Source organism: Rhinoraja longicauda, chromosome 34, assembly GCF_053455715.1.
Source record: "Rhinoraja longicauda isolate Sanriku21f chromosome 34, sRhiLon1.1, whole genome shotgun sequence".
NCBI lineage: Eukaryota > Metazoa > Chordata > Chondrichthyes > Rajiformes > Arhynchobatidae > Rhinoraja > Rhinoraja longicauda.
Genome location: NC_135986.1, coordinates 13,022,747 through 13,077,881, shown reverse-complemented (window position 1 = coordinate 13,077,881; position 55,135 = coordinate 13,022,747). Strand labels below are relative to the sequence as shown.

Genomic DNA, 55,135 nt, shown 5'->3' with positions numbered 1-55,135 from the left:
CAAAATTCAATGAAAAGGCTGGAATGTTTTATAGTCAAGCAGCTCAAGATCTTTTTTACACAATATTCCAGCTGCAACCTCAATAAATAACTAGTCAAGATCATTTTCACTTTTACTGGGATATGGGCCAGATGCAGGTAAATGGGACAGGCTTAGGTGGGCACCTTGGTCGCATGGATGAGTCGAGCTGAAGGGCCTGTTTCCATGCTGTATGACTGTATGAGAGACTTGGAAATGCAGCATCTGGTCCCTGGGACAAATTGTTGATGGGAACTAGGAACAACTAACCAAACGCTGTCTGTGCAACCACCGTTGGTACAGCTGCCAACCCAGGGCTTACTTATTCATGGCCTTTAATCACAGGAACATACAAACACAGAAACTTCTCCCTCAAAGTCAGCAAATGAAGAAGCTGGACATTGACTTCAGGAATCGGGTGGTTCCCATGCACCAGTCAGCATCAATGGTGCCGGAATGGAGATGCCTGAGAGCTTCACATCCCTGGGTGTAAATATCACCAACAATCTGTCTTCGACCATCCACTGTGAAGCCCTGACCATAAGAGCAGCAACCCTTCTATATCATATTCATGTTCATAAGTCTTGGAGCAGAATTAGGCCAGATTGTTGGAGCAGAAAAGCACTTACGGATCGTGTAGGGAGGAGGAGGGAGCTGCGGAGCGCGGCCGTTACTGTGGCGTGGCCGAGCCCGGACTACTGGAGACGAATAGGGCGGCGGCGCGCTGGGTCCGTGCGATAGCGGGGAGAGGGTCTCCTGGGTGTGGGAGAGAGGAGAGAAGCAAGGGGAGAGAGGAGAGGTGAGCCGGTGATCGCGGGCGGACGGCTCCGCTAACGGCGTCCATGTCGTTGGTGCGAGTGAGGAGAGGCCGCGCGTGCGCAAAACCTTCAATAAATCAGTAGGAGGGGGGGCAGCGCGAGCTCATCTCACAGGGGCATTGTGATGTCACACGCTGAAGGCCTTCAATAAAAGGCTTAGGAAAATAAAATTGACTTTAAAACCTCTGTAACTTTAAAAATATTCGACCAAATTAAATTAAAATATCATTTTCCACCAGCGTTCATCGTGGTGATTAAGGCGATGCAAAAATTGTGGCGCTACGGTTCACCGTTTTGCCGAAATCAGCCGAAATCACAGATATATATATAGGGATTCATATATTTATTCTTAGTAGTAGATAGATAGATAGATAGATAGATAGATAGATAGATAGATAGATAGATAGATAGATAGATAGATAGATAGATAAGATAATATAGATAGATATAGATATATATATATATATATATATAGATGTAATTTTCTGTCAGTGTGTGTTGACTTGTGATTGACAGCTCCCGCTTCCCCGGTCAGCGGCCGCCCCTGTCACGTGATGCGGGGCAACCTCACCGAGCGACGTGCCATGACGTCACAGAGGTCTCGTAGCGTCAGTGACGTCGTTGCCTCAGCAACCGGCCGGTCCGGGCGCGGGGCGGCTGCGAGGCCCACGGAGGGGGAGGGGGAGCGGGAGCGGCCTGGGCCCGGGGATGGAGGTGAGGCTTCCTTCCCCCCGGCGGGGAGATGTTGGTGTGGCCGGAGGCATCGGCCAGGAGGTGAGAGGGTGAGGTCCCAAGACTGACTTGGAGAGATGGGAAAGGTGGCGATTGTATTAACTGAGCTGGTCCTTGCTCTGTCGTTCCCAGGTGGATCTGGGACCTGACTGGTTGAATCTTGTGCGTGTGACTGCTCCTCCACTGTGACATCTTCCTGCCTGCTGGGCAGTGAACAGTGAGTTTGTGTTCGTACCTTATCCACTGGGTCTTTGCATCAGATTTAGCATTCTCATCTTCGTGGTCCAATTCCCCCTTGGTTCTGACTCACTCACTCTCTCTGTAACCCCCTCTGGTGCTGTGATCATCCTCCATCTGTGGCCTCTTTAGCATCAAAGTCCCATTTCAGACTGGAGGCTTCTGCCCAGTAAAGTTGCTGGTTCCCCTGTTCTCTGTCATTCATATGAGTCATTTTGTGAGAATATACATGATATCGTTGGTAAGCTTGCAGGTGACACCACAATGGTGGTACAGTGTAGAGGGGAAAAGGTTGTTTATGTTTACAACAGGATTTAGATCAATTGGGAAAGTAGACAAGGAAATGACAGGGGGAATTTAACTCAGACAAGTGCAAATTGATGGATTTTTGGTAGTGATGTCAGGGTGGGGGATTTACAGTGAATGGTTGGGTCTTGCAGAAGTGTTGTTCAGTAAATTGACCTTGGGATACCAGTACACAGTTGGCTGAAAGTGGCAACACAGGTAGAGAGAGTGAAGAAGGCCTATGGCATTTTTGCCTTCATCAGCTGAGGTTTTGCGTTCAAGAGATGGACATCAGTTGTACAAACTGTTGATTAGAGAGTATTGAGAGTATTGCCTGCAGTTCTGTTTGAAACACCACATGAAAGATTTGTTTACTTCAGATAGTGCGCATAAATTATTGCAAGAATGTTGCTCGATTCGGTGGGCCTGCAGGTGAGATTGGGTAGGCTGCTCTGTCAGGAGTGAGGCTGAGAGATGACATATAATAATAATAATAATAATAAGCATTTATTTTATATAGCGCCTTATCGGGTGCTCAAAGCGCTTTACAAAAACAATCAACATAAAAACAAACAGACAAACTATCCTAACGGAAAAGCGGCGAATAAACAACGCCAGCGTCCTCTCACGTCAGGGTCCGGCAGTAGACAACAAAAAAGCACAGGACACACAGATACAATTTTTACACAAACAGCCATCACAGTGATTGCTCTAGGCATACCCTCACTGTGATGGAAGGCAAAGTCTTATCTCCTCCACATTCTTCTCCCGTGGTGCCAGGAAGTGATCGAGGCTCCCAACGTTTTGAAGCCCCCACCGGGCGATGGAAAGTCCCAGGGCCGAGCCGAGCAGGCCGATGAAAGTCCTGAGCCCCCACTGGGCGATGGAAAGTCCCAGGGCCGAGCCGAGTAGGCCGATGAAAGTCCTGAGCCCCCACCGGGCGATGGAAAGTGCTGCGGCCGGGCCACGCAGGGCGATGAGGGGCCTGCGAGCGGGTCGATCGTACCTCGCGCTTCGGGGCGGTCGAAGCTGCTACGGCTGGAGCTCCCAAAAACCGGCCGCCAGCCAGGGACCTGCGAGCTCCCGATGTTGCGGTCTGCAGGGCCCACGGCCGAAGCCTCCGAGATGGTAAGTCCAGGCCCTGCGACCGGAGTCTTCAAGGTCGATCCCAGCTGGAGGCCGCCGACTCCACGATGTTAGGCCGTCGCGCGAACGGAGATACGACACGGTAAAGGTCGCATCTCCGTTGAGGAAGAGATTAGAAAAAAGGTTTCCCCAACCCCCCCACCACCCCCCCACATACACAGAGTTAAAAATAGAACAAAACGTACATTAAACGATGACAATAGACAAAAAACAAAAAAAAGACAGAGAGACTGCCGGTGAGCCGCAGCTGCAGAACACAGCCACGCCCCTTGAAATGTTGCTCGATTCGGTGGGCCTGCAGGTGAGATTGGGTAGGCTGCTCTGTCAGGAGTGAGGCTGAGAGATGACATATTAGGGGTGCATAACATTCTGAGTGGCATAGATGGGGGATAGCTAGAATCTGTTGTCCATGGTAGGAGTGTTTTGAGGTGTAAGTTCTTCACACAGAGTCGTTGATATCTGTAATGAGTTGTTAGAGGTGGTGTTGGGGCAGAAACAGAAACAATATTGAAGACATCCCTGGGCAGGTACTTGTATAAGCAGAGCACAAAGGGTGTATGTAGGTGTGATTAGTATAGGGCATGATGATGGATTGGAAAGAATATACTCAGTGGCCCGAGGGCCTGATTCTACAATGTATAACTCTGTGACTGCGACATTCCACCACTGCCTGCACTGGCTTTGGCTGCCTGAGCCCTCAGCTCTGAGCTTGCCTCACTCAACCCTTTGTTCTTTGAGATGTTACTTGGACCATCTTTTAAAGAAAACTCTAAAACACACCACAAAGATAGGACAAGGCAATCAAAGCTTTATTTGGGAGCATCAAATGCAATGGCCGTGTGATACAAAAATTCATATGATCCTTACATACAGAACCGTAACAGATTTCACAGACTCTTCAGCATTCCCCTGATAGCATATTGCTCTGACAACAGCTGTAATTCATGCACCTCCAACAAACACATCCCCCTTGGATCTTCGTCATCCTCTCCCCATGGCAGCTCAACAAATGTCCTGTTACTCTTCTGACCTAATTTTACTTATGTTACTTTTACGATTGCCATTTGGCCTTTTCCATCTCCCACTGTGACCAAGCTGTCAGCCATCTCTCCCAGTGTTACCCACGGTGTTTCACCAATTTACATGCAGATGGTGTACATATGAATTTCAGCAAAACATTCAACATGGTACCACATGGTAGGTTGCTCTGGAAGGTTAGATCGTATGGGATCCAAGGGGACATAGCTGAATGGATAGAAAATTGACATCATGGAAGGAAGCAGAGGGTGATGGTGGAAGGCTGCTTCTTGGACTGGAGGCCTGTGACCAGTGGTGTGCCTCGGTTTGGTGCTGGGTCTATTACTGTTTGTCGCCTATATCAATGATTTAGATGAGAATACACATGGCAAGATTCGCAAGTTTGCAGATGGTACAAAACTGGGTGCTATTGCAGCTAGTGAAGACGGTTGTGAAAAACTGCAGGAGTGTCTTGATCGGTTTATCAAGTGGGCTGAGAAATGATTGATGGAATTTAAAACAGATATGTGAGGTGTTGCATTTTGGAAAGTCTAACATGGGTAGGACAAACACAGTGAATGCTAGGACTCTGGGAAGTGTAGAACAGAGGGATCTTGGAGTGTAGGTACATAGTTTCTTGAAAGTGGTATCTCAGGTTGATAGGGTGGTGAAAAAGGCTTTTGGCATTTTGGCCTTCATCAGTGAGTATTGAGTACTATTTCTCTTGTTTCTCTTATCCCTGTCACTCAATATGAAGAAAGGTCTCGACCCAAAATGGTCACCTATTCCTTTTCTCCAGAAATGCTGCCTGATCTGCTGACTTACTCCAGTTTTTTGTGTCTACCTATTGAGCATTGAGGTTGGGAGGTCATGTTGCAGTTTTATAAGACATTGGTTAGGCTGTATTGAGAGTATTTATTCAGTTCTGGGCACTATGTTACAGGAAAGGGTATGTCATTGGAAAGGGTACAGAGAAGATTTACAGAAGTCAGAATGAAGAGGAGAAGAATTACAAAGTCCTGGTGCTAGGACTCAAGGGTCTGAGCTATAGGCAGAGGTTGAGCAGACTGGGACTCTATTCCCTGGAGCACAGGAGGATGAGGGGTGATCTTCTTGAGGTGTCTAAAATCTTGAAAGGAATAGATTGGATAGACGCACAGGGTCTCTTGCCCAGAGCAGGGGAATGGAGAACCAGAGGACATAACTTTAAGATGAAAGGGGAAAGATGTAATAGGGATCTGCGGAGTAATTTTTTTCACACAAAATGGAACGAGCTGGCAGAGGATGTAGTTGAGACAGGGAGTATTGCGGAGTTCAAGAAACTATTGGATAGGTGCATGGATAGCACAGGTTTGGAGGGATATCAGCCAATCTCAGGCAGGGAGGACTCATGTAGATGGGACATGTTGGTTGATGTGGGCAAGTTGGGCTGAAGGGCCTGTTTCCACGCTGTATTACTCTATTATCAGCACATGTGTCGTAAATACCGGCTTCCACCACCCCCTTTGGCAGTGCATTCCAGATATTACCCAATGCCAAGGTGAAAAAATAAATGATTCCTCATATCCCCCCCTAAACTTCTTTCTTTTCTCCTTAAACATATGCCTACGACACCTCTTCCTGGGGGAAAGGTTTCCTACTATCTACCCTATCAGTGCCTCTCATAATCTTGTACATCTCTACCTGGTTCGCTTCAGTCGCTCCTGCACCATGAAAACATACACAGCCTGTCCTGCCTCCCTTCATAACTGAAACATTCCACCACAGGCAACATTGTGGTGAATCTCTTCTCCAATGTAATCACATCTTTCCTACATGGCCGGCAGGGTGGCGCAATGGTAGAGTCGCTGCCTTGCAGTGCCAGAGACCTGGCTTTGATCCTGACTACGGGTGCTGTCTTTACAGAGTTTGTACGTTCATCCCATGAACTGCATGGGTTTTCTCTGGGAAAAATATTGTTTCCCTCTTCAAATACCTAGGGTGATCTGACCCCCTCAACCCTGTGGTGTAGTAAACTCCAGACATTCCCTTAACCTACAGTGTAGTGCAGCGGGTGTTTATGTCTTTCTGTGCAACAAAGGAATCTGTGACCATACAGAGTAGTGATGGGTTGTTGGATTCTGTGACCTTTCATCATGGAGCCTTATGGCATAAGCTCGGTGCTTGTCAAACAGCGTTGTGTTTTCCAGGCCTGTGCCTGCAAGTGCACTGTCATTTCTTGTCAGATCACTATCAGGGTCATAGACTAATAAAATTACTAATCAGCCCGAGGCTTCATACTCTTCTGTGCCTGTTCTCCATGACAGTTCCCTGATATCTCAAAAATTATTGTTTCTCTTTTCAAATACCTAACGTGGTCTGGTCCCCACAACTCAATGGGATAGAAAACTCCAAAGATTCACCTCCCCTGCACCATCCTGAGGTTGTCCCAGTCTGAACATAGAACAGCAGAGGAACCTTCTGCCCACAATGTCTGTGGCAAACATGATGCCAAATTAAACAGATCTGCTCTGCCTGCACATGATCTACATTGCTCCATCCTGCACATTTATGTGTGTATCTTAAAGCTTAAATCCCACTGTACTGTCTATCTCCACCACCAAGTCTGGCAGCACATGATCACTCTGGGTAAAAATTTGCCCCACACATCGAGTATTATCATGTCCCTCTCACTTTAAAGCTATTTCCTCTCATCTGACATTTTCTCCGTAGGAAATGGATCTGACTATACCCCATCTCCTTAGAATTTTATAAAGTTCTGTCGAGTCTCCCCTCAGTCTCCGATGCCCCAGAGAAAACCATCAGAGTTGATGTCTTTGAGGACTGTGGTTGGTTTCTACTTGTCCATCACCCTGTACAGTATGGAGCTGTATTGGGCAGTCTCAGTCAGTCCACAGTTGCTTTGTTCAGGTCTGAGTCTCTCCATAGTTGGGGGTGGCTGGTGCAAAGCTCTCTGTGCAGACTGGGCAGAGTGTGGTCTGTACTGGGCTGTGACTTCACAATGTAGTGCAGCGAGTGTTCATGTCTTTCTGTGCAACACAGGTGTCGGTGCTGGTTATCTGTGGCTCCACACAGCAACGGTGGGCTCTGTGTCCTTGCATCACGGTGCCTTATTGCTTCAGCTCTGTGCCTGTCATACAGTGATGTGTATTTTACAAGCTTATGCCCTTGGACGACATGGAGTGTATTATTGTCTCCTGTCAGTTCACTCTTGGTGTCATAGACTCATAAAATCATACAGCATTGAAACAGGCCCTTTGGCCCAATTTGCCCATGCTGATTAAGATGCCCCATCTACACTAGACTTTATCTTGCACTAAACATTATACCCTTTATCCTGTATCCGTACACTGTGATGGTTTGATTGCAATCATGTCCACTTTTTCGTCGACTGGATAGCGTGCAGCAAAAAGCTTTTCACTGCTACATGTGACCACAATAAATTAAACTAAACTAGTTTCATCTGCCCGCGTTTAGCCCATGTTCCTCTAAACCTTTCCAATCCATGTACGTGTCCAAATGCCTTTTAAATATTGTTATAGTACCTGCCATAACTACCTCCGCTGGAAGCTCGTACTATATACCCACCACCCGCGGTGTGGAAAATGTTGCCCCTCTGGTTCTGACTACTGCTTTCCACTCTCAGCTTAAACCATGTCCCCTGGTTCTTGATTCCCCTACTCTGGGGAATGTGCATTTACCCTGTCCATTCCCCTCATGACCAGCATTGTGGCAGGCAGGTTTGCCACTGCTACACGGGTGGTTTAAAACTAAATAGGGGGGGTGTCAAATGGGATAGTCAATGAAGGAGTTAAAGGGAAAGAGAGTAAAGGGATACTTAATGACCCCAGAATTAATGGGAAAGAAAGCTCACAAAGGGATAGGAGAGTATGGCCAAGTGTAATAGGAATCGATGTGAAAGGTGAGATGAGTAAGGAATGAAAGGTGTTGTATATGAATGCGCGACGTATAAGAAGTAAAGTAGATGAGCTTGAGGCTCGGTTAGAGGTTGGTAGATATGACATTGTGGGGATTACAGAGACGTGGCTGCAGGAGGATCGGGCCTGGGAACTTAATATTCAGGGTTATACATCCTATAGAAAGGACAAGCAGGTGGGCAGAGGATGGGATGGGATAGCTCTGCTGGTGAGGGACGAAATTCAGTCTCTTGCGAGGGGTGACATAGGGACTGACGAGGTAGAGTCACTGTGGATAGAGTTGAGGAATTGTAAAGGTAAGAAGACACTAATTTGTGTTATCTACAGACCCCAAAATAGTAGCCCGGATGTAGGGTGTAAGTTGCAGCAGGAGTTAAAACTGGCATGTAACAAAGGTAATGCCACTGTGGTGATGGGGGATTTCAATATGCAGGTAGACCGGGAAAGTCAGGTTGGTTCTGGACTCCAAGAAAGAGTTTGTTGAGTGCCTCAGAGATGGATTCTTTAAGCAGCGTGTACTGGAGCCTACCAGAGAAAAGGCAATTCTGGATTTAGTGTTGTCCAATGAACCAGATTTGATAAGAGAACTCAAGGTAAAGGAACCGCTTGGAGGTAGTGATCATAATATGATTAGTTTTAATCTGCAATACGGGCTGAAAAGATGAAGTACGAGGGGAAGCTGGCCAAGAATATAAAGGACAGTAAAAGCTTCTTTAGACCTCTAGGGTCTAGTGGAATCAAGGGCTATGGGGAAAAGGCAGGCACGGGTTATTGATTGTGGACGATCAGCCATGATCACAATGAATGGCGGTGCTGGCTCGAAGGGCCGAATGGCCTCCTCCTGCACCTATTTTCTATGTTTCTATGATCTTATACATTCTATAAGATCAACCTTCAGTTTCCTGTGCTCTTAGGAATAAAGATCCAACCTGCCTAACCTGTCCCCATAGCTCAGGCCCTCATGTCCTGGAAACATACTCATAAATCCTCTGGGCACTCTTTCCAGCTTCATAACATCCTTCCTATTGCAGAACACAATACCTCAAATGCGTCCTCGCCAAGGTTCTGCACAACTCATCACAGGCCTCCAGTCCCATTAAACATCCTTTCACCATCACCCTTCCATTAAGCCAATTCTCTATTCAGTCAGCTCGCTCCCTGTGGATCCCAAGCAATCTAACTTCCATAGCAGCCCCACCATGCAGAGTGTGAGTCATGCAGCGAGTGCCAGTTATCTGTCATTATGTACAAAGCAAGTGTGTCCCACTGGTACAGTTCTGAGTCTGTACAGGATTTCAGCCTCTGAAGAGCCTCCCCAGTTTTGGTTGTTCACAATTCTGTAAGATTTGAGTTATAAGCAGGAGCAGGGACCTCCAAACATTTCAGCATGAGGGTCACATTATATATTTGACACATTTTTGCGGGCTGTAGGAAAAAATAAAGAAATGTCAGTTTTATAAATTTAATGAACTCAAAGGAGAACTTAAATAAAATAAATGGAAGAAATTCAAGCCATCTGGAGTAGATGACAGCTTTCGGCATACACTAGTAACACATGCAAACGTACGTACTTACCTTGAAACAAATGCCAAAATGGTCAATTTTTGTGCTGTAAAAATTGGGGAAGAAGCTGGAGGATCCAGCGCAGGAAGAGGAACCGGGAGAAGGGCTGCAAAGCCCGTGGACGTAAGAAGCAGCTGGGAAGACGTCTGGCCAGCCCGCAGGAGAAGGGGGAACGCGGCCGGGAAGGGAGACAGGAGAGCACGACCAAAAAGCAGAGGGCCGCTGATGGTAAGGAGAAGAAGAGGAGGAGGAGGAGGAAAGGATGGGATTGAGCGAGCTGGGAGAGGTGCAGCAGGCCAGGAGGGTCTGCAGGGGCAGAAGCAGTGAGTGCTGGACGTCGGCGACCTGCTGTGGCCTGAGGGCGAAGGGCCCAGGGAGCCGTGCTCAACGGTCTTCAAGGAGGAGGAGAAGGAGAAGCAGAGTGTCGGGCCCGAAGAGGAGGAAGAAGAGGAGCCGGGGAGAGGCCGATCGGCAGCGGAGGCCAAGCAGCAGCGAGAGCTGGGCTGGGCGCTGCAGTCGCAACATTCCACTGCAACAACCTGTCAAATTAGGACTGACGAATTGTTCCACATCAGAAGTAGCTCTAAACATAAAATAGAAGAAAAAGACAAAGCAAATATCCCAACTCCTCAATGGCAGCCATAGTATGTGCTTACTTGAAGTTCACTGCTTGAAGGCGTTGCGTGGCAACAGTATGGGTCAGGGGTCATGCAATCCCCCTATCGCCCGCCGCATGGAACGTGTTAAGAGCTTGCTGCGTGCTGGATAAAATCTTGTGGCGGGCTGGATCTGGCCCGCAGGCCATAGTTTGGAGACCCCTGGGCTAGGATATTTTTCATTATGGTTTAGGAGGTTGAAGGGTGACCTGAAAGAGGTAAACAAAATCATGAGGTTTGTAGATTAGCTAAATGCTCATAATCTTTATCCTGGTGTAGGGGAGTCTAAAACTAGAGGACATCCCTCACCAAGAGTTCACTGACCCTTTGGGATTATCCACCGTCAGTGTGGAGGCTCTGTCAACAGTGAATCGAGGCTGGATGGGATTGTGAGCAGCGAGGAGGATGTGAAGAGAATTCAGCGGTGGGGAGATACAGACAGGATGACAGAGTGATCGATGGAATATCATTTGGAACAATGCAGTGATCTTCTTTAATGGACAAAGCTGGCTGTTTATTATAAACTGGGAGAGATCGGGTAGCTTGGATGCTTTCCGGGATCTGGGTGTCCTTGTACATCGATCATTGAGCGGAAGCATGGAGGTGCAGCAAGTGAACAGGAAGGTGGATGGTACGTTGGCCTTTACTACAGGAGGGTTGAGGGAGGAGCAGCGATACCTCACTGCAGGATTGTGGGGATTGTGGATGGATGTCTGCGCATTGGGGGAATCGAAGGAGACGGGGACGCTGCAGAGAAATGGTGCTGAGGGAGAAGATCAGCCGTGGTCTTGGTGAATGACGGGGCAGGCTTGAAGGGGCCTCATCCTGTTCTTGATGTTTTCCTGAGAGCAATGTCCTCTGCCAATGGGGAATTATACAATGAATTGAAACACGAGGAGTATTAGGAATAAATACAGAAGGTCAGGCAGCATCTCCGGGGAGAGATGGAGTTTCAGATCCAGGTCTCAGCTCTGTTTCTCTCTCCAAAGTCATTGAGGATTCCTGCTGGGTCTGTCTTTATCTCAGATGTTCCTGCATCTGCAGGGTTTTTTTGTTTTCATCATTAAATTGGAGCCTGAAGTTAGGGACTGAACGGAAGTGGAATCTCTCTTTCCAGTTGGAGTTTAGAAGAAAGAGAGGTGATCTCAACGGCTTCTCTTGTTTGCAGACTGATTTGGAGAGATGGAGATGGTGGTGATTGTTTCCAACGAGCTGGTCCTTGCTGTCTGCCGTTCCCATGTGGATCTGGGACCTGACTGACCCTCCACTGTGGACATCGGGATGTTCTCTTCCTGCCTGCTGGGCAGTGAACAGTGAGTGTTAGTGCCTCACTGCACCGGCTTCCTGCCTCAGTTTTAACATTCTCATCCTTGTGTTCAAATTCCTCTTTAGACCTCACCCCCTCACTCTTTCTGTCACCTCCTCCAGTTCTGTGACTCTCTGACATCGGCTCTCCTCCATCAGTGGCCCTTTACACATCCTCACGTCCCTTCATTCCACCAGTGCTGCTTCGAATACAGCTGACAAATGTTCATTTCCGACCTCAGCTCCATCCTCTGCTGCAGACGCAGACCACGCATCAGAGCTGAATGCACCCACTCTCTCCCGGGTTCCTCTCTTGCCTTTTATACAGTGACAAATGCTCTGGGATTGTCCTTCCAGTGTTGGGAGTGGCTGTTGCATTTGGGTGAGTGTGGTCTTTATTGGACCACAGTGGTGTTCATGTCTTTATCTGTCCGACAAAGGTTAGTGCTGGGAATCCTGGCATCACAGGTGAGTGCAAGAGTTGCTGGTATCTGTGTTCGTACATTACAGTAAAGTACTGTTTGCTTTATAGAATCGCTTTACAATACAGTGCCAGCTGTTGTGATGGTTTGTACCATAACAGTGTAGTCCATCTATTGTAGAGGTCTGGACCCTTTCAGTACAATGCCACACATTGTGACTTTGCAGTGCAGTGCAGGCTGTTGTGGCGGTTTGTGCCCTTCCAGTACAGTACTGGCCGTTGTAAAGGTTTGTGCCCTTAGAGCACAGTGCTGTTGATGTTTCTAGGTCGGTTACAATGATTTAATTGAAAGATACCACATGGAAACGGGCGCTCTGTCCCACCGTACACAGCTATCATCGATCTTCACAATATTTCTCTATTGCAACACCTTCTCATCCACTCCCTGCACACAATTTAAGGGACAATTTCCAGAGGCCAATAATAACCAACAAACGAGCATGTTTTTGTGACGAATGAGGAAGTCATAGCACCCGGAGGAAACCCACGCCGTCAGCAGCTGAGGTCAGGATCTATCTTGTGTCACTGGCCCGACAGTGCTGCCCATCCTTTGTGGGCCATCTGTATTGTATTGTGTTCAATCTCTGCCTTTGTATTTAAGGGCTGGGTGTTGTACTGGTCTATGTCCTCACTGGCCAGTGTTGTGCTCTGGCAGCTCTGTGCGTGGAATACAGTGCCAGTGTTTGTGCAGAGTGAATCCTTATTACACAAACTGACCACATCCACCCTGGACTTTAGAAGGTTTACAAGCCTGCAGGTTATTTCCCTGAAGGATCTGTCCAATTTCCTTCTGAAAGGCCTTACTATTTGTTTCCACCACCCCTGGCGGCAGGGTGAGAACCTCATTCAGAAAAAAGCAAGATAACAGGAGCAGAAGTTGGCCCCTCAAGCCTTCCCCACCATTCATTGTGATCATGGCTGATCTGTCCTTGGACTCAACTCGTGTGTCAGTTCCACATTGGCCACACTTTCCAGACCTTTCAAAACTATCCCCCTCTGTAATTCCCTCCAGTGATCCAGCCTCCACATCTCCAGGGAGGCATTTTCCTCAGATGACTTGCTACAACCTTGTTTTAAATGGCTACTCCCTGATCATGTAAACCTGTCTAACCTTAATCTTAATTCTCTCACTCCTTGTTATAGAACAACCCTCTCCTCCCAGGAACTATCCAACTGAATCACTTTTAAATTGAACCTGAATCCCAGCATATCCATTCTTCAGTACAGGGTGCATAATTATGCCCAGTACCACAGGTGTGGCCTCACCAAATCCTGTAATACTTCCCTATTTCTAAACTTTAACGCTCTTGCAGTAAATGGCAATTTGCCATTTCCATTCCACACCACTTGCTGCACGTGCCCTGTGTAATGAGTACACAATACCTTGTTCCCTCTGTACTTTGCCCTCAGCCACGGTGCATCCTTATACACTGCCCTCTCCTCCAGGTGATTAATGGAGACAGTTAATAATTGAGGGTCCAGTCCTACACAAATGGGTTCGCTAATGTTAAATTAAGTTTTCACATGACTGCCATGTGTTATAACATGTGACATGTACCGCTACTTTCAAGATATATGTGCTCCATGATCGCTCTGTTCATCGACTCTCCCTGAGGCCTGACCATTTACTTGGTACGCCTGATCCTATTCCACCTTCCAAATTACATCACATCAGAGGTGTCAGGATTAAATTCCATCTGCTATTCCTCTGCCTGACATTCCATCTGATCTATATTCTGTTGTTGCCTGTGATAATCCTCCTCACTCTACAAAACCACACATTCTCATATAATCCGTAAACATACAAATTACACCTCGCACATTCACCTCCAAGTCTTTACATCATAAACATCAAGGGTCCCAACATCAGTCCCTGTTAGCTGTCTCTCAGCCTAGTGCATGATGGGACATTTCATTCCCTTGTTCCATGACCTAGGCTGGGCCTAGGTGAGTGGGTGAGTAGCCTCACTCTGTATCACTCAGTCTCTGATCTTTTCTGTCACCATCTCTCTATCTGACCCCAGGTTCAGCCTTCGGTCTTTGTGCCTGAGTCTCTGACTGGGACAGATGAAATCCGTATAAATCCAGAACACATGTGCATTCACTGGAACAGAATAAGGCCATTCAGCCTATCAAGTCCACTCTGCATGACTGATCTATCTTTTCCTCTCAAACCCATTCTCCTTCCTTCACCCCAAACCCCTGACACCCAAACTAATCAAGAGTCTGTCAATCCCCGCCTTAAAAATTTCCATTGACTTGACCTTCACAGTTGTCTGAGGCAATGAATTCCAGATTCACTCCCCTCTGACAAAATAAATTCCTTCTCATCCCCTTAAAGTACGTCCTTTTATTCTGAGGCTATGACCTCTTGTCCAAGACCAGTGGAAACCAGTGACCATGTTCACTCTATCCAGGCCTTTCACTATTCTGTAAGTTTCAATGAGGTCCCCCTCCCCTCATCTATCTAAATTCATATGGTCCATATCCCTCCAAACCTGTCCTATTCATGTACCTGTCTAACTGTTTCTTAAATGTTGGGATAGTCCCAGCCTCAACTACCTCATCTGGCAGCTTGTTCCATACACCCACCACCCTTTGTGTGAAAATGTTACCCCTCAGATTCCTATTAAATCTTTTCGCCTTCACCTTGAACCGACGATCTCCATGTTTATTCCATGTATGGTGACGCCTGTCCTTTTGTGGAACTGAGACCGTGACTTTGAATCCGGCAGTTTGTCGAGTCCCACAGGAACTGGCCTGAGGGAAAAGCCCATCTGCCGCCCTTCCCCAGCCTGACCCCTGCGTGACTGCCTCGCAACCTCCATTGTTCCAAGGAGAGAAGCGATGATTATCAGTAAAGATACTAAAGGAACAAGATGAACCACTCCGTTGAAATCGCCTATACTGAAGTGTAGTACGCAAAGGAGCCATTTTCGATGGTAAAACCCGCCGTTCGATATGCCGCTCGCAGTGTAATCAGTGTTTTGGGGGATCAATATGTGTGATTATACCATTAACATGCAGAATATATCTCATCTATCAATTCACAGATTTTTGTTATTTGTCTTTTTAAATGTTTCAGCAAGTTTCTGCCCACTAAAATGGCGCTTTGACGTACTACGGATTTTAGGGTCGAGTCGTCTATCTTGTTCCTCTTGTACCTTTGATTCTTGTACCTGGGGATCTTATAGAAACATATAAAATTCTTAAGGGGTTGGAGAGGCTAGATGCGGGAAGATTGTTGGGGGAGTCCAGAACCAGGGGTCACAGCTTAAGGATAAGGGGGAAGTCTTTTAGGACCGAGATGAGAAAACATTTCTTCACACAGAGAGTGGTGAGTCTGTGGAATTCTCTGCCACAGAAGGTAGTTGAGGCCAGTTCATTGGCTATATTTAAGAGGGAGTTAGATTTGGCCCTTTTTGCTAAAGGGATCAGGGGGTATGGAGAGAAGGCAGGTACAGGTTACTGAGCTGGATGATCAGCCATTTTTATTTTATTTTTATGTTTTTTAATATCAAAAAATACTTTATTCAAGTAATAAATATCATTTACAAAACATCTTTTTTAACAAGCCTAACCGACATTTCCGGAGGTTACATTCGATACAGGCATTCACTTAGACATTTACTTACATTTACAGACATTTACCCAGTATCCCTTATTTGGAGGGGCGTCTCTCTCCACCACACCCTGCCCCCCATGTCCAGCAGCGGAAGGACCCTAGACTGTGGTCCTCCCCCACAGGGCCTTGGCGTTGGCTGCACCAAGCTTCAGTGCGTCCCTCAGCACGTACTCCTGCAGTCTGCAGCGGGCCAGTCGGCAACATTCCTTGACGGACATCTCGCTCTGCCGGGAGGCCAGCAAAGCTCGGGCAGACCAAAGTGCGTCTTTCACCGAGTTGATGACCTTCCAGAGCACTCGATGTCAGTCTCAGAATGCGTCCCTGGGAACAGTCCGTAGGTCACAGAGTCCTCTGTGACGGAGCTGCTCGGAATAAATCGTGATAGGGACCCCTGCAGACCTCTCCAGACTCTCTTGGCAAATCCACACTCTGTGAAGAGGTGGGCCACCGTCTCCTCTCCGTAGCAGCCGTCCTGGAGGCAGCGTGCGCCGGTAGTGAGGTTCCGGCGGTGCAGGAAGAATCTGACTGAGAGGGCTCCTCTCACCGCCAGCCAAGCCAGGTCTTGGTGCTTGTTGGTTAGTTCTGGCGATGAGGCATTCAGCCATGATCATATTGAATGACGGTGCAGGCTCGAAGGGCCGAATGGCCTACTCCTGCACCTATTTTTTATGTTTCTAAGCAGCGGCTCCGCCCAACTTCGCCTCCCCCGCCAGAGTCACGAGACACGGGGCAATGTGATTGGTGGCAGCGAGGCGCTGTGGTTGGTCGCTTCAGTGGTGCAATCAAACAGTTGACTCAAACTCACCGATGACAGTGCTTGCCTTCCCCATTCCCTCATTAGCATAGGACGGTGGGGCGGCCTATTTAAACTACGCTCAGAGCTTGTTCCAGACATTCGTGTGTCTGACGGCGAGAGACGAAATGCCTGACCCACCGAAAGCGGCCAAGAAGGGCGCCAAGAAAGCCGTGTCCAAAGTGGCTGGAAAGGCGGGCAAGAAACGCAAGAGGTCGAGGAAGGAAAGTTACGCCATCTACATCTACAAAGTGATGAAGCAGGTTCACCCCGACACCAGCATCTCATCCAAGGGCATGAGCGTCATGAACTCGTTCGTCAACGATATTTTTGAGCGCATCGCGGGCGAGGCTTCCCGCCTGGCTCATTACAACAAGCGGGCGACCATCAGCTCCCGGGAGATCCAGACCGCCGTGCGCCTGTTGCTGCCCGGGGAGCTGGCCAAGCACGCCGTGTCGGAAGGGACAAAGGCGGTGACCAAGTACACCAGTTCCAAGTAAAGATCCTCAGTGCTGACAAACCGAAACCCCAAAAGCTCTTTTAAGAGCCACCCACAATCTCATTGAAAGAGTTGTAGTACTATTGTGAATCTATGCTATTAGCTGGTATAGTCAATTAGAGATATTATATTTTGTTGTAGTAAAGATGGTTTCTTGTGTTGTTTTAGCTAATATAAAATGGATGCTTATTTTAGTGGAAAGCAGTAAGATGGATGCTTGTGGCAGAAATGTTATCCTTGGGAACAGAATGTGTTTGTCCCTTTACGAGTGATAAGGAGTGTACAGAAGAGATGGGCTATTGTCCTCTCCCACTCTGTCTGACTGCGAGTACTGTGTATTGAAACAGTAAAGCAAGGTCATGCAGCTGCGAGATTGCTCGTCTATATAGATAAGAAAGTTTCTTTCTTAGTAGCAACTCCTTATTTGGGTGCGTGTGAAAGGAGGAAAAGTTTGAATCCACGCTAGGTAAATTGATGCGTTTCTCTAAATACATGTGACTTATATTAATGGTTTGGTTTTTGAGCATGTGACCTGTATCAATGATTGTGTCTTCTCTGTAACCATAGTAATTGTATTAGATGTGTAATTGGTCATTGTATTAGATGTGTAATTGGTCCTTGATTTCTTTTTGTCACACCTCTCTTTTCTGTATAAAAAAGTAAACAATCGTGGAGAAGTTGTTCTTCCCCTCTCCTGAGTTGAGGTCTCTTCAGACACTAGTGTTGTGTCTGGAGATCTTCTCGGGAAGAACCCCATGGTGGAATAAATCTGATGTGCTAATCCAGTATCACGTGTGATTATTCAGACTGAAGGTAAAGAATTTGATTTAACATTTGGTGGCAGCGGTGGGATTTCAAAAGACAATTACCACGAGTTCGCGGCCAAGGAGCTGAGAAGTTTCGGAGGCAGGGAGAGGAATTGGGCCCCCGATGCAAGTGGTTTGTTTTACTGCATCGGTTTCCTCTGATCTGTCGTCTGATGACGAATTGGCCATTCGCTAACTCTTGTGTGATATCTTGACGAAATCAGGTCAGTCTGGTGAATACTGGAAGCGGCAGATATTTTGGTCAGTGATTGGTATCACTGGAAGTCGACTATAATTAACTGATATCGGTATCAATACCACTGGGTCAGGTTTCAGTCCTGAGAGAGTGGGACGCTGTTCAGGTTTCAGTCCTGAAAGCGTGGGTTACAGTCGCTGTAAGGTTGGGTCCGATTGTGTGTATGAAAGTGTTGTGGGTGTATTAAGATTTGTGACGCCGATTGTGTGTATGAAAGTGTTGTGGGTGTATTAAGATTTGTGACGCCGATTGTGTGTATGAAAGTGTTGTGGGTGTATTAAGATTTGTGACGCCGATTGTGTGTATGAAAGTGTTGTGGGGTGTATTAAGATTTGTGACGTTTGGTACGCGACTGTGTAATTTGTGTCATTGCAACGCACTGTGTTGAATTATCAGCCAGCAAGATGGGTAATCGTTTAGATACTACAACTGAATCAAACAGTGCTTTGCAAATCTTATGTAAACGGTATCCTGACAAAGCGGAGCAATTAAGACAATTGTCGGGGGAGTTAAACAAGAAATTAGGGGATGACTTTTGGCCATTAGGAGGAATAAAGGTTCTGGATGATGTTAAGAAGGTTCAGGACATAATTTGGAAGAGTAATAGGAGTACTGTGGCTAAGGAACTTATTGCCCTGTGGAAACAGTATTGTCAAGAATTAAGGGAAGCTTCAGTGTTGGCAAGTTGGCAGGATAATGCTTTGAAATTGGGAATAGGAATTATTGAAGGGGGAGTGACTAAATCAACCGGAGTGTTAAAGAAAGAATGTGCTCATACAAAACATTTGAAACAGAAGTGTGGTAAGACCCTAAGTGGGTCTGGGGGTATTGATGTAAGTAGGATATGTAATCCGATGGTTGACCTTGCCCTGGAAGGGGGAGACGACGATGATGACTTGGATGAGTGGAATATTAGAACTAGCAGGGTGCCCCAGAAGCCCACTGCACCCGCCACTTCACTACATATATCTGCCCATGCGCCGATATCCCAAATGTCTGGCAGCCCTGATTCTCAGCCGCTAGCAATCACAACCCAGGTGAATAATGCCACAGAAGGTCAGGGAACGAGCCAGCAGCTGGGTTCACAGCATACATCTCCTGTAGCTTCTCATACCAGGAATAAGACTAAAAATAATCGGGTATCGATCTCACTACCACCACTTAAAATGTCTGGATCAAGAAGACAACGAAGAAATCAGAGGCAAATGTTTCAGATTTATAGTGATAATAGTAGCGAGGATTCTGAGGACGACCCGTTATCCCTGAGGTCTGATTATGATGATGAAAACCCTATTGTATATAAATCAACATCCCGTCAATTTCCGGTCAGGCAAATGCCCAATCCTGCCTTTAACCCAGCAGTTCAGGTGGGCGTTAATAATCTTCAGACTTTGGGAGTTTTCTTTCCTTGGAAGCCTAGCGATTTAATGGCAATTTTGGCCAGAATGCCAGAAAGAAAGGAGTCACCCTCCTCATTTGTGGACTTTCTACGGACTACTATACAAGTCTACCAGGCAGAATCCAGGGATTTATGGGCCTTAGTAAAACAGATATTAACCCCAGCTGAACATGTAAGATTCCTGGCTAATTTGAATTTTGCAAGCCATGATGCTCTGGCAGCTCAGCATATTCAAAATGACGCCCGTGAAAATGCCATATATGAGGCTCTGATGGTCACCTTCCGAAAGCCAGTTGACATTTCCAAAGTCCTAAATACGAAAGCACAAAAAAATGAAGGAGCAGAGGAGTTTATCGAAAGATTCTCGGAGGTGTACCGAAGTCAGTCAGGAGACATTAATTACCAGAATGGGGTATACTCAGCACAATACTGTGCTTTCCTGATAAGCTGCCTTCCGACTTCAGTTGCTGAGGCGATAAAGGCTAACAATATGAATTGGGCAGAAAGTAACCCTGGCCAGATGGATAGGGCAGTGAAATATTATTGGAAAAACAGCAAAAGTCAGGAAGCCAACCAGACCTCGACTAAAGTAAAGACTGAGTATGTGATGAGGAAGAACAAACCTGTCCCAGGTAGGGCGGAGTATCGGAGGGAGCCCCAATACTGTGTCCCCGGATGGGGGAACGGACCAGAGTTCGGATATGTCAATTACAATAGCGGTGGGATTTCAAAAAACAATTACCATGGCCCGCCCACTCCTACTCGAGGCCCGCCCTACACTCCCCAGAGACAAAGTTTCAGCGAGGGGAGGGGAGGCAGACAAGGAGGGGCAAGCGTCTGCTTTAACTGCGGCCAGCAGGGCCATTGGAAAAATGAGTGCCCCTCTCTCAGACATGGAGCAGAGGGGGGAGAGGGACCCGTGCAAGGATACCGGGGAGGTTGGCAGGGAAATAGGGGACAAGGAGGACATGGGCATGCGACCTATTCCCAGGATAACCCCTTTCCCCAGTACTGACTGTCGAACCTCGTGGTAAACGGGTCTCAATCAGACAAAGAGCCCGTTCTATCACTGATGGTTAAAGGAAGCTGGCATCGTTTTTTAGTGGACACTGGGGCATCCATGTCCTCTGTCCAGTCTGAACTCAACCTCCCTGAATCAGAAAGGACACAAAGCTTGTCTGGATACCAGGGGCAAGCACGACAGTATCCGATATCTAAACCAGTTGACATAACATTTCAAAATGAATCTGTGAGACATCAGTTTGTGATTACCACTGGACTAGACTGCAATCTTATGGCAAGAGATCTGCTGTGTGCCTTTCAATTAAGCCTTGAGTGTGTAGATGAAGGAATCACTGTAAAACCATGGGCCCCTAGGAGACAATGTTATGCCTCTACTACTCCTCAATGGTGGACTCTGGATTTGAAGGATCAATCCCCTTCTCATGTTACCCTAGCTTATGACCAAAGCGGAGGGGACATGGAATTAGAGACTTTCTACAAGGGGCATGAGGGGAGCGAGTGGAATGTGGTGATCAGAGCCCTGGTCACGGGACCACAGGGAGAGGCGGAATGTGTAGAGGTCCCTTTGGAACTATGGAAGCAATCTCCTATGGTAGCCCCACACATCACAAGGAAAGTGAACTTTCCGTACCATGCGAAGGATTTGGGACCCATGGTAAAGCGAGTGGTTGAACAGGCTGATCCAAATCACTGGAAGAAGCAGTCCTTGCCAGATGACTGTACTATTCTATTCTATCAATCTCCAAAAGTAGTCGTATCACATTTGCATCATCATGTTGGGAGAGAGGTACAAGAATATGTGGATCCGCAGGTGTGGGCAGAGGACCCCACGCAGGTGGGATGTGTTCAAATCACTCCCATCAAAGTTACCTTGCAAAAGGACGCCGTGCTGCCGTCTATCCAACAGTATCCGTTAAAGCAACAAGCAATACTGAGCATTGATAAATTAATCAAAGGATTACTGAAGCAGGGAATCCTTGTTAAGTGTCACTCTCCATGTAACACGCCCATACTGGCAGTTCCGAAACCAGGGAAGCCGGACCAGTACAGGCTAGTGCAGGATTTACGATCTATCAATGCTATTGTACAATCATTACATGCATTAGTACCAAATCCAGCTCACATTCTAGCCCAGATCCCGGCACAAGCAAAAATCTTTGCAGTTGTTGATCTCCATCACGCTTTCTTTTCTTTACCACTGCACTCAACAAGCCAATACCTCTTCGCTTTTACTTATAATGGGCAACAGTATACATGGACCCGATTGCCCCAAGGGTTCGTTAATTCCCCAACACTGTTCTCTAGGTGCCTGCAGGAGCAGTTGCAAGGGTTAACTTTCAGACACGGCTCCACTCTAGTTCAGTATGTGGATGATCTACTAGTAGCTAGCCCTGACGAGCAGAGCAACCAAGAAGACACGACCCAGTTGCTCAATTATTTGGCCTCACTAGGATACGTAGTATCCCAATCTAAGGTGTTGGTGGCTCAGAAGAAAATTAAGTTTCTTGGTGTAATGCTTTCAGCAACCGAAAGGAGTCTGGAGGAAAGCAGAATTGAACCGATCTGCCAGTTCCCAATACCTCGGAATGCAAAACAAATGAGACAATGGTTGGGAATGGTGAATTACTGCCGACAGTGGATACCTAATATCACCATGGAAACTAAACGACTGACACCATATAGCAGTATGGAGGGGGAGTTTCAGCTCGATCCAGATGCCCAGAAGGCGTTTGAAAACCTAAAGGCAGCCTTGGCACAAGCACCAGCCTTGGGGAGGCCCCTTTATGACAGACCTTTCCAGCTGTACTGTACAATCCTCACTGACTGCTCAACTGCCGTTCTCACTCAAAAACATGGGGATAAGCATCGGCCAGTGGCTTATTACTCCTCTAAGTTAGACCCAGTGGCACTAGGACACCCGGTATGCACTCAAATCCTGACGGCTATATATAACAGTTTACAATCGGCTGCTAATCTGACTCTACAACAAGATATTACCGTCTACAGTTCACATTCAGTGACAGCACTCCTAGGTCAGCTACAAACCCAGCATCTTACCATGGCCAGACAAAATAGGTATGAGATATATTTACTGAACAATCCCAGATTGCAGTTTAAGTATTGTACTACCATCAACCCAGCATGCTTTCTTACCGAACCACCCCAGGAACAGATGGACCCAGGACATGACTGCCTATTCATAATTAAAGAAAATACTTCGGTTCGGGAAGATTTATCAGATGTTGCAATGTTGGATCCTGATATAACAATGTACGTAGATGGTAGTGCATCTGTCAGTCCGTATGGGAGGAAACTTTCTGGATACGCAATCATAAATCAGGATAACAAGACGCTGGAGTCAGCAGCTTTTGAGTCTACATATTCTGCCCAGCAAGCTGAACTGTTTGCTTTAATACGAGCTTGCATCTTGGGGAAGGACTCAAAAATCAATGTTTATACAGACTCACGATATGCTTTCGGAGTGGTCCATGATTTTGGACAATTGTGGAAAAACAGAGGATTCCTGACTTCTGCAGGAACACAGATATCTCACCAAAAACTAGTATCAGATTTGTTACGAGCCCTTATGTTACCAAAACAGATTTCTGTTATAAAATGTACAGCTCACACGACAGGCCGTACACCAGTTGATGTAGGGAACCGATGCGCAGACCAGGAAGCTAAAGAGGCATCCCGGGGACAGCGGGTGGTTGTGCCTAAAATGATGAGCCAGACTAAAAGCTCAAATAAAAGCAAGTCTCCCTCGGAAAGGCCAATGCCAACCATCCAAGACGTCTTTAAATTACAGGAGGACGCTCCTGACCGGGATAAGGTACTGTGGAAACAGCTCGGGTGTACAGTTGATTGTGAATCTAAACTGTGGATCACCCCTGCTGGACAGGCTTGTATGTCAGATGATTTAGCAATGTGGGTTATTGAATGTATACACTTTGCAACGCATTGCGGCGCTAAAGCAACCAGTGATACGCTCCTAGCCACATGGTGGCATCCACGTTTGCAACCTCTGGCTCAAGGTGTTAGCAATCGTTGCCTGATTTGTCAGCAACATAATCCAGGAAAGGGTGTACCTTGTGAGATGGGCCAAACACCATTGCCCACGGGTCCCTTTGAGACCCTCCAAATGGACTACATTGAATTGGGAAGATGTCAGTGTTATAAATATGTATTAGTAATTGTAGATGTTTTTAGTAAATGGATTGAGGCTTACCCGACAAGGGATAATAAAGCCTCTACAGTGGTGAAAGTGTTAATGAGAGAAATTATTCCCAGGTATGGAATTCCAAATCGCTTAAGTTCAGACAACGGCCCTCATTTCGTGGGTCAAATAAATAAGGAATTCTGTACCCAGATGGGTATCCAGCAGCAGTTACATTGCGCCTACAGACCACAGGCTGCTGGATTGGTTGAAAGGGTTAACCAAACCTTGAAAAATAAATTGGCTAAACTACAGGCTGAAACGGGAACTACATGGCTCAAATTACTTCCCGTGGCCCTGTTTCAGATACGTACTACCCCGGCTGGGGAAGCACGGCTGAGTCCTGCTGAAATTATTTACGGCAGACCTCTCAGAACCCCATGGGACCAGAATGTTCCAAAGACTGTCCACTTTCACCACATGGCAACGGAGATGACTAACTATATTTTATCGTTAACCAGGGCGTTAAGAGACCTACATTCCAGGGTACGAGCGGCGTACGTTGAACTCCCACCTTTAATCACTCGGTCTAAAATTAAACCAGGTGTTAATGTGATGATCAAGAATTGGACGAGGAAGGGGTTGGATGCTCGATGGGAAGGACCCTACCAGGTTCTTCTCACAACCCCAACAGCAGCTAAAGTGGAAGGGAGAAATGCATGGATCCATCTTCACCACTGTAAAATTGTCAATATTGAACCTGAAACCTAATTACTAACCGTTTTCTTAAGAAAATTCTCTTCAGAATAGATGGATCATCTTACAATGAAAGTGCACCTGGTGATCATCTGTTTTAAAGCCTTACTGATTCCGGGAATGATGAAGGAAAGAATGTGCAGGCCGAACCAGCCTAACCACGTGCACCACCTGTGTCAAGGAGATGTACTCCAATGCGATGATGATAACCCGGAGGGATTTGGACAATGGAATGTCAGTCGAATGAAAGATTGCAATGGACTTTTGAGGCATCTTCACTTTTCATTACTGTTGAAGGACCATCATCATAAAATGTTACCTTGTTTTAGGACTAAGTGTAAATTTGATTATGCATGCCAAAGTATGGAAGGTAGATTTCCCATGGAACTATGTCGGGTCTCTCCACTACAGAGACGTAAGCGTGATCTCAAGTTTCTCAGAGGAGTCCCAGGAGGTAACTTATTTCTCCAAGCTCACTCAGCTATGTACTCCCCACAGTCAGTTGTTTGTTACCCATCCATGACCTCAGTACAGGCACTATTCAGCATAAAACCAGAATGGGACCCTCTAAAGTACCTTACATGTGATAATTGGAGGGAAAAAGCCAAAATAAAGGCGCCGAAACCTATCCACTTCATTTATGAACCTTTTACTGCCCCGCCTGCTATTTGTCTTCCGTTACCAAAGGATAATTCACATTCACGGGACGTATGTTTGGTCGCGGATATCGCCAAACCGTGCAAATTCACACCCAACGATGACCTCAGGTCATATGAGAATTGTTTCCACCAGGAAAAGGAGGGATGCGCGATGGTTCTCTGAACAGTTTAGGGATTGGATAGAGGGAGGTGAATTAAACATGTATTCGATATGTTATGGCACATTGTTTTTAACGAATTCAAACCTTTTCTTTTTCTATAATGGTACAGCCACTAATGTCCTGAATCCACCGTTTCCGAGACAAGTGGCGATCGGAACCATAATTCCTATGACAATACCCTGTCCCTCCCAGTGGGTCTCTCATCAAAGGTTGGTGACTAAAGCTGTTTCGGAAAAATTTTGTTCAAAGTGGAAGAATCCCACTTCTCTGGGAACATATGGGAGCTCTGTGGTATACGGATGGACGAGCTCCTTTAGTCTAGGCTTCATTGGAGGGTATTTGGCTGTCAATAATCGTAATTACCTCATTTGTGGTCTCACTATCATGGGTAATGCAACCACGGGGGCCCTAGACATGATTACCCAGGGACTTACTGAACTTAGGCTTTTTACTATGCAGAACAGATATGCCCTAGATTATTTGTTGGCTCGAGAAGGTGGTGTTTGTGCTATAGTGAAAGGTAGGTGCATGATGGGAGTTAGGGATCAGACAAAGAATATTACTCGTTATATCACAAAGATAAGAGAGCAAATGGATAACATGAAGGAATCGACTAGTTGGGGTGATTGGGGTTTCGGAGGCTGGTCAGACAAATTGATTAATATGGCATTGTACCTGGGAATTTTAATTATTTGTATATTTGTGGGGTTGGCTATTCTGAAATGTGTATTGAGGAAAATGCAGACGGCGTTAGAAAGTATTGGTGCTTCAAAAATGTTAGTGGTAAGACAAATTGAATTGAATGATACGAAGACTGAGGATATTGATGGTGTGGAGGAAGAGTGTGAACGACTAGGAAGGGTATTAGATTAGGAGGTAACAACAAAGGAGAAGTTGAAGTGGTTTGGAGATGTGTGGAGTTTGGAACTAAAAGGGTTAAGGTGAAGTAGGCAAGAAGCAGTTCATGTAAGAGATATTGTAGCAGGGAGCAGTTTTCTGGTGTCAGGGGTCATTGATTAGAAGTTGAAGTTTGATTTGATTAGAAGTTTGATTTGATTAGAAGTTGAAGTTTGATTTGATTAGAAGTTGAAGTTCGATTTGATTAGAAGGTTGAAGTTTGATTTGATTGGAAGGTTGAAGTTTGATTTGATTAGAAGGTTGAAGTTTGATTTGATTAGAAGGTTGAAGTTCGATTTGATTAGAAGGTTGAAGTTTGATTTGATTAGAAGGTTGAAGAATGTTTGATTAGAAGGTTGAAGTTTGATTTGATTAGAAGGTTGAAGTTTGATTTGATTAGAAGGTTGAAGTTCGATTTGATTAGAAGGTTGAAGTTTGATTTGATTAGAAGGTTGAAGTTCGATTTGATTAGAAGGTTGAAGTTTGATTTGATTGGAAGGTTGAAGTTTGATTTGATTAGAAGGTTGAAGTTTGATTTGATTAGAAGGTTGAAGTTCGATTTGATTAGAAGGTTGAAGTTTGATTTGATTAGAAGGTTGAAGTTCGATTTGATTAGAAGGTTGAAGTTTGATTTGATTGGAAGGTTGAAGTTTGATTTGATTAGAAGTTGAAGTTTGATTTGATTAGAAGGTTGAAGTTTGATTTGATTAGAAGGTTGAAGTTCGATTTGATTAGAAGGTTGAAGTTTGATTTGATTAGAAGGTTGAAGAATGTTTGATTAGAAGGTTGAAGTTTGATTTGATTAGAAGGTTGAAGTTTGATTTGATTAGAAGGTTGAAGTTCGATTTGATTAGAAGGTTGAAGTTTGATTTGATTAGAAGGTTGAAGTTCGATTTGATTAGAAGGTTGAAGTTTGATTTGATTGGAAGGTTGAAGTTTGATTTGATTAGAAGGTTGAAGTTTGATTTGATTAGAAGGTTGAAGTTCGATTTGATTAGAAGGTTGAAGTTTGATTTGATTAGAAGGTTGAAGTTCGATTTGATTAGAAGGTTGAAGTTTGATTTGAAGTTTGATTTGATTAGAAGGTTGAAGAATGTTTGATTAGAAGGTTGAAGTTTGATTTGATTAGAAGGTTGAAGTTTGATTTGATTAGAAGGTTGAAGTTCGATTTGATTAGAAGGTTGAAGTTTGATTTGATTGGAAGGTTGAAGTTTGATTTGATTAGAAGTTGAAGTTTGATTTGATTAGAAGGTTGAAGTTTGATTTGATTAGAAGGTTGAAGAATGTTTGATTAGAAGGTTGAAGTTTGATTTGATTGGAAGGTTGAAGTTTGATTTGATTAGAAGGTTGAAGTTTGATTTGATTAGAAGTTGAAGTTTGATTTGATTAGAAGTTGAAGTTTGATTTGATTAGAAGTTGAAGTTTGATTTGATTAGAAGTTGAAGTTTGATTTGATTAGAAGTTGAAGTTTGATTTGATTATATTTTGAAGTTTGATTTGATTATATTTTGAAGTTTGATTGATTATATTTAGAAGTTTGAAGTTAGAAGTTTGATTTAATTATATTTTGAAGTTTGATATGATTATATTTAGAGGGTTGGTTGTACTTAGTTTGTTTCTATCCACCTGAGGTAATATGAAGGCGTTGTTTTACTCTTGAAGTGTTTAAGGTGATTTATTGTTTTAAGCTTTGATAGTTATCATAGAATGATAAAAGGAGGGAATGTGAATCTATGCTATTAGCTGGTATAGTCAATTAGAGATATTATATTTTGTTGTAGTAAAGATGGTTTCTTGTGTTGTTTTAGCTAATATAAAATGGATGCTTATTTTAGTGGAAAGCAGTAAGATGGATGCTTGTGGCAGAAATGTTATCCTTGGGAACAGAATGTGTTTGTCCCTTTACGAGTGATAAGGAGTGTACAGAAGAGATGGGCTATTGTCCTCTCCCACTCTGTCTGACTGCGAGTACTGTGTATTGAAACAGTAAAGCAAGGTCATGCAGCTGCGAGATTGCTCGTCTATATAGATAAGAAAGTTTCTTTCTTAGTAGCAACTCCTTATTTGGGTGCGTGTGAAAGGAGGAAAAGTTTGAATCCACGCTAGGTAAATTGATGCGTTTCTCTAAATACATGTGACTTATATTAATGGTTTGGTTTTTGAGCATGTGACCTGTATCAATGATTGTGTCTTCTCTGTAACCATAGTAATTGTATTAGATGTGTAATTGGTCATTGTATTAGATGTGTAATTGGTCCTTGATTTCTTTTTGTCACACCTCTCTTTTCTGTATAAAAAAGTAAACAATCGTGGAGAAGTTGTTCTTCCCCTCTCCTGAGTTGAGGTCTCTTCAGACACTAGTGTTGTGTCTGGAGATCTTCTCGGGAAGAACCCCATGGTGGAATAAATCTGATGTGCTAATCCAGTATCACGTGTGATTATTCAGACTGAAGGTAAAGAATTTGATTTAACACTATTTCGGCATCGAATTGGTGCAAAATTGTTTGGGGGCTTTTGTTTAGGCAGTTACAATGTTTTTAATTATGCTTACATCAATCAAACTGCGGCCAATACGCCATTTAGGACTGAGATGAGGAAAAACTTCTTCACCCAGAGTAGTGAACCTGGAATTCTCTTCCACAGAAAACAGTGGAGGCCAATTCACTGGAGGCTTTCAAGAGAGATATATTTAGCTCTTGGGGCTCTGGGAATCAAGGGAGATGGGGGAAAAGCCGGCACAGGGTACTGATTTTGGATGATCAGCCATGATTACATTGAATGGCGGTGCCGGCTTGAAGGGTCGAATTACCTAATCCTGCAGCTATTTTCTATGTTTCCAAAATCCCGCTTTTACTCAGATCAGGACAGATTCAGTCCTCACAGAATCACTTTTGACGCTGTACGCAGTTTGTGAGCAGTGACCGACCATAACAATACTGTTTACACAGAAACACGCTCGCTGTTATGTTCAGTGAAATGCATTTGTTCCGATCGTTTACCAGTTAATGTAAATGCGACATTAAATTCGCAGTATCTCTTCATGTCGGAGAATTAATTCACACTCCGTTTCTAGTGTAAATGGATCGGGAACAAGTGACGGGCGAAATGATGAATCCGAGATTATAATATATTTGGTTTTGGAGATTTTTATTGATTAAAAAAAATGTTGGCGGACTTTTCAAACTTTAGCTCATTTTGGGGACTGACCGTTGGTTTCGACGGTTCTCTTGTGCCGCCTGTTCATTGGTGCACGAAGCCTCTCAAGTACTAGGGAGATTTCCTTATTTCTGGGTTTTTTAAAAGTCTGATGAGAAAAGATTTACAGAAAAGGGTTCGGGTTTGAGACAGAGCTCATCGACCGCAGATAGAGTAGTTACTCTGCGGGATTTAGACCAAGACGGGCAGACGGAGACTCGTCTGTGGTAGATGCACAGAAAGGTTGTTGTGAACCGGTATTCAGCTCTTCCACACACTGTGGGTGGTTCTGGAAAGAGCATTTGGATCGTTACATTAATGTTTCGCCAAGTTACTTGGTCTTGGTGGCCGCGCTGGTTTGTTTGGGCAACAGCACTTCCTGGATATTGGGCAGCACCTCGCCCTGAGCGATGGTCACCCTTCCCAGCAGCTTGTTGAGCTCCTCGTCGTTGCGGGCTGCCAGCTCTGCTGTAGTTGTCTGGGGATGATGCGGGACTTCTTGTTGTCCCGGGCCGCGTTACCGGCTAGTTCCACGATTTCAGCCGTCAGATACTCGAGCATAGCAGCCATGTATACCGGGACTCCAGCACCCACCCGCTCAGCATAGTGACACTTTATCAGAAGCCTGTGAACACGGTCCACCGGGAACTACAGCCCGGCCCGGGACGAGCGAGATTTGGCTTGGTCCGAGCTTTGCCACCTGTTTTCCCTCACCCAGACATTTCGACTGTACACAGAATGACGAAATCGTCCCGCACTCGCCCTTCTAATAGCTTCTGGGGGAATGCCGTTTGGCGCTTCCGATTGGTGATAGAAACATAGAAACATAGAAAATAGGTGCAGGAGGCCATTCGGCCCTTCGAGCCTGCACCGCCATTCAATATGATCATGGCTGAACATCCAGCTCAGTAACCTGTACCTGCCTTCTCTCCATACCCCCTGATCCCTTTAGCAAAAAGGGCCACATCTAACTCCCTCTTAAATATAGCCAATGAACTGGCCTCAACTACCTTCAGTGGCAGAGAATTCCACAGACTCACCACTCTCTGTGTGAAGAAATGTTTTCTCATCTCGGTCCTAAAAGACTTCCCCCTTATCCTTAAGCTGTGATCCCTGGTTCTGGACTCCCCCAACATCGGGAACAATCTTCCCGCATCTAGCCTCTCCAACCCCTTAAGAATTTTATATGTTTCTATACGATCCCCCCTCAGTCTTCTAAATTCCAGCGAGTACAAGCCCAGTCTATCCAGTCTTTCCTCATATGTAAGTCCCGCCATCCCAGGGATCAATCTGGTGAACCTTCTCTGTACTCCCTCTAAGGCAAGAACGTCTTTCCTCAGGTTAGGAGACCAAAACTGCACACAATACTCCAGGTGCGGTCTCACCAAGGCCCTGTACAACTGCAGCAGAACCTCCCTGCTCCTAAACTCAAATCCTCTTGCTATGAATGCCAACATACCATTTGCTTTCTTCACTGCCTGCTGCACCTGCATGCTTGCTTTCAATGACTGGTGCACCATGACACCCAGGTCACGTTGCATCTCCCCTTCTCCCAATCGGTCACCATTCAGGTAATACTCTGCTTTTCTGTTCTTGCCGCCAAAGTGGATAACCTCACATTTATCCACATTATATTGCATCTGCCATGCATTTGCCCACTCGCCTAATCTATCCAAGTCACTCTGCAGCCTCCTAGCAGCTAACACTGCCACCCAGCTTCGTGTCATCCGCAAACTTAGAGATGTTGCATTCAATTCCCTCGTCCAAATCATTAATATACACTGTAAATAACTGGGGTCCCAGCACTGAGCCTTGCGGTACCCCACTAGTCACTGCCTGCCATTCCGAATAGGACCCGTTTATTCCTACTCTTTGCTTCCTGTCCGCCAACCAATTTTCTATCCACCTCATCACTGAACCCTCAATACCGTGTGCTTTAAGTTTGGACACCAATCTCCTATGTGGGACCTTGTCGAAGGCCTTCTGAAAGTCCAGATATAACACATCGACTGGTTCTCCCTTATCCACTCTACTAGTTACATCCTCGAAAAATTCTATAAGATTCGTCAGACATGATTTGCCTTTGGTAAATCCATGCTGACTTTGTCCGATGATTTCACCACTTTCCAAATGTGATGCTATCACATCTTTAATAACTGACTCTAACATTTTCCCCACTACCGATGTTAGGCTAACTGGTCTATAATTCCCCGTTTTCTCTCTCCCTCCCTTTTTTAAAAGTGGGGTTACATTAGCTACCCTCCAGTCCTCAGGAACTACTCCAGAATCTAAAGAGTTTTGAAAAATTATCACTAATGCATCCACTATTTCTGATGCGGCGCTGTATCTTATTGGTGGTATGTAACAGTCCAATTAGAAAGTTGGTTCATTCTCCAATGATCTGCCGGCCACAAAACGACCACGGAAAATAACCGACAGTCGCCAAAATGACTTGAAATTTGAAAAGATCGTCAAAGAGAAACATATTTTTAAATCGGCCAAAGGAAAATCCATTTCAATCTGTGTGTGAACATGGATTTCCCGTATCGTTCGGTTCCGACCCACATGTAAAACACACTGTGTGCGTGAATTCCACCACAAGAGATGTTGTCGAATTAGTATCTTCCATTTATTTACACTGCTAACCTATCGGAACAAACCCGATAGAAAGAATATGTTCGAGGCCGATCTTTGTGTGAAGGCATCGGACTGTGGGTGGGTCGAAACTGTTGCATTAAAGCTGTCCCGTAATATTAGTACAACTATGGGACTGGGAGACTCTTAAAAGAGCCCCAAATTCACTGGGAAAATCATAGTTTCCCAATATTGAATGGGAAAATCATAGTGTGAAAGGTTTCGATGGGGTGCAATTTCTCAAAGGTTTTCAGGAGAGTTTTCTCCAGCAATATGTAGAGGGCCCCACACGTGAGAGGGCAACACTTGATGTAGTCTTGGGAAATTGGGAAGGGGGACCAGTGACCACAATTCAATCAGATTTACGATAGTTATGGACAGAAAGGGCTCACAAGTATAAATGCTAAATTGGGACAAGGATAACTTTGAAGGTCTCACTCAAGTTGTTTGGAGGAGAAAGGAACATCAGCCAAGTGGGATGTTTTTAAGAGCTCAGGATGTGCACGTCCCTGTTAGAGTGAAGGTAAAAATAAGGAAGCTTGGATGATGTGGGAAATTGAAGCATTGGTCAAGAATAAGAAGGCCGCAAGAGACACGAAGCTGGGATCAAGTGTTTCCCTGGAAGAGTTTCAGGAACTAAGGATCAAACTAAAAAAGAAAATCAGAAGGGCAACAAGGAGCCAGGAGATAGCATGAAGTACAATCCCAAGAGATTTTATAAATACATGTAGGAAAAAGGGTAACTAGAGAGAGTGGGATCACTCAGGAATCAAAGCGGTCAACTCTGTATGGAACCACAGGCAAAGTCACCAATGAGTATTTCTACTCTGTTTTTACCGAGGAGAAAGACAGGAGGACGGAGGAACTTGGGGCAATCAATGGAAGTATCTTGAGAGCAGTCAATATTATGGTAGAAGGTAATATTAAGTATGATGGTAGACAAATCTCCCGAGCATATCCAAGAGCATTGTGGGAAATTAGAAAGGAAATTAGGGGAACCCTGGTTGAAATCTACTAGTTGTCATTAAATACAGGAGAGGTGCCGGAAGACTGGAGGGTGCTAAATGTTGAGCCTCTATTCAAGAAAGGCTGCAGGGAAAATGCTGGGAACAATAGGCTAGTGAGCTAAACATCTGTAGATGGAAACTTACTAGAGAGTAATCTGAGGGATAGGATATACATTTAGATGGATGGGCTGATGAGGGATGGTCAGCATGATTTTGTAGGTGGAAGGTCATGTCTCATGAATCTGATTTAGTTTTTTGAAGATGTGACCAAAAAGGTTGATGAGGGCAGATGTAGATGTTGTATAAATGGACCTCAGCAAAGCATTTGACAAGGTTCCACGTTGTCAGCTGCTCTGGAAGGATAGATTGCAGGGAATCAAAGGAGAGATAGCTGAATGGATAGAAAATTGGCTTCATGGAAGGAAGCGGCAGATGAAGGTTGCCACTTGGACTGGAGGCCTGTGACCAGTGGTGTTCCTCAGTGGTTGGTGCTGGGCCCATTACTGTTTGTCATCTATATCAATGATTTGGATGAGAACATATATTGCAAGATTAAAAAGTTTGCAGATGATATAAAAGTGGGTGGTATTGCAGATAGTGAAGATGGTTGCAAAAAATCGCTGGACAATCTTGAACGTTTGGCTAAGTGGGCTGAGGAATGATTGATGGAATTTAATACAGAGAATTTATCTGAATTTAATACAGAGAAATGTGAGATGTTACATTCAGGAAGACTACAATGGCAGGATCGACATAGTGAATAGTAGGGCTCTGGCAAGTAGAGGGATCAGGGAGTGCAGGTACATAGTTCCTTGAAGTTTGAGTCACAGGTAGACAAGGTGGTTGAAAGGGCATTTGGCACATTGGCATTCATCAGTCAGAGTATTGAGTATTGATGTTGGGAGATTATGCTGCAGTTGTATAAGAAGTTGATGAGGCTGCATTTGGAGTATTATTTTCAGTTCTGGGCACCATGTTATAGGAAAGATGGTGTCAAGCTGGAAAGGGAGCAAAGAAGATTTACGAGGATGTTGCCAGGAGTCTGAGAGTCAGAGCTATAGGGCAAGGTTGAGTAGGCTAGGACTATTCATTGGAGCACAGGAGGATGAGTGATAATCTTTTAGAGGTGCATAAAATCATGTGAGTAATAGTTTAGGTAGATGCACAGTCTCTTACCCAGAATAGATGAATCAAGGGCGAGTGGACATAGGTTTAAGGTGAAGGGGAAAAGATTTAGTAGGAATCTGAGGGGTACCTTTTTCGCAAATAGGGTGTTGGGTGTATGGAACAAGCTGCCAGAAGAGGTAAAGAAATTTCTCCTCATCACTTCTTAAAAGAACATCCTTTAATTATGAGGCTATGACTAGACTCTCCCACTAACAGAAACATCCTCTCCACATCCACTCTATCCGAGCCTTCCTCTATTCTGTATGTTTCAATGAGGTCCCCCCTCAATTTTCTAAACTCCAGCGAGTACAGACCCAGTGCCGACAAACACTCATCATAGGTTAATATACTTATTCCTGGGATCATACTTGTAAACCTCCTCTGGACCGTCTCCAGAGCCAGCACATCCTTCCTCAGATATAGTGAACAAAATTGCTCACCATATTCCAAATGCGGCCTTACCAGCGCCAGACAGATTCTCAGCATTGCATCCCTATTTTTTATACAACCCTCTTGAAATAAATAGGGCTGCATTTGGAGTATTATTTTCAGTTTTGGGGACCATGTTGAGTTTGCTTTCTTTAGTAATGATTCGATTTGCAGATTAACTTTTGGGAGTGCTGGTGCAGGATTCCCAAAGTCCCTTTGCACCTCCAATTTCTGGATTCTCACCCCATTTAGAAAATAGTCTACACCTATATTCCTGCTACCAAAATGCACGACTCCACGTTTTGCTACATTATATTCCATCTGCCACTTCTCTGCCCACTCTCCCAACCTGTCCAAGTCCTTCAGCAGAGCCCCTACTTTCTAGGGTTGCCAACTTACTCCCAAATACGGGACAATGTGACGTTACTGCCCCGCGCCCCACGTGACCTCAACCAACCAGCGGGCACGTGCTCCCGCTCTGGGCTGGTAGGCTGGTTGCTTCGCAACCTCTGTCAGGCGGCACCCGGGCCTCCGAACCTAGACTGTCCAGAGCTAAAATGTCAGAAGCCTAGAGTGTCGGCACCTAAACCGTCTGGGACTACAGCGCCCCCGGGCCCAAAGGAGTTCACAATTGAACACCGTTCAGAGAGATTCTTTGGATTATTACTGTCCCTTATTGTCATTTCAGGCCAGGGGGTTAGGTATGGATTCAACTGCTTGTCCTGCCCCAGCTGGGCAAGGGGGGGGCAGCAACTGGCAGACTGCTGCATGCCCAGCAGGCAGCTTCCATGGCCTGGCACTGAAATGTGGCACTGCCAAGTTCCAAATACCTGTCAATTTTAAGGCAAACTGATTTTTTTTGCACAGAAACAAAACACCTTAGATGAAGTGAGACATCCCAAGCGTAGCTAGCAACAGCCGCGATGAGTAATTACCGAGCGTTGTGGGCCTCTCTTGACGACAGGAGCTCAGCGCTTTCAGAGAATCGCAACGCAGCCGCGATTCCAATGCGGGATTGCTGGAGTCAACAATGTCAAGGCTTTGTACATGGAGTGATACCTCCTTCCCCCTTCACTGTGTAGCAATCCCTCTCAGCCTGGGCGGTCGCCATTGGTGGAGCGGGAGCACGTTGCCGCTGGCTGGGTGAGGTCACATGGGGCGTGGGTCGGTGATGTCACCCTTTGTCCCTTATTTGGGAGATGAGGACAAACTAATATAGCCCAAAATACAGGATGTCCCGGCTAATACGGGACAGTTGGCAACCATACTGCTTTCGCTACTCGACCTGCCCTTCCACCTATTTTCGTATCATGCACAAACTTGGCCACAAAGTCTTCAATTCTCTCGTCCAAATCATTAATATACAACGTGAAGGGTAGCGGCCCCAGTACCAATCCCTGCGGAACTCCGCTAGTCACTGGCAGCCAACCAGAAAATGCCCCCTTTATTGCCACTCTTTGTCTTCTGCCATCCAGTCAAACTGCTATCCATGCAAGTATCTGCCCTTTGATACCTTGGGCTCTCATCTTCCTTAGCAGCCTCACGTGTGGAACCTTATCAAAGCTCTTTCTGAAAATCTAAGTAAACAACATCTACTGGCTCTCCTTTGTCTGTCCTGCTATTTTCTTCTTCAAAGAATTCCAGCAAATTTGTCAAGCAAGATCTCCCCTTCACAAAGCCATGCTGACTTCAGCCTATTTTATCATGAACTTCCTTTATAATGGACTCTAAAATCTTACCAACCACCAAAGTCAGATTAACCAGCCTATGGTTCCACTGTTTAGCTTTGCTCCCTTCTTGCAAGTTGCGCCGACGGGCCTGTTTCCACGCTGTATGACTCTATAATAGACAAAACAAGCTGGTGTAACTCAGCGGGTCCTTGTTTCCCCATTATAAATTCACCTGTTTCTGACTGTATGGGACCTACATTTGTCTTCACTAATCTTTTCCTCTCCACATACCTAAAGAAGCTTTTACAGTCTGTTTTTTATATTCCCCGCAATTTTTCTTTCGTGAGTTGGCTTCATGGAAGAAAAGGAGTGATGGAGTGACGTTGTATTTAGGATAAGGCTTGTTACTGGTGGTGTGCCTCAGGAATCAGTGCTGGACCGATATCTCTTTGTACTTTATTTAAATGTTTTTATGTACAATGCATGAAGAGTTAGTTTGCCGATTGCACTAAACAGGGTGGTATCATAGTGTAAAATAGTTATCAAAAATTACAGCAGTGTCTTGATCAGCTGGATAAGTGGGCTGATGATGCTTAATGGACTTTATTGCAGACAAGTGTGAGGTTTTGCAGTTTGAGAAGTCATACCAAGACAGGACCTTCACAGTGAATACCAGGGGCATGGTTAGTGTTGGAGAGCAGAGTTCTCAAAATACAGGTACATAGTACCCTGAAAGTGGCATCAAAGACAGACAGGGTGATCAAGAAGGGGTTTGGTAGTTTAGTTTAGTTTAGAGATAGAGCATGGAAACAGGCCCTTCAGCCCACCGAGTCCATACCAACCAGTGCTCCCCGCACATTCACGCTATCCAACACACACGAGGGACAATTTTACGTTCATAACCTGCACACCTGTTCGTCTTTGGAGAGTAGGAAGAAACCAAAGATCTTGGAAAAAAACCCAGGCTGTCACAGGGAGAATGTACCAAGCACTGCAAAGACAACACCCATGGGTAGGACCAAACCCGGATCTCTGGCGCTGCAAGGAAGGCAGCAACTTTTCCACTGCGCCACCATGCCAATAGACAATAGACAATAGGTGCAGGAGTAGGCCATTCAGCCCTTCGAGCCAGCACCGCCATTCAATGCGATCATGGCTGATCACTCTCAATCAGTACCCCGTTCCTGCCTTCTCCCCATACCCCCTCACTCCGCTATCCTTAAGAGCTCTATCCAGCTCTCTCTTGAAAGCATCCAACGAACTGGCCTCCACTGCCTTCTGAGGCAGAGAATTCCACACATTCACCACTCTCTGACTGAAAAAGTTCTTCCTCATCTCCGTTCTAAATGGCCTACCCCTTATTCTTAAACTGTGGCCCCTTGTTCTGGACTCCCCCAACATTGGGAACATGTTTCCTGCCTCTAATGTGTCCAATCCCCTAATTATCTTATATGTTTCAATAAGATCCCCCCTCATCCTTCTAAATTCCAGTGTATACAAGCCTGTGGGACCTTGTCGAAGGCTTTCTGAAAGTCGAGGTACACCACATCCACTGACTCTCTCTCCCCTGTCAATTTTCCTAGTTACATCCTCAAAAAATTCCAGTAGATTTGTCAAGCATGATTTCCCCTTCGTAAATCCATGCTGACTCGGAATGATCCTGTTACTGCTATCCAAATGCTCAGCAATTTCGTCTTTTATAATTGACGCCAACATCTTCCCCACCACTGATGTCAGACTAACTGGTCTATAATTACCCGTTTTCTCTCTCCCTCCTTTCTTAAAAAGTGGGACATTTGCTACCCTCCAATCCACAGGAACTGATCCTGAATCTATAGAACATTGAAAAATGATCTCCAATGCTTCCACTATTTCTAGAGCCACCTCCTTAAGTACCCTGGGATGCAGACCATCAGGCCCTGGGGATTTATCAGCCTTCAGTCCCATCAGTCTACCCAAAACCATTTCCTGCCTAATGTGGATTTCCTTCAGTTCCTCCATCACCCTAGGTTCTCGGGCCCCTAGAACATTTGGGAGATTGTGTGTATCTTCCTCAGTGAAGACAGATCCAAAGTAACGGTTTAACTCATCTGCCATTTCTTTGTTCCCCATAATAAATTCCCCAGCTTCCGTCTTCAAGGGACCCACATTTGCCTTGACTATTTTTTTCCTCTTCACGTACCTAAAAAAACTTTTGCTATCCTCCTTTATATTATTGGCTAGTTTACCCTCGTACCTCATCTTTTCTCCCCGTATTGCCTTTTTAGTTAACTTTGTTGCTCTTTAAAAGAGTCCCAATCCTCTGTCTTCCCACTCTTCTTTGCTATGTTATACTTCCTCTCCTTAATTTTTATGCTGTCCTTGACTTCCCTTGTCAGCCACAGGTGTCTCTTACTCCCGTTAGAGTCTTTCCGCCTCTTTGGGATAAATTGATCCTGCAACCTCTGCATTATTCCCAGGAATACCTGCCATTGCTGTTCTACCGTCTTCCCTGCTAGGGCCTCCTTCCAGTCAATTTTGGCCAGCTCCTGCCTCATGCCTCTGTAATCCCCTTTGCTATACTGTATTACTGACACTTCCGATTTTCCCTTCTGCCTTTCCATTTGCAGAGTAAAACTTATCATGTTGTGATCACTGCCTCCTAATGGCTCTTTTACCTCTAGTCCCCTTATCAGATCAGGATCATTACACAACACTAAATCCGGAATTGCCTTCTCCCTGGTAGGCTCCAGTACAAGCTGTTCTAAGAATCCATCTCAAAGGCACTCTACAAACTCTCTTTCCTGGGGTCCATTTCCAACCTGATTTTCCCAGTCTACCTGCATGTTGAAATCTCCCATAACCACCGTAGCATTACATTTGTGATATGCCAATTTTATCTCCTGATTCAACTTGCACCCAATGTCGAGGCTACTGTTGTACAGTACTTCGCCGAGCTTGCGTATTGCGTTCAGTGTTGGACAGCCTGTTATAGGATGGATGTCTTTAAGCTGGAAGTGCAGAAAAGATTCATAAGTGTATTGCCAGGTCTTGAGGGACTGAGCTGCAGTGAGGGATATGTTAGAATTTTGTTCCTTGGAGTGCAGGACAAGAAAATGAACTAAAACGATCAACTTGTAAAGACCTAAACCCAACGGCTCTTCTCAGAGCCACTCATATTTCCCCGGAAAGAGCTGATCCTGAATCAAGGGATTCCTGTCCCGGGACCAGGCTCAGTGCCAAGGGGAAATAATTTCCATTAAACCTGGGATCCCCGGGCAATCGCTGCCCCGTCCCCAGTGCCTGAAATAAACACAGAGAATGGGCCCAGTTTAAGGCCGTTCCCTTCTCTGTGAAACTCTTAACACTGATGGTGAATCCCCGCTCACAGCCCAAAGTCCAACTCGGGAGGATCCCCAAATCAGCGGGTTAGTGTGGCTGTAAACTGTGGAATTGTGTGGGAGGGGTGATATGGGGAGAGGGAACAGGGTCTGGAGATGAATGGGAAGGAGATGAATTAATTTGTCACAGTATTTAGACAGTAATATTACTGATTGAATCCGTGCATCTGAAGTTTTTGCGGAGCGCTGAGTCAGCAAATCGTTGGAAATTGGCGCTTTCAGAAAACCGGGGAGGAGCTGGGGATAAGAGGCCACTCTCTGCTCTGTCTGTCCCTCTGACTCTATCTCCACCCCTTCCCGCCTCTCTCTCTCGCTCTGCGTTTCTCGAGCAGGTCCGGGCGCTGTGTATAAAAGGAGAGTTAACAATCGTGCTTTTATTGTGCAGCGATTTGAGCGAAGCAGACATCTCGCTCCGCTGGGAGGCCAACAAAGCTGGGGCAGACCAAAGAGCGTCTTTCACCGAGTTGATGACCTTCCAGCACCACTCGATGTCAGTCTCGGAATGCGTCCCTGGGAACAGTCCGTAGATCACAGAGTCCTCTGTGACGGAGCTGCTCGGAATGAACCTCTGCCTCACCTGGAAAGGCTATTTGGCTCCTTGGATAGAGTCGTGGGGGGAGGTAAAGGGACAGGTGTTGCATCTCCTGCGGTTGCAGGGCAAAGTACCTGGGGAGGGGGTGGTTTGGATGGGAAGGGACGAGTGGACCAGGGAGTTACAGAGGGAATGGTCTCGGTAGAAAGCAGAAAGGGGAGGAGTTGGGAAGCTGTGGCCAGTGGTGGGATCCCGTTGGAGGTGACGGAAATGTTGGAGGAATATTATATAATGACAATGGTGGCCCGGGCTATCAGCGGGACTGAGTCGAATCTCAAGCCCATGATTCAATGTCTCTGGTAGATCTGTTTATGTTGTAATTCTCGTCGCGACTATGTGGGTACATGACCCGAGCAAACCGCGCCCGCTTGTGAAGTACTCTGCTTTCACCAACAACAAATGCCTTTAGAATGCACAGAAAAGGCGCGAAAAACAACTGACGACCCTGCAGTCAACCAGAAATTTGAAAAAACTCCGCCAAGTATCATTTGATGAAAGATTATCCATAATTAAATTATTCTAAATGTGTTTGTTGAAGCAGTTCCCCTATTTCCCCGTCTCCGAATCTCTATTGATTTCTGAAGTAGTATCAATGTTTAGTCCGGTTATTCGACTGCAAGTACGACTTTCATTATTCTGTAGTTGGTATATTCATCTCTTCAATGGCTTCTGCTTTCTGAGCCCGCACTCACCCCCCCCCCCCCCCCCCCCCCTCCGAAAACTCCAGCTTTTGGTGTGTATCTTTGGTTTAAACAAGCATCTGCAGTTCCTTCCCACACACCAAAGTATCGACTACCCGTGTTCTCAGCCTGACCTGTTGAGTTACTCCAGCACTTTGTCTTTTTTTAAATAAAACAGCATTTGCAGGTCCATGTGTCCCAATTCCTACATTCTATATCCTTACCCAGGAGAGTAAGCACGCCATATACCTTCCTTACCAGTGTATTTCACAGCACTGCTCCTATGTCAGACCCCAATGTCGGTCTGTTCATCAACATTCCTTGGAATCCCTCTGCCAGTCCCCTTACACCTCCATGCTCCTCCAGGAAGGTCCTGAGGCCCTCTGGTTTTCCCTGAACAGAGACCCAATTAGTTTCCCTTACTCCTATCCTCCCTGTCCAATCACACGTCCAACTCTTCAATAACTTGCAATTTCTAAGGCCCATTGGCTCATCTTTACCATGGACGTCCAGTCCCTTTACACCTCCATCACCCACCAGGCAGGTCACAAGCTTTTCAGTTCTTCTATGAACAGAGAGACCCAATCAGTTCCCCTCGATGAACAACCTTGTCTGCCCTGCCCACTTTCACGTGCTCACTGCCCTCTGACACCTCTCCCACTTCTTGATCTCTCTGTCTCCATCACAGGGAACAGGCTATAAGACTGCCATCTACTGCAAACCTACTGACTTCCAATGTTATCTGTACACCTCCTTCAATCCTGCCCGTATATCCTTTGTATCCTGCAGTTCTGCACTCACTCCCCTGCCCCCAGATAGAACACAGAGATCCCCTGATTCTCATCTTTCACCTCCACACAAAACACATCATCCTCTGACATTTCCACTACCATCACCGTGATCCCACCACCGGTCACAGCTTCCCATCCTCATCCCTTTCTGTCTTCAAAGAGACCACACCCTCTGCAACACCTTGTTTCATTCATCCCTTCCCACCCAAACCACCCCTTCCCCAGCTACTTTCCTCTGCAACCACAGGAGATGTAACACCTGTGCCTATACCTCCTCCCTCACGTTTACCCAAGGACCTCACCTGTCCTTAACATGAGACAAAGATTCATGTGCACCTCCTTTAACCACCTCTGTTGTATTTGGTGTTCTGATGTCGCTTCCTGTACATTGGCGAGACCAGGTGTAGATTTCGTGACCATTTCGCTTTAGACTTGTGCTCAGTCTACCAAGGCCTGGTAGACTTCCCAGTGGCTAACCATTTTAACTCCCTCTCCAATTCCCATATTGACCTTTCTGTGCTGGGGCTCCTCTATTGCCAGAATGAGACCACGCGCAGAATGGAGGAACAGTGCCTTATATTCTGCTTGGGTAGCTCACAACCTGATGGTATGAACATTGAATTCACCAGTTTTAAGTAATTAACCTACAAACATTTCCCAAAGCCACCCCTTGTTTTTCTCCCACTCTCATCCCTTCCCTGTGACTACCTGGACTTTGGCCCAATTCTCCCTTTCCCCTCCACTTCCATCTATATTCCTTCCTCTATCACAATCCGCACCACTTCTGTCCTTATCACTCACCTGTTGTTTTTTTTCATATCTGACCTTAGTGAAACCATCTGCCTATCAACAATAGACAATAGGTGCAGGAGGAGGCCATTCGGCCCTTCGAGCCATCCTCACCTGTATCTACCTATGACTCAACGGGCCTTGGCCTGTTCCAGTTTTCTCCCCTCCCAACTCCAATCAGTTCAAATGCAGGTAGATCCTGTTTTTCAAAATCTCCTGCAGTAACTTCCCCAATAAGTGACCTGTGCCCAACAATGATGCAAATATATCTCCCAGGTCCACTGCAATTTTACCCTGGCCTCCCACAATGTCCTGGGATACACCTGGCCAGGCCTCAGGAATTTATCCACATTTGAAAGACTTAGCAAAAAGAAGAAATAGGTGCAGGAGTAGGCCATTTGGTCCTTTGAGCCAGGACCACAATTCAATATGATCATGGCTGATCATCTAAAATCAGTACCCCATTCCTGCTTTTTCCCCAAGCCCTTTGATTTCTTTAGCCCAAAGAGCTAAATCTAACTCTCTCGTGTGGCAGAGAATTCCACAAATTCACAATTCTCTGGGTGAAAATGTTTTTCCTCATCTCAGTCCTAAATGGCCTACCCCTTCTTATAAGTGACCCCTGGTTCTGGACTCCCCCAACATAGGGAACATTATTCCTGCATCTAGCCTGTCCAATCCCTTAAGAATGTTATATGTTTTTATAAGATCTCCTCTCATCCTTCTAAATTCCAGTGAATGCAAGCCCAGTCGACCCATCCTTTCATTATATGCCAGTCCCGCCATCCCGGGAATTAACTTGTTGAACCTATGCTGCACTCCCTCAATAGCAATAATGTCCATCCACAAATTAGGAGACCAAAATTGCACACAATACTCCAGGTGCAGACTCACTGGGGCCCTGTACAACTGCCGAAGGACCTCCTTGCTCCTAAACTCAAATCCTCTCGTAATGAAGGCTAACATGCCATTAGCTTTCTTCACTGCCTACTATACCTGCATGCTTACTTTCAGTAACTGAAGAGGTCTTGTTACACAGGGCCGTTTTTACAGCATTATCGGCCCCCGGGCAAAGCAGTGTACTGGGGCTCCTACCGTTACTCTCCCCCAACCCCCTTTCCCTACCCGCCCCCCCATGTCATGCCGGCGAAAAGCACTTACCGAAAAGCACTTAGCGATGGACTTAGGGTGCTACATTGTTGCGAAAAGCACTTACAGATCGCTGTGAGAAGCACTTAGTGACCGAAAATGTTGCGAAAAAAGCACTTATTGAACCTACATTTTTAAAGTAGTATTTATTTATTGCAAGTCACTTAACATACACAGATCAGCATGGGGCCCCTATGCTCGTGGGGCCCGGGGTATGTGCCCATCAGGCCCATGCGTTAAGACGGCCCTGTCGTTACACCTCCCCTTTTCCTAATCTGACACCATTCAGATAATAATATGCCTTCCTGTTCTTGCCACCAAAATGGATAATCTCACATTTATCCACATTCTACTGCATCTGCCATGCATCTGCCCACTCACCCAACCTATCCAAGTCACCCTGCAGCCTCACAGCATCCTCCTTGCAGTTCACACTGCCAACCAGCTTTATGTCATCCGCAAACTTGGGGATGTTACATTTAATTCCCTCGTCTTAATCATCAATAAATATTGTAAATAACTGGGGTTCCATCACCGAACCTTCCGGCACCCTCCTAATCACTGCCTGCCATTCTGAAAAGGACCCATTAATTCCTACTCTTTGCTTCCTGTCTGCCAACCAGTTCTCTATCCATGTCAATACCCTACCATGTGCTCTAATCTCATGTGGGACCTTGTCAAAGGCTTTTTGAAAGTCCAGATACACCCCACCCACTGGCTCTCCCATATCCATTTTACTTGTTACATCCTCAAAAAATGCAGAAGATTAGTCAAGCATGATTTCCCCTTCATAAATAGATGCTGACTTAGACCGATCCTGTCACTGCTTTTCAAATGCGCTGCTGTTACACCTTTAATAGATTCAAGCATCTTCCCCACTACCGGTGTAAGGCTAACGGTCTATAATTTCCCGTTTCCTCTCTCCCTCCTTTCTTAAAAAGTGGAGACACATTTGCGACCCTTCAGTTCATAGGAACTGATCCAGAGTCTATAGAACAATGGAGAATGATCACCAAGGCATCCATGATTTCTGGGGCCTTCTCCTTGAGTACTCAAGGATGCAGACCATCAGGCTCTGGGGATTTATCTGCCTTCAGTCCCAACAGTTTACCTTATACCATTTCCTGACTAATGTGGATTCCTTTTAGTTTCTCCCTCCCAATAGATCCCCGCTCCCCTAGTATTTCTGGGAGATTTTTTGTGTCTTCCTTAGTGAAGACAGAACCAAAGTATTTGTTTAACTGTTCTGCCATTTCCCTGTTTCCCATTATAAATTCACCTGTCTCTGATTGTAAGGGATCTACATTTGTCTTCACTAATCTTTTCCTTTTTACATATCTAAAGAAGCTTTTACTGTCAGTTTTTATATTCCCTGCAAGCTTTCTTTCATGCTTTTTTCCCCACCACTTAGGGCCCTTTGTCCTCCTCTGTTGAATTCTAAATTTCTCCGAGTCCTCCAGTTTGCTGCTTCCTCTGGCCAATTTATATGCCTCTTTCTTGGATTTAACACTATCCTTGAAATCCCTCATTAGCCACGTTTGAGCCGCCTTCTCCGTTTTATTTTTTCGCCAGACAGGGATGAACAATTTTTTGGAGTTCATCCATGTGATCTTTAAATTTTTGCCATTACATTTCCACTGTCAACACTTCAAGTATAATTCACCAGTCTATCCTAGCCAATTCCCGTCTCATACCATCAAAATCTCCTTTGTTTAAGTTCAGGACCCTAGTCTCTGAATTAACCGTGTCACTCTCCATCCTAATGCAGAATTCCACCATATTATGGTCACTGTTGCCCAAGGGGCTTTGCACAAGATCGCTAACTAATCCTCCCTCATTACACAATATCCAGTCCAGGATGGCCTGCCCCCTAGTCAGTTGCTCTACATATTGGTTCAAAAAACCGTCCCGTATACGTTCCAGGAAATCCTCCTCCTCAGCGCTGTTACCAATTTATACCCAATCAATACAAAAATTAGTCACCCATGATAACTGCTTAATGCACGTTAAATTCCACAGTACTGCCTTTTTTATAATGTGGATCTGTTTCATGAATTCCATGAATTCTTCTTCCATGTCCTCTTCCATGAATTCTCCAGTTCATATAACCTTCTCCATGAAAATATAGATGAGAAATATTCATTTATGTCCCTGCCCATTTCTCGTGATTTCACACACACTATCACATTGACGTTCTAGGCATCCTATTCTCTCTGTACTTACCTTTTTCCTCTGACTATACTGAAACAATATCTTAGTATTCCCGTAACTATCTGCCAAAGCTCTCTCATCCCCTTCTTGCCCTCTTGATTTTCCTCGTGTACTTCTGCATCCTTGATACTCCTCAGGAGATTCACCTGATCCCAGCTACCTTTACATGCCTCTTTCTTTTTCCTGACCAGAGCCTCGCTATCTCTTGTATATCCTGGTTGATTGATTGATTTATTGAGACTTTATTGTCACATGTACAGTGAAATTGTTTTGCAGACAATACACGTGTATGCAGAGTTGCCACGTATTGGGGGCACTGACAAATTACAAAAGTATTCAATATAGTCCCAATAGTCCCTCTTCCCACTCACCCCCCCCCCCCCCCCCACCGCCAGCATTTGGCCCATATCCCTCTAAACCTATCTATGGTACCTGTCTAAATGCTTGTTAAGCATTGCAATAATACCTGCAACATCTTCCTCCCCCGGCAGCTCGTTCCATACACCCACCACCCTTTGTGTGAAAAAGTTATCCTTCAGGTTCCTATTAAATCTTTATCCCCTCACCTTAAGCCTATGTCCTCCACTTCTCGATTCCCCTACTATGGGCAAGTGACCCTGTATGTTTACAAAAATCTGTTCCTTTCATGATTTTCTACACCTCTATAAGATCACTCCTCATCCTCCTGTGCTCCAAGGAATAGTCTTAGTCTGCTCAATCTCTCCCTGTACCTCAAGCCTCCCCTCCACCCAAACCCCCACCCCAACTACCTCGCCCTCCCTCCTTCCCCATCCTCAGGAATATAAACAAAGCGGCAAAGACCTCATGATGGGAACTAGGGGGGCCTGGAAGGGACCATGAGATGTCACTGGCATGTTGGATTACAGACTGACACGGATAAAAGCGGGTATTCTGCATGGAATTAGCTTCACCTCCCAATGCAGGAAGCACCGAGTGAGACAGTACAAACACACTGAGACCAAGGGAGACACAGACCATGATGCAGAGGGACTCATTGTATACAGATCCTGAGATCTCTACAAACTCGCATTCAGTTCATTCAAACACCACAACCATATTTTAAATTCATCAAGAATAGAATTGTGCTTCCAATTCCGGTAGTGAACCACCCCTCAATGTGCCCAATAACCAGGGTCCAATCCTGGACGTGATGAACAACAGCACTGACTGCAAACCGATGGCCGCAGTCACCTGTGGACTTGCGAAGTCTCGGCAGCTGGAATGTTCAGACGCATAATCAACCTTTGTGTTCAGCATGAGTCCATTGGTGTCTCAACTGGTGGGTCGACTGAGTAAATTCCTTCCTGCACTCGGAGCAGGTGAACGGTCTCTACCCAGTGTGCACTCGCTGGTGAGTGAGCAGTCTGGATGACCGTGCAAATCCCTTCCCACACTCCAAGCAGGTGAATGGCCTCTCCCCTGTGTGTGTTCTCTGGTGCATCAGCAAGTCGCATGGTCGTCCGAATGCCTTCTCGCACTCGGAGCAGGTGAACGGCCTCTCCCCTGTGTGTATTCGCTGGTGCGTCCGCAGGTCACATGATCGACTGAATGCCTTCCCGCACTCGGAGCAAGCGTACGGTCTCTCCCCAGTGTGAATCCGTTGGTGTGCCTGCAGGTCGCAAGATCGTCTGAATCCCTTCCCACACTCAGAGCAGGTGAACGGCCTCTCCCCGGTGTGTATTCGCTGGTGCGTCCGCAGGTTGGATGATCGACTGAATGCCTTTCCGCATTCGGAGCAAGCGTACGGTCTCTCTCCAGTGTGAATTTGTTGGTGTGTCAGAAGGTCCTTTGACTGAGTGAACGCTTCCCTGCACTTGGAGCAAGTGAACGCTCTCTGCCCGGTGTGAACCCGCTGGTGGATCTTCAGACTGGTTGACCGGTTGAATTGCTTCCCACACTCAGAGCAGGTGAACAGTCTCTCCCTGGTGTGAACTCGCTGGTGAGAGAGCAGTGTGGATGACCGTGCAAATCCCTTCCCACATTCGGAGCAGGTGAAGTGCTCGGTGTGAAGTTGCTGGTGTGTCAACAGCTTCGATGAGCGAGTGAAACCCTTCCCACACTCAGCACAGATGAATGGTCTCTCCCCGGTGTGAACCCGTTGGTGGATCTGTAGACTAGATGACCGGCTGAATCCCTTCCCACACTCAGAGCAGGGGAACGGTCTCTCCCCGGTGTGTATTCGCTGGTGCGTCCGTAGGTCGGAAGATCGACTGAAAGCTTTCCCACACTCGGAACAAGTGTACGGTCTCTCCCCAGTGTGAATTCGTCGGTGTGTCCGAAGGACCGATGACTGGGTGAACCTCTCCCCGCAATCTAAGCAGATGAACGGCCTCTCCCTGGTGTGAATCCGCTGGTGTGCCAGCAGGTCGCACGATCGAAGGAATGTCTTCCCGCACTCAGAGCAAGCATACGGTCTCTCCCCGGTGTGACCCCGCTGGTGTGTCAGAAGGACCGATGACTCAGTGAACCCCTTCCCGCACTCAGAGCAGATGAACGGCCTCTCTCCGGTGTGAATGCGCTGGTGAATGAGGAGTTTGGATGATCGTGCAAATCCCTTCCCACATTCGGAGCAGGTGAAGGGTCTCTCCTTTGAGTGAGCCAGCTGGTGGATCTTCAAACTAGATGGCCGGTTGAATTGCTTCCCACATTCAGAGCACATAAATGTCCTCTCAATGGAGTGACCCGTCTCGGGTCTCATCTGGTCAGATGACTGAGTAAATCCCTTGATGCACCTGGAGCACGGGGCGATATGTCCCTGTGTGAACCCACTGGTCAGTAACAGAGAGGACTGGCTGATCACTTTTTTTCTTCTTTCAAAAGTTGGAAAATCTTTGTAATTCTGTGCCACTGAGATTTCGAAAGTCTCAACCATCCAAATTCCAAACTCGTTCACAATCTGTCCGTCCGCGGACTCGACGCAGTGGAAGTAATGGCGGCCTAATTACCCACAATGCCAAGCGACAGAGAAGACGCTCTATTCTGACAGCGCATCAGCGCCGCGCTGTCGTCAGTCCGCGGAGCTTCGGGTGGATTGGTCCTCAACCCGTTGACTCGCTGTGTTGTGGAGCTCAGCCGCGGGTGCTCCTCGGCGTTGCTTAAACCTGTGGCCCAGCGCTCGACTCCGACCCGTCGATGAACTTCTCCGTGGACGCCAGAACTGCGCGACGCGAGGCGTCACGTCCGGCGTCCGGTGACACCGGCGTCCGGGGACCTACCGCCCCGTGGCATCTGGGTAATGTAGTCTTCATGTTACTTATTTCCACACTAATTATCCCTGGACCATGACCCCACCGACAAACACCAGACCTTTATCATCAGCACCATCACGGACCTCACCATTTCCGGCGATCTACCCTCCGATGCCTCCAAACCTATAGTTCCCCAGCCCCGCACGGCCCGATTTTACCTCCTACCCAAAATCCATAAACAGAACTGTCCCGGCATACCCATTGTCTCTCCCTGCTCATGTCCTACCAAACTTATTTCCACCTACCTCGACTACATCCTATCCCCCCTGGTTAAATCCCTCCCCACCTTCGTCCAAGACACCTCACACGCTCTCCATCTCCTCGATAACTTCCGGTTTCCAGATCCCCACTCCCTGATCTTTACCATGGATGTCCAGTCACTCTACACTTCCATCTCCCACAAGGATGGTCTCGAAGCCCTCCGTTTCTTCCTCGACCGTAGAACCAGCCAATCCCCATCTACTAACACACTCTTCTGCCTAGCAGAGCTGGTTCTTACCCTCAACAACTTCTCCTTCGACTCCTCCCACTTACTCCAAACCAGGGGCGTAGCTATGGGCACTCGCATGGGCCCTAGCTACGCCTGCCTCTTTGTCGGGTACATCGAACAATCCCTGTTCCGGGCGTACACCAGCCTCATCCCCGAACTCTACCTCCGCTACATCGACGACTGCATTGGTGCTACCTCTTGTACCCATGCAGAACTCACTGACTTCATACACTTCACTTCCAATTTCCATCCTGCCCTTAAATATACCTGGACTATCTCCGACATCTTCCTCCCATTTCTGGACCTCACCATCTCCTTCACAGGAGACAGACTAGTGACGGACATTTACTATAAACCCACTGACTCGCACAGCTATCTGGACTACACTTCTTCCCACCCGGTCCCCTGCAAAAAGTCTATCCCCAACTCCCAATTCCTCCGTCTACACCGCATCTGCACCCGGAATGAGGTGTTTCACACTAGGGCGTCAGAGATGTCCTCATTCTTCAGGAAACGGGGCTTCCCCTCTTCCATTATAGATGAGGCTCTCACTGGGGTCTCGTCTACATCCCGCAGCTCCACTCTTGCTCCCCCTCCCCCCACTCGCAACAAGGACAGGTTCCCCCTCGTTCTCACCTTCCACCCCACCAGCCAGCGGATCCAACAAATCATCCGCCAACATTTCTGTCACCTACAACGGGACCCCACCATTGGCCATATCTTCCCATCCCCTCCCCTCTCTGCGTTCCGCAGAGACCGTTCCCTCTGTAACTCCCTGGTCCACTCGTCCCTTCCTACCCAAACCACCCCATCCCCGGGCACTTTCCCCTGCAACCACACGAGATGCAACATCTGTCCCTTGACCTCCCCCCTCAACTCCATCCAAGGACCCAAACAGTCTTTCCAGGTGAGACAAAGGTTCACCTGCACCTCCTCCAACCTCATATTGCATCCGCTGTTCTAGATGTCAACTTATTTACATTGGCGAAACCAAGCGCAGGCTCGGCGATCGCTTCGCTCAACACCTGCGCTCGGTCCGCATTGGCCAAACTGATCTCCCGGTGGCCGATCACTTAAACTCCCCCTCCCATTCCCAGTCTGACCTTTCTGTCATGGGCCTCCTCCAGTGCCATAGTGAGGCCCACCGGAAATTGGAGGAACAGCACCTCATATTTCGCCTGGGCAGCTTGCAGCCCAGTGGTATGAACATCGACTTCTCCAACTTTAGATAGTTCCTCTGTCCCTCTCTTCCCCTCCTCCTTCCCAGATCTCCCTCTATCTTCCTGTCTCCACCTATATCCTTCCTTTGTCCCGCCCCCCTGACATCAGTCCCGAAACGTCACCCATTCCTTCTCTCCTGAGATGCTGCCTGACCAGCTGAGTTACTCCAGCATTTTGTGAATAAATACCTTCGATTTGTACCAGCATCTGCAGTTATTTTCTTATACTACCCACTGATTTACTCCAGCATTTTGTGTCAACCATGTATCTTCTGACGTCGGCCTTGGTGATTGATATTGCAATGCTATTCGCAGCTATTGGGGACAACAACAAGGCACATTGATATTCTCCCTTTCGAGGGGAGCGTAAAATACATCGAGCACTTCCGGGAACGATGCTCTGCTAACATTTGAGCTGCCACTTGGTTGGACCCTCTTCCAGGAAAGGTGGGGCTGGTATAAAATTGGCTGAATACTCAACTAAATTACATTAAAACTATTTCGACTGTCGTTGCACCTGAACTGCAGGGGAACCCGTATCCTGGCAGGGAGGTTCACTGGTGGCACTCTGGAGGGTTTAAACCAGAGTGGCAGGGGGTGGGAACCAGAGTAGTAGGTAGCAATTGGTTGCGATTATTTGGAACTCTCCCTTCAAAGACCAATGGCAATCTTTGATTGTATTCAAGACAGCAATGCATCTCTTCATAAGCAATGTGAAGGGTTGGGGGTCGGGCCAGTTTCAGGTGGGAATGGAGAGCGGGAGGTTATTCTGCCCAGCCGTGTTCTTATTGAATGGTGGAATCGTCACGACGGCCGATTGGCCGACTCCGCCCCTTATTCGGACGTCCACGTGAAAGCCACTGATAATTGTGTTAAATTTATATTTGCTTTCGTCTGGAACGTTAAACTGGCTGAATACTCAACTAAATTACATTAAAACTATTTCGACTGTCGTTACCAAATCCGGGAAGGGAATCGAACCTGTGACTGTGGGGCCGCCGGCGATGTAGACGCACTCGGTGAGCTGGTGGTGGGGGAGACAGAGCCCTTGGCCCCGCCCCCGTCCCCTGTCAATCGGGTACCCCATCGCCTCGCGAACCCGCCCCTCCCGCCCACAGGCGCGCTCAGGCGACGTTGACGTCACACACGCGCTGCCCAGCTCCCACGGAGACGGTTTAACGGCCGATTTGCACGTCACCAATGGTCACGTGACCTGCACCTGACATCGCGGGAGCACGAACTGCTTATTTTCATTGGTTTGACGCGCTGTCAATCGGCGATTTTAACCAATAGCCGAGGCGCAGCCGCGGAGGAGGCGGGACCTCGCTCGGGATTTCCCCGCAGCTGGTGAGAGGTCCGGTCAACATGGTTCCAGCAGCACAATGAGGCAATTCGGCCCATCAAGTCCACTCCGCCATTCAGTCATGGCTGATCTATCTTTTCCACTCAACCCCATTTTCTTACCTTTTCCCCATAACCCCATAACCCCCTTATTACTCAAAAATTTGTCAATCTCCGCCGTAGAAATATCCATTGACGGTTTCCAAAGCCGTAGACTGGCAATGAATTCCACAGATTCACCACCCTCTGACTAAAGAAATACCTCCTCCTCTTTCTGAAGGTACATCCCTTTATTCTGTGGCTGCGGCCTCTTGTCCTAGACTCCCCCACTAATGTTGGCGGCACGGTGGCACAGCGGTGGAGTTGCTGCCTCATAGCACCAGAGGCCCAGGTTCAATCCTGATCAATCCGGGTGCTGTCTGTATGGAGTTTGTACGTTCTCCCCGAGACCTGCGTGGGTTTTCTCTGGGATCTCCGGTTTCCACGTACTCCAAAGACGTGCAGGTTTGTAGGTTAATTGGCTTAATAAAATTGAAAATTGTCCCTAGTGTGTAAAACATACTGTTATTGTGACTCCGATGATGTTACTCCGATTACTGAATTCTCTCCCATTTAGAAAATAGTCTACACCTTTATTCTTACGACCAAAATGCATGACTCCACGCTTTGAAGGTGTCACAAAATGTTGTAGTAACTCAGCGGGTCAGGCAGCATCTCAGTAGAGAAGGATGGGTAACGTTTCAGGTCGAGATCCTTCTTCAGACATCAGTCTCCCACTCTCCCAGCCTGTCTAGGTCCTTCAGCTCAGTCCCTGTTTTCTCTATACTATCTACCCCTCCACCCATCTGTATCATCTGCAAACTTGGCCACAAAGCCTTTCATCCAAATCAACGATATATACCATGAAGAGTACCAGAACACTGTTGGTCACTGGCAGACAACCAGTAAAAGCCCCCTTTATTGCTACTCTGCCTTCTGCCATCCAGCCAACCTGCTATCCGTGCTGTTATCTTCCCTCTGATACCAAGGGCTCTCATCTTTAGCATTTCATGTGGAGAATCAAATCAGTCTGAAGAAAGCTTTCGACTCGAAACATCACCCATTCCTATCCAGAGATGCTGCATGCCCATCTTCAGTATAGATCAGCATGTGCAGTTCCTTCCTACACCATATCTACGGTCTTCTGAAAATCTCGGTAAAACCACATCCATTGACTCTTCTTTGTCGATCCTGCCATTTACTTCCTCAAATACATCTAACAGGTTCGTCAGGCAAGATCTCTGTTGCACAAAACCATGTTGACTTCGGCCTGTCTGGAACCACCCCTGACTCAAGTGATTCTTGAAAGATCACAACAAATGCCTCCACAATCTAAAGTCACCTCTTTCAGAGCGCTAGGGTGCAGTCGATCCGGTCCTGGTGACATCCACCTTCAGACTTTCAACGTCCCAAGCACCTTCTCCTTACTCAACTTCCACTCTCTGAATTTCGTGAATTTCAGGCACATTGTTGGTGTCGTCCACTGTGAAGATTGATGCAAAGACATATTCAATTCATCTACCATTGCTTTACTCACCATTATCACTTCTCCAGCATCACTTTCCAGCAGTCCAACATCCTCTCTTGCCTCTTTCTTACTCTTCATATATCTGAAGACATTTTTGCTATGTTCTTTTTTTTAATAGGCTAGCTTACTGTTGTATTTCATCTTTTCTCCCCGAATTGCCTTTTTAGCTACTTTCTATAGTTGTTTTAAAGCTTCCCAAACCTCCTTCCCACTAATCTTTGCATTGACATGAACTAAAGAGCTGGATTCCACACAGGAGTTCCGGTCTATGGTCAGATAACCGCGGGGAAGAAGCTGTTCCTGAGTCTGATGCTTTCATACTCTGTACCTTCTGCCACCAGGAGCGGGAATAAATGGCAATGGCTGGGGTGAGTCGTGACGCATTATGTCGGCTGCTTCCCCGAATTTGGAATATTATGAGCTGTTTTGAGCCCCAAATCTGAGGAAGGTTATGCTGGTGTTGGAGAGGTTCCAGGGGAGGTTTATGAGAATGTTCCTGAGGATGATTCGGTTAAGGTATTATGAGCATTTGACGGCATTGTGCCTGTCATTGCTAGAGTTCAGAAAGATGAGGACGGACCTCATTGAAATGTATCAACTAAAGAAAGACCTTGTTATGCTCTGGGGCACACAGGAACTGGACTCAAACGCACGACTCACACACAAGAGTCAATTTGGAGAAAATAAAGGCATTCTTTAATTTTCACATTAAAGAACACTGCGATTCGAACCAAAAACTCTAAACTTACTCAGCTACAAAAACATTAGTTACAAAAATTACTTACTAGCTATACTACGACCGAGAGCACATGAATCAGAGCACATGAATCACAATACGAACTGGCACAGGACAAAGGGAGGCGTGGACTATATATACATGAGGTAAGGGCACACAGGTGGAAACAATCAAGGCGGGGCTGACAATTACAATGGCAGGAAGTCAAGGGACCTGAAATGAGAATCTAAACACAGAACATGACACAAGACTAACAGATCTGACGGGACATTACAGTACCCCCCCCTTTAGGACCGACTCCTGACGGTCCAGGCTGGTCAGGATGAGTCTTGTCAAAGTCCTTGATCAAAGTTTTGTCCAAAATGAAGCTGGCAGGAATCCAGCACCTCTCCTCAGGACCGTAGCCTTCCCAGTCGACCAGAAACTGGCGACCGCGACCTCTCTTGCGGACTGCAAGAAGTGCCTTAACTGTGTAGACCGGACCACCGTCGACGAGCCGGGGGGGTGGAGGGGGCTTGGAGGCGGGCACGAGTGCACTTTCCTTGACCGGTTTTATTTTGCTGACGTGGAATGTAGGGTGAACCCTTAATG

At 46.4% G+C, this 55,135-nt stretch overlaps 2 protein-coding genes and 1 pseudogene across 10 annotated transcripts; 1 reads left to right on the top strand and 2 right to left on the bottom strand.

Moving 5' to 3' along the window:
* The first annotated feature begins 1,474 nt into the window (after window positions 1–1,474).
* On the top strand, window positions 1,475–28,642 carry LOC144609474 (histone H2B 1/2-like). Of its 9 annotated transcripts, none has more exons than XR_013549324.1 (3): window positions 1,475–1,610; window positions 1,701–1,785; window positions 24,565–28,642. XR_013549324.1 is itself a non-coding variant. In XM_078427957.1 (3 exons), the coding sequence occupies exon 3, from the start codon at window positions 16,743–16,745 to the stop codon at window positions 17,112–17,114; it is 372 nt and encodes a 123-aa protein (XP_078284083.1). In that variant the 5' UTR covers window positions 1,475–1,610; window positions 1,701–1,785; window positions 16,663–16,742; the 3' UTR covers window positions 17,115–18,165. The 9 variants fall into 9 exon arrangements, 2 of the variants coding, with proteins under 2 accessions (XP_078284083.1, XP_078284084.1); XR_013549325.1 differs by having other exon boundaries at window positions 24,546–28,642; XR_013549320.1 differs by having other exon boundaries at window positions 24,276–28,642.
* A 1,111-nt stretch (window positions 28,643–29,753) lies between these two features.
* LOC144609578 (histone H2AX-like) lies at window positions 29,754–30,144 on the bottom strand (annotated as a pseudogene).
* Window positions 30,145–46,710: 16,566 nt separating this feature from the next.
* On the bottom strand, window positions 46,711–49,081 carry LOC144609463 (uncharacterized). The gene has a single exon (XM_078427943.1). The coding sequence runs from the start codon at window positions 48,812–48,814 to the stop codon at window positions 47,273–47,275; it is 1,542 nt and encodes a 513-aa protein (XP_078284069.1). The 5' UTR covers window positions 48,815–49,081; the 3' UTR covers window positions 46,711–47,272.
* Between the last annotated feature and the right edge of the window lie 6,054 nt (window positions 49,082–55,135).

What these genes read in the sequence shown, in the direction of transcription:
- LOC144609463 (XM_078427943.1), bottom strand. Translation starts at nt 48,814, where the DNA reads ATGGTTGAGACTTTCGAAATCTCAGTGGCACAGAATTACAAAGATTTT.
- LOC144609474 (XM_078427957.1), top strand. Translation starts at nt 16,743, where the DNA reads ATGCCTGACCCACCGAAAGCGGCCAAGAAGGGCGCCAAGAAAGCCGTG.